General features: G+C 38.5%; 2 protein-coding genes and 1 pseudogene across 3 annotated transcripts; all 3 read right to left on the bottom strand.

The window, feature by feature from the left end:
- Positions 1 to 13,824: 13,824 nt before the first annotated feature.
- LOC104223152 (uncharacterized) lies at positions 13,825 to 14,923 on the bottom strand (annotated as a pseudogene).
- Positions 14,717 to 17,842, bottom strand: LOC104223153 (hypersensitive-induced reaction 1 protein-like). Of its 2 annotated transcripts, none has more exons than XM_009774525.2 (6): positions 17,615 to 17,842; positions 16,568 to 16,759; positions 16,271 to 16,391; positions 16,034 to 16,125; positions 15,858 to 15,954; positions 14,717 to 15,282 (listed from the first exon to the last, which is right to left on the bottom strand). In XM_009774525.2, the coding sequence occupies exons 2-6, from the start codon at positions 16,754 to 16,756 to the stop codon at positions 14,924 to 14,926; spliced, it is 858 nt and encodes a 285-aa protein (XP_009772827.1). In that variant the 5' UTR covers positions 16,757 to 16,759; positions 17,615 to 17,842; the 3' UTR covers positions 14,717 to 14,923. The 2 variants fall into 2 exon arrangements, with proteins under 2 accessions (XP_009772827.1, XP_009772828.1); XM_009774526.2 differs by having other exon boundaries at positions 17,622 to 17,748.
- Positions 17,843 to 28,578: 10,736 nt separating this feature from the next.
- Positions 28,579 to 31,396, bottom strand: LOC138870953 (uncharacterized). Its single transcript, XM_070148796.1, has 5 exons — positions 31,052 to 31,396; positions 30,575 to 30,669; positions 29,863 to 30,413; positions 29,106 to 29,449; positions 28,579 to 28,902 (listed from the first exon to the last, which is right to left on the bottom strand). Exons 1-5 carry the CDS (start codon positions 31,394 to 31,396, stop codon positions 28,579 to 28,581), a joined length of 1,659 nt encoding a protein of 552 aa, XP_070004897.1.
- Between the last annotated feature and the right edge of the window lie 40,693 nt (positions 31,397 to 72,089).

Genomic DNA, 72,089 nt, shown 5'->3' with positions numbered 1-72,089 from the left:
TATCAACCGGAAATCGCCAAAACACTAACTTCGCCAAAATGAGCTAATTTCTTCACCGGACCTCCAAAATTAATTCCGATTGCGCTCCTAGGCCTTAAATCATCCCCCGAAACTAACCGAATCATCGGAATTCAATTCTGAGCCCTCTAACTCACAAGTCAACGTCCGGTTGACTATTCCAAACTAATTCTTCCTTAAAGAGACTAATTGTCCCATTTCATACCAAACTCGATCCGAATTTACTCAAATTTACCAAGTACACATATTGAAACATGAATAAGCATTTAACGGGGAATACAGGACGAAAATACAGGAAACAACGGTTCGGGTCGTTACAACTTGTGACACCGGGTTCTAGGATGATTATTGGGTATCTTGTATTTACTTCCAAACATTCTTTTACTTACATTGTAAAGATTGTATTTTACTAGTAAAATTGAAGGAAAATCATAGTTTTCAAAATTATTAAAACGAGAACTTAATCAAGTAATCTGGTTGGCTTGTCTGACAGTAGTTTCCGGCGCCATCACGACCCTTAGTGAATTTTGGGTCGTGACATGGAACTCCCTAAGTACAATGGTACCACTGGCCCCAACGAACACGTTACTGCCTATACCTGCGCAGTAAAAGGCAACGATATAAAGAATGACGAGATCGAGTCCATATTGCTAAAAATATTCGGAGAAACGCTTTCGAAGGGGGCCATGATGTGGTATCACAACTTGACTCCCAACTCTATAGATTCATTCGCCATGTTAGCAGACTCCTTCGTAAAAGCACATACTAGAGCCATCAAGGTAGCAACGAGGAAGTCTGACGTTTTCAAAATCAAGCAAAGAGAGAACGAGATGCTACGAGAATTCATGTCCCGCTTCTAGATGGAATGGATGGAGCTGCCACTAGTCTCCGACGACTGGGAAGTGCAGGCCTTCACCCAAGGCCTGAACGAAAGAAGCTCGGTGGCCTCGAAACAGCTGAAGCAGAATCTAATCGAATATCCGGCCATGACCTAGTCGAACGTCCATAACCGGTACCAGTCAAAGATCAGGGCCGAGGACGACCAACTGGGAGCCCCTTCGTGCTCAGTGTACCCAAACAGACTCCTAGTAAAAGAATTGAAACCAAACAAAGAAAGGTACCAGCCATACCTCGAAGGTACAAGGAACGCCCAAGGCGCAACCAACCTCGCAACGATCGGAGGATAGATCGAGGACAGGACCCTCGAGGGCTAGCCAATAGAACCAGGTTCGATCGAAACATAGCGCCAACAAATGTGCCCCACTTATCGGAATATAACTTCAGCATCGATATATCAGACATCGTGTTCGCTATCAGCAAGATCAGAGACGCCAAGTGGACCAAACCGATACAGTCAGACCCTTCGCAGAGAAATTACAACTTAGTGTGTGAGTTCCATAACACGCACGGTCACAGGACTGAGGATTGCCATCAACTACGAGAAGAAGTGGCTTGACTGCTCAACAAAGGACACCTTCGGGAATTCCTCAACGATCGGGCAAAAAATCAATTCCGAGAGAGGGAGGCAACCAATAAAAATGAGGCAAACGAGCCTCAACATGTCATCCACATGATCATAGGGGCGCCGATGCCCCGCAGGAACCTGTAATGAGAAGAACAAAAATATCCATCACCAGAGAAAAAATGGACTCGGGGATATATCCCCGAAGACGCCCTCAAGTTCAGCGAAGAGGACGCTGAGGCCCTATCTCAACCCCTACAACGATGCCCTTGTAATCTCCTTTCTTGTAAATTCTTATCAGATAAAACATGTACTCGTGGATCCAGGTAGCTCGGCCAATATCATCAGGTCGAGGGTGATAGAACAGCTCAAGCTACTCGAACAAATTGTGCCCGCCACTCGGGTCCTCAATGGATTCAAAATGGCGAGCGAAACGACGAGGAGAAATTGTCCTTCCGATTACCGTGGCCGGCACAATCCAAGATACCAAATTCCATGTCATCGAGGGAGATATGAGGTATAACACCTTATTTGGACGGCCATGGATACACTGCATGAGAGCGGTACTATCCACCCTCTAGCAGGTGATAAAATTCCCGACAAAGGACAGGATCAAAACAGTCTATGGGGAACAACACGCGGCAAGGGAAATGTTCGCTATACACGACGTGGTACCAACACTCATGCCTCCTCCCCCAAATGAATCAACGGGCAAACCTGGTTTCACCCCCGGTCAAACTTGACAAAACAAAGCAGAGATCCATTCCACATCTCCGCCCCCGGGCAGTTATAATATACCAATCCCAAGGCATCGCCGGCATATCTCGTTTCAAGGTACGGCCATTCCCCTTTTTGTATTTCAAATTCGGAATTAACCTTCGTGCAGGCATCCAATCGGAGCTGCCGCGATGTTAGTGCTGTCGCAAGACCTCGAGGCCCCAAAGGCGCACCCGTTGCCCTCTTTTCCTTCGACCGAGTTTTTATCCCAGAAAGAGGGTTTTTACCGGCTAGGTTTTTAATGAGGCAATGTCTGCGAGCCGCTTAAGGGAAATATTCAAGACCTTCCCTGCGGTTGACTTTTGAATAAGCGAGGGGCATTCCCTCTGGAAAGCTGCGCACTCGTAGGAGTTTTGAAAAATGCCAAAAGAGGTTTCCTGTAGGAAAACAATGTATCGGACCAAACGGCCAATATAGTCAGGCCCCGTCGGCAAAAACATATACTATTGTATTGAGCAATCAAAAAATATATTTTTGTCAAAAAAGGGGGGGCTCCTTCTCGGAGTAGGGTAAAAAATCCTTTCACCGGAAACGTCCCAAAAACTTAGGAACGGATGCCAGCGGTTCAAACGCTTTGATGGCCTCCAGATTGAAGCTCTGAAATCACAAAAAATTTCAGGCAAGACAAACCTCCGAGCGATCGACTTCGACCCGATATAGGTCGACTCAACACAACAATAAATATTACGACAATGGATCGAAGAATGTCTTTCAGTATCCTATTCTCCAAGCGAGGAAAATCACAGTGTATTCCCGGCAGGAACCCCTTCACCGGATGCATCCCGAAACGCACGGAGACTTAATGTCAACAATTTGACACCCGCACGACCTCAGAGTCGGGACTCCGGGCTCATGAAGCCCCAACAAGGTAACACCGAACTCACAAATAACGGCCTTCGAGCCCAAGCCAAATAACTCGGAGACTATCGCCAATCTCCATGCACGGGGAAACCCGAAACTATAAGACCCCGAGCGGGCAGACTTGGTGTAACCAGATCTATTCTACAAAGAAACACAAACTGTAAGACCTCAATAGGCATGACAACCTATAAGACCTCAATAGGCATGACAAACTGTAAGACCTCAACAGGCATGATAAACTGTAAGACCTCAACAGGCATGAAATTCAAAATCCCGAAGTTTAGGCTATACGTCGCATTTGTAAGAGTCCCGAAAGGGCATACCCTCGGTGTAGACGCCTAAGTTATCACTCGGGATCAAAAATGGCTCCGGCCAAACACATATGACTACACTCAAAACGGTTGATACAGCCAAACTAACGCGACTCGGGGACGCCCGACCGTCGCTAAACAAAAATCGCAGGCCACTACTTCGAATATACTTTGGAAAGAACTGGTTAAAATAGGTTTCCCTCAACAAGCAAAAACGAGCTTCGACCATGTCAGCTCCAAAATCACAAGGCTTCGACCTACTTAGCCTACGAGATATGAACCTTCCGAGGTTCTCAAAAGATCACCGATAACAACTTGAAATCGAGGTTCTTCCAGAACCGACGACGGGTCAGGCAAAAATATTTCAAAAGACCTTAACGAGCGGAAAACAAAGCCTACAAAAAGCCCACGGGCAAAATAGCGTAAGAGCCATTGTCTCCAGCTAAACAAGCCTCCGGGCCACATACTAAAAGGTCTCTACGACAAAACAGTGTAAGAGCCATTATCGCCAGCTTGAAAATTGACAACTTGAGGATTAAAATGAGCTCGAATCGTAATCCGATTCGGAGACCGGATGAAAAATAGTTAACTATGCAAGCCTCCAGGCCACATACTAAAAGGTCTCTACGACCAAACAGCATAAGAGCCATTGTCGCCAGCTTGAAAATTGACTACTTGAGGATTAAAATGAGCTTGAATCGTAACCCGATTCGAAGACTGGATCCAAAATAGCTAACTATGCAAGCCTCCGAGCCACATATTAAAAGGTCTCAACGGCCAAAATAGCATAAGAGGCACTATCGCTGGTCTAAAAATCAAAAACACTTAAGGGTCAATCGAAGCTCGAGTCACAACGTGACTCAGAGACAGGACCCGAAATAAGCAAACTGCAATATGCCTAAAGGCACAGCATAAATACCATTTCGCCGGCCGAATGAGCCTCAGAGCCACACGCTTGTAATTTCACTTCGACCGGAAACACAAAAGGCCATCGTTGACCGCCCATGCAGGCAGGAAAGAATTTAAGGGTCAATTAAAGCTCGAATCACGACGCAACTCAGAGACTGGACCCGAAATAGTTGAAACAACAAAGTGCCCGAGGGCTAGAAATAAAGGCCACTATTGTCTGCCCATGCAGGCAGGAAAGCTCGAATCGCAATGCGACTCAGAGACTGGACCCAAAATAGTTGAAACAACAAAACGCCCGAGGGCAAGAAATGAAGGCCACTATTTTCCGCCCATGCAGGCATGGAAGAACTTAAGGGTCAATTAAAGCTCGAATCGCGTTCTAGACCCAAAATAGCTGAAACAGCGAAATACCCAAGGGCAAGAAATGAGAACAATCACTATCTGCCCGCACGGGCACAAACAATCGAAGGACAGGCAAGCTCAAATAAAGGCCTGACTCAGAGACTGAGCCTAAAACAGCTGGGCGAAACATAGAGGTCCTAACGCCTGCTCGTGTCAAGGATCGCACTTGAAAGCTCCCGGGCCTGCCTGATCAATTCCGAACCCATTAGGATCCTACCAAAACACGGAAACCAGCCCACCGGATCAAAGGCGATACGGGAAAAGATACAAATGAGGTAAAACTTCAAGATTTCTCTCATTTTATATATGCGCGAAAGGTGCGCTCTCCATCTACAAGCATGCTCCTTAAACAGCAAAATACAAAGTGGCAAAATCTACGCTCCATCCCTAAAGGGTTACGGCCTACCAGCCCCAGCCTCGCTCTTCGTGGCATCGGCAATAAGCAAACCGGGCATCACGCCCGATCACCTTCGCTCAAGCAAATCCTTCTAGAATGACGGAACCCCTAGCATAGGTCTCTTCAAGCGCCTGTCCTGAAGATGTACGACGAACGCATCCCTCGAAGCCCCGCTCTAATCTGGCTCGATCGCCATCCTCTATCCAGCTTAATACTATACCAGTCCGGACACCGGTTGGTCTCAATCCGGAGTTTTGAGGGATCAAGTTATAGCTTCACAATCACATCCACTCAGATCGAAGCTCGAAGCCTGAATTTGATACTTCAGGTATTCCTAGCTCGATCGGCTCCGCCCCTAAGGTCGAAAAGGCGAAATGCTTACCACAAGAAGACTCCTGCCTTACCAAAAGGTTTCTGTAATACGAGCTCCGATATGTCCCGAATCGCCAGTGCACCGACTCGGCCCTTATTTCCCCTCGCCAAGAAGCCTAAGGGGCCTACCCTCATCCAGGGCCCCCCGAAGTATAGCCCCTTGACGGAACAGCTCAAAGCTTGGGTCTGTTGGAGTCTTACGGAGGGAAAACCTGATAAGAAAGGGAAGACCCGAGATATGAAGGAATCATGCTAAAACTTACCACAAAGTAAAGCCGGTAAACCTACTCAACGACCAAGCACCCTCCTAGTGGCCCAACCCTTGTTGGCCCAAAGGAACCGTTGCTCCGGAACCAAGGACACTAGGAACGCTGGGCTCGGATGATGCACTCTCCTCAGAAGCACGGACCTGTCTCACCCCGATAAAAGCTCATTCATGATTATGGAGTGCGCATCTCATCTATCACCGTGCCCGGCCTCTGTCGTGCCCCGAATAAGCAGTCGCTAAGGGCATGACCTACCGGCACCATGAAATCAGCAAACTCCAAGGACCCTGGGAAGTAGAAGAAACCTCACAACTACATGCAAAAAGGGCGGGAACGATTCAACACCAACCAAAGGCACCAACCATCGGCACCGCCTCCAGTTTCGAGGTAATGCTCAACCCCGAAGACCTCCGCCATAGCAAGACAGCGCCCCAGCAGGCCAACAATGCCTTCACCAAATTGTCGTACAACTTCAAAAGGCCTCCGCCAAAGAAGGCTAGTTTACGAAGAAATGGGTGTCCCTAACAAACGCCCGTACGAAACAGGTTCCAGGTAATGACCAGGGCGGCCCGAAGCACAGCCAGGCCTCCATTCAGAGATTGCCTCCAGGAAGTCACCGGTGTCTTGGTACCGCGAGTCCTCAGGAAAGTCTCTTCTCGAAGGCCATTATGAGGCCCGAAGATATTAATCCACGCTTTCACGCAGAGAAAGGGTCCCCGGCGGCCCGATGTTATTGGCCTAATTCGGGTCCGGTTCGAGAAGTCACGAAAGATCCCACGCAAAGTCGTTTTATCAACTAAAGGCCAAGAAGAATACTCGCGCCCAAGGCCAGTATCACAGGCGACAAAACAGGATCATGCATTCGAAGCTGCCAAAAATATAAAGAGATACAGCAGGTGTTGAAGGAAGGAATCAAGAAAATATCTTTGTATTTATACAAGTGTTCGCTTACGACGACCCTCGGAGGGGTCCTTACATATGATTACAAGATCCCACAAGGGATGTTTACGTAAAAATAAAGAAGTACAAATGATATGCATACAGCAGGATCCTAAGGACCTAGCGTATTCATGCTGCATCTCCGTCATCATCCTCTCAAGCATATGACCTCAAAGACAATATCTTCCAAGTCCGATCCCCTTGGGGACCACATCCTAATCCTCCTAGAATGGCATATTCAAAAGGGAGGGTAAGGAAAAGGAAGGAGGGGGAGAAGAGCAAAACGACGAAGGAGAAGCTAGAAGAACACAAGAAGTGGCTGGGTGAAAATTTTGGCTAGTACGAACTCTGCCAGTACTGCCATTTTGAAGCCACTTCTTGAGACATTGCTTCGGCCCGGAAGGTAACAGCCGACAGAGACTGCCGATGCACCCCCCGGGAATCCAAAAGGGGTATAACACACCGAGCCGAGGGAGGAGGGTGAGCAGCGGTGTATAATCTGAGGCCCCTCTTGAGCAGCGGTGCATAATCCAAAGTATCCCCGGGGTCGGAGGAAATCGGTCCTCTACCTCGTCACCCCGAGCCAACGACAACAACAACAACAACAGCATCATAGCGGCACAACTTCTCCCAATTAAAAGAGGATCGAGGGTTGGGCCACGGTGCACATGGCATAATATCTTGAGGCTACGGGATTCAAACATGATGAGACGACAGAAATTCAAGTTAGCAGTAAAGGAAGAAAAGATGGGTATCAAAGGGAATTTGGATAAAAAGCCAACCATGAAAAGCCCCATTTATATGGAAGACAAAGAAACCGATGGCGCCATTACCGCCCTCAAAAAGCATAACAGCAGGCACAATCAATGCATTCATAGAAGCTGAACCGATAGCAACGAAGATCGAAGAATCGCGACATTTTGGGTAATCCTGGAGAAGCGAAAAGGCAAAGCGCCTCGACACCTGTAAAAAGGGGCTACGCCGTCAGCGCGACGTCGTTATGGGGGATCGAGAAGTGGGGTGTCAAGATCATTTCTTATCACTTCCCTCTAAGAAACGCGGAGACTATTTGTGCACGGTGAAATCTGGAAGGCCGATTTCTCCTCAACTGAATACCTCGAAGGGTGATCCTGGAAGCCCGGGATCTCGATCCAGTCACTTCCCTCAAGATCGGCCGGTACCCTGCCAAGTATAATGTCGACCAAAGCCCCGACGAATGCAGGAATCTCCCGAGGAATGCACCCAGGGTCGATCAGGTCTATTCAAGCGGCTCGACATCAGTCCACGCGTACATCGCAAAGCTAGCCGGTTGTCCCATCCTATCTCTTTTATCACGCAACGTATCTTGTACTAAGTTTGGACTTCCCCCTTTCTATAAAAGGGGAGTCGCTAACATCCTATAAAGGCAGAGCTCCAACCATTCTACTCAAGTGCAATAATATCTTCTCTCTTTCTCGTCTCTAACTCGCTTGCCCTCACTGGCTCGAAGCCATTTAGCTTTTACTACCTTCTTGTCTGTTCTTTGTTTATCGCTTGGTACTGGCCCGAAATCACCTTAATATACATCGCTCTCTTACTTATTATTCATTATATTGCTTAGTATTGGCCGTGAAGAGCCTTGTTTAATTATATCATCAGTTGTTATCCCATTCCCGATTTTCCCTGATAGCTCAAACTTGACCCCAACGTCGACCCCGAGGTCCCCATCGACCAGACCTATACCCGGGCAGCAGGCCCTTCGGCTCGATTACTATCTCGGTTTAGCTTGCATTTCATCATTAAACTCCATATTATTAGCATCAACTGCTCTAACAACTAGCTCGGAAATAGATCCCGCATTTTTAGTATCTCATTTACAAATTTAATTGTTGTTACCATTTTCACGGTAAACATATAGTGATTCATGAAAGATGCATCCAGTTGAATACTGGAAAGAGAGATTTTGTTATACGAAAGTCTCATATTTTATATGATTATGCTCAATTTATTTACAGCGAAAATATAATCATCAATAGTAATATCTACTCAAATGTTGAAGTAATGTTAGAAAATAAAAAAAATTGATTTTTATTTTTTTATAATTATCTAGATTAACATAGTCGTATGCCCTATATATTACATTTATTTTAAAAGAAATTCGTTTTATTCAAATCTAAATATAGTGTTGTAAAGATCTATAATTATAGGATTTTAGATATGAAAGAGTTTTATAATTTATATGGAGTATTTTTTTTTTGGCCAGCTGCGAAATTATATTTAATTAATTATAAAAATAACAAAAGTTCCTAACATGATTGCATATGATAATTAATCGAATAAAGTAAATTATAGAGACAATTATATGTTATTCGCTTAGACTTTCGAGTTGGAGGTTCTGTAAAGTTTCTCAAAAAAAAAAAAAAAATTGGAAGATTTTGTTATCTAACTAAGTATTTCTTTTGAATATTTTCAGAGATTCTTTTTTTTATTGAAGTGTTTTTGAAAAAAAAAAAAGACAATTCTAATATAGATTAAAGTTTCATAACAAAATTGAATTGAAGATTGCCAAGTCAAAATGGAACTAAAATAATTGAAAATTTAGTTACAGTAAAGGAGATTCCGTGTATAGTTCTTATCCTATTTGATAATCTCTCTTAAATTCTCCCTAAGGTTTCCAAGTAAAAATTTGATTATCGTAAATGAGATTTCACAGATTATTCATAATCTATATTTCTTATTTGACATTCTCTCCACAAAATCTCCTTAAACTTGCCAAATGGCTTGTTCATAACTTGCCACTTGGCTTAAGTAAAATGAAAAATTTATTGTTTTCTATATATATAGAAAACAATCACGATAGGATTGCTTTCCTTATTTAGCTAGCTCTACACATATGATCAATATTTATTATTTTTAAAAACATATACTATTTAAATTTTTATTTATAACTTAATTTTTTTAATAATATTTAATCTTTTTAAAACTATGTACTTATTGATATAGAATATACGTGCAAAGTGCGTGTCCAAAATATATTCATTTACAAAATAAAATTTTGGCTCACCCAATGAAATGGTTAGCTGTTTCTATAATAATAAGACGATGTTAAGTTATGATTTAAGTTAATAGTGAATCAAGACAAAATATTATGAATCAAAATATATAAAGAAGAAAATTAAATATCACGATAAAAATGTTAACAGACCGACATGAGATATATCTAGTAGATCAAAATAAAATTGTGTTGCGTTTTTTTTTTAGATAAAACACTAAAATTTTAAAGATGTTTGTGTCTTAACAAAAACGGCTGTAGAATTTTTTCCTTTATTTAGCTAGCTACATAAGGATATGATCAATATTCAATATGTTTCGAAATATATATATTTTTAAAATTTGTATTTTATAACTTAAATACATTGTTTAACAATATTTATAATTTTTTATTACAGATTATATACTCATTGATATGAAGTACACGTGCAAAGCGCGTGCCTAAAGATTATTACATATAAAAAGTAAGGATTTTGCTCAATCAACAAATGGATTAGCAATTTCTGTAACAATAAGAGAATGTGAAGTTCTGTCTTTATGTTAAGAGTGAATTAAGATTTTAAATATTGTGGATCTAAATATATAAAGGATAAAATTAGATAATAAGATATAATTATTGTCAGATTAATGTTTTTTTTATAATTATATTGTTGTTCTTTTTTTTTGCTACAGTAATCGAAGAATGTAATGAGAATTGTGATTTTTTGTTTTTCTAGCTGAAACAAAACTTCATTTACGTGCAAATATTTTAATTAACAATCTTATACATTTATCCAAAAAGTTGTACTAAATGTGCCGTGCCAAAAACTAGTGATAATAATTATTAATTTGTTTTATCCCAAATGAGTAATTTGGAAGTTCCTACTCGACTTCTTTTTTACTTTTTATTCAAAGAAGGATCTTCAAGTGTGGCTCCTAGTGTTTTACTTTATTTTTTCAAATTAAGACGAAATTTCAAGTAAAATATTAATTTCGAACTCTAGGAATGAGGAATTTCATGACTGTAAAAGGAGTCCTTTACCTCCCTAGCAAGTCTATTTGGAGCAAATCAAGAGAGGCTAATTTGCAGAAGATAATTACTCATTCATTTATCATAAACTGAAGGCTCGTGGTTTAACCAAATTATCCGCCTACTGCATTCTTAATTAAGTCAAGAATCAAATGGTCTTTTTTTTACGTGTACTACTACTAGAAAAGATGACTTGGCACTTCTCTTTGGCCAAAAATCCTATTTATCTTTTTTCTCAAATTTTTATCCTTTTCTCCTAATTTTCAAGTTATCATATTGTAAGAGTAAATGTGCAAATATTTACTACTCCACTCATTCATGTTCTTTATTATAAGAAACGTTACAGTTTATAATTTTCTATTTATCATATATCTTCATATTGTAAGAGTAGATGTGCCAATATTTACTACTCCACTCATTCATGTTCTTTATTCTAAAAACTAGTGTACTTGGCCGCGCATCACGCGGTCATGAAATAAATCTCTTACAAATTAAATACTAAAATAATAATTAAATGAAAAAAATAAAATATACAACCAAGTAATTATAAAACCAAGTGTATCCTCATCAAGTTGGTTACCAGAAGACAACAAACTAAAAGCCCATCAAATGAGAAAAGTGGCTTATTAATGTATTTCCAACTTGGATGTCTCTCTCCCTCCATTAGCTCTAACATTCTCCATATCACCAATTCCATATAATAATAAAAATATAACAACGTTTACACTGAGGAGGATAAATTTTAAGAATTTGTGAATACAATAGAAGAAATAACATCTAGTACCGGAAATTTGTCTGGGAAACTACAAGCTCGAAAGCTAGAATTCCTACATGAATAATTTTTATAAGATCATTACACGAAAAATCGGATATGTAACATTTAACTACTTCTATGAAAGTCTATGTTTGTCAATGATACCAACAACATACTACAATCGATGAAGGCTGGTCAAGTGGAAGTACCTTGGTGTCAGAATTTGACATACCAACGATAACTTTCCTTCTAATTTGAAAAGGAGACTATAAACAGCAACGCTTGTATCTTTAAATCAATTCCCAGTACTCTTCTCTCCATCCAAGTTCAAATGTTGGAAGGTCATCCTTCCACTCTCCAGTCTCCAGTGCTGGTTGCTGGTCTTGTAACAAGGATCTCATTGGCACATCTGAGAAGTTAACAATAGTCAGTTAGCAATGAAAGTTAAGGGAAAACAAAATAGAAAAGATAGATCATCAAAGAAATAGCAGATAAATGCATATGTTAGAAGTCAAACCCAATACCTGAAAGAAAACAAATGGCCAATGTCAAATTCATATTATTTCTACTCTTAAAAAAACAAATCCTCGCACAAGCAAATAATGAGAATCGAGAAGTAGAAAAATAGAAAAAGGTATAGGAGGACCAGTTAGCTTAGAAGGTATATGTTCTCTTCCATCGTTACAAAATTGAGGTTCTACGTTTTAATTGTATAACTACACATTCTTTCGGAACCGAGGGAACATATAATGGAATTCTTGAAACTGAACCAGTTTTGGAAAATGAAACGTCGTCATAACGGTTTAGTAGTAAAGTTTCCCCCTTCAATGCTTATTATTCTTTTAAGAATTCTTAGAAATGAACCGTTATAATAAACGGTTATTTATTAAAGTCTCCTCCTTTGATTGCATTAATTAGATATATATTGTTTTACATATTATATTAAAATGAGAGAAAACTTTCAAAAATCTAAGAAAATAGATAAATATATTTCCTAGATGAGGAGAGGTGTCACATCAGCTTTTTCATTTCCTACTTTATATATAGATGTTACCGTCCCAATATTTACTACTCCACTAATTCCTATTCTTTATTGTAAAATATTTAAAAGTCTAAAAATATTTACTACCCAACCTTTCATATTCCATCCGTGAAGAGTGATATGAAAATATATACTAAAACGGAGTAGTCCTTTGGATGTCATTTTAGGTAGAATTTGGGCCGGTTCAAGTCAATACATTTTCCTACAAATAAAAAATTCAGAGTAATCAGACTTTGCTTCCTGAACGACTGCATCGATTCTTCAATTTTTTATATGTAAGTTTTGCAAATCTTTAGATTGTTTATCATGTGTGTACACACCAATACAAAAACACTTACTAATACAACTAGCTTTGCACATAATTTCATGAATATTTTGTATAGTACTCCACTGTTTAGCTAATTTCAATTGGCAAATGTAGAAGTGTGCGTGAATGATTTGGCTTCTGAGTTTAAAAAGAATTATGATTTGAAATATTGTACTATTTGATTTTTGTTTTGTTTCTATTTTGTTGTTTCAAATATGGCTTTCACGAACGAAGAGTTTTAATAGCCTGGCTTATGGTTAGAGACATGACTTTTCGCGGACCTTGACTTATAGGTTACTATTTTCAGCATTCCCTTTCGGCTGCTTTTCTTCAAAAGAATACGTTTTTTCCTTTATGTTGCTACCTATCCACCAACTTGTGGCTTTTGTTTCTCAATACAAGTAATTTAAAAGTTTCTTATTCTTCTAACGAGAAGCTTTTGGGCAGAAATAGTATCATTTTTAATCATTTCTTGACAATATATAATACAACTTGAAGGGTATGTAATTTCGGTAAAGACATACACGCAATTGGTGTTTTTATCAAACAATAAACAAATTATATGTGTCTTTTCTATACAAAGTTATCACTTAACTATAGCTAAATAATGTGTATCCTCTCTTTAGTTTTTTTAACTGCTAATATTAAATTAGTTAGTTTGGTATAAATACCAGAAGAATTATGAAAGTACTAAAATTTAACTAACTAATAAAAGGAAAATAATATATATATATATATATATATAAAACAAAATGTCCAAATAAAGAGATTAATTTTTTTAAAATTGTAAAAGAACAATAGTCAAGTGATGAAAAATTAGTGCAACATATAGTTAAGTGGTAATAATAAAACACACTAAAACTAAACTATATATTTGAATTTGAAGTAACTTTTTTAATTTGTATATTAGAAAAAGATAATGTAGTTCTTTTGTTATCGCTAGTTACTTATAAGGTCAATTCCAACAACCTGCCTTAGACGTTAAACAATATGATCTAATTTATTACACCAACTTATTACATCAGGTGAAACGAATGTAGGAAATTCTAATGTGTATGTAGGATAGTGAATTTCTAAACAACCCTAGTGTAGCAATCTTAGAACTTCCTATTAGGCAGTGAACCTATAAACCATAATGTGTTTATAAGTTTCCCCTGGATTCACAATCTGAGAAGGAAAATTGGGATGATTAACAGAATCTGGGAAGCCTTGTGTCTCCAAACAAAGTGCAGCATACTTTGAGTAAACAAATCCACCTTTTCCCTTAGCATTTTCCAACATATTACTTGTGTAAAACTGCACACCAGGTTTATTAGTCCACAATTCCATCTTCCTACCTGATTTGCTTTCTTGAACAATTGCCACCCTTTGCAAATGTTTTCCCTCAGTATTATCCAACACATAGTTGATATCATATCCACCTGGTATATCACTGAACTTTCTCCCTATTGTCCTTGGCTTGAGGAAATCATAGGCTGTTCCTTCAACCGGAGTAATTTGTCTGGTGGGGATCAACTTATCATCGACAGGAGTAATCTTGGATCCGAAAAGCTGAATAGTGTGGGAGAAAATGTTGCCGCTGGTGTGTCCGCCAAGATTCCAGTAAGTGTGTGATGCTAAATTGACTGGTGTTGCTTTGTTTAGAGGCGTTGCTTGCATGTTTATGGCTAACTTGTTTGTATCAACGAACATGTATTTCACCTTGACAGAAAGGTCACCAGGAAATCCTGTTTTCACAACATTTGATATTCAAGATTGCTCCAGTAGAGCAATCTAGTGTATGTAGATTGATAATTGGGAAGCAAGATTGCTCCAGTAGAGCAAAATAGGGAAGGAGATAATATTGATGAAACATAAAGGTAAGCTGCCAAATATCAGATAGCAATTCATAATTCTTCAAAAAGGGTCTGAAGATCTTCAAAAACTTACATGCTTCTGTACATAGGATAGTAGTATATTCACAACTTCAAAGTCAATCTCACCACATATTTCCACACTTGACAAAATAAAGACAAAAGGAAAAATAGCTGCTTCAAGGGAAACACATTGACATTTCTGAGACAACATTTAATGCTCCGTAGAAGCTTGAAGGAGTCCGTCGCGAATCTGGCTTGCCACGTCTCTTACAGCACCAGGCCCATGAGGAAGGAAAACGGCAGATGATTTGCTGGAAGCGCCAATTTCTTTCATGGTGTCAAAGTACTGAGTTAAAAGGACCATGTCCATAACATCCTTCGCCGAGGTTCCAGGTACATTCACTGAGAAGCCAAGCACACTGTCTCTTAAACCATCCACAATTGCTTGACGCTGTCGTGCAATACCTAATCCTGAGAGATACTTTGACTCTGCCTCTCCTTCAGCCCTTTTAATTTGTAAAATCTTCTCAGCCTCTGCCTTCTCATTAGCCGCCAACCTCATCCGAGCAGCTGCAAAGTTGAAGACAGTTAAGAAATAAAAATAGCAAGACAAATTGGATAAGAATATCAGTCTTTGGTTAACCAAAAATCATTAAACAGGTAAAGAGAATAGATTCTAGTCCTTGAAGAGCTTGGTAGACATAGATTGCACTACAACTCCTAAAGCGGCCATGTAACTGTGTCTAGAATTTCGTTTACATAAATAATTCACATTTTTAATAGAAGGAAAACCATCCAGTGATGTATACATTCATGTTGAGATTATCTACTGAGAGCAGTTGACAGATAGAACACGCTATTAGTAGGCTTGTAGCCTGTTTGGCCAAACTTCCAAAATCAACTTTTTTTGAAAAGTGCATTTCAAAAAAATACTTTTGCTGAAAATCAGTTTGTGGCTAATTGATTTGCAAATCACTTTTGAGCAACAATTAGTATTTGGCCAAATTTTTAAAAAGTGTTTCAAAAAGTATTTTTCAAGTTGGGAAAAAAGCATTTCTGGCCACAAAAAAGAAAAAAGCACTTTAGGCAAAAATGAAGCTTGGCCAAACAGGGTATTAATTAGAGGAAAAAGATTTTAGACATACCAGCATTGATTTCATTCATAGCTCTCTTAACATGCTCATCTGGTTCTATATCAACTATAAGTGTCTGAACAATTTCATATCCATAAGCCGACATAGCCTGTACAGGATCATAATGGCACTTGTATGAGATCCAATATATGATATCGGAGAAAAGAAGCATTGAGGATTTGGCTTACCTTCTCAAGTTCATCCTCAACAGCCCTGGCAATATCATTTTTCTGCTCAAAAACATCATCAAGATTGAGTTTTGGAACACTTGCTCTTATGACTGAAGAAACATAAGAATGTAGATTTGTGTAAGTTAGCATTATCTGTTGAAATCAATATATTGTGAGAAATAAATTTGTACGAATAAAACTCAAGTCAAAGAGAGAATCATCAAATACATATAAAGTGACATCATAGATAGCTACCATCGAAAACATAGGCTTGAATTTGACCCTTAGTGTTGGTTAGTCTGTAGAAAGCATCATTTGCTTTGTCTGCAAGAGCACGGTACTGAATTGATGCCACTACATTGACAAATACATTATCCTGCACAATTATTGCAATAAATGTATAAGTCATACAGGCGTAAATACTGAAAAACCATCACCTACTTACGTTTTGTGAAAGTGCCAATTTTGATTGACTTTGATGATTTGGTTATGAAATACCAAAATGGTTTGTTTCAAGTCGATTTTATTCTTGTTTCAGGACAAAGAATAGACCTTAGTCTTTGTCTCACAGCGAACATCCAGTTGCTGCACCCTAAGGGAGAGATGGCCAGCCAGCTGAAATCCAAGGAACCAAGGCAGACAGTGGCAACCAGGCTGAAGCACATCTTGATACTTGCCAAACTGCTCCGTAATTGCAACCGTGGATTGATCAACTTGTACACAGCACAACAAATTGCCCATACTCTGTGAAGATGGCATTAAAAGGAAGATGATCCACAAAAGTGACCCATGAAATCTTTTTCTTTTTCAAAAAAGTGACCCATGAAACATGCTCAAAAGACATTACACCAAAGGAACTTGCCATTATTAACCAGCAATCTAGACTATCTCAGATTCATATGACAAATTTCATTGACTAAGTTTACAAACTACACTTGAACACTCACAATCCAACAACAACAAACCCAGTATAATTCCACAAGTGGGGTCTGAGGAGGGTAATGCGTAGCAGACCTTACACCCTACCTCGGGGTAGAGAGGTTACAACAACAACAACAACATATCCAACAAGTGGGGTAGAGAGGTTGTTTCAGATAAACCCGGCTCAAGGAAAGATGAAAAGAAAGTAGCAGTAACAACAGGAAGATAATAAAATAACAAGCGGAATGATCAACATGTAGTAATAGAGATCTAACAATAATAGAATACAAGTTTACAATCCAAAAATGGGTGATTCTATAGGGGATTAATTCAAACTTTTGTGGAAAATTTGCAGAATTTGCCATAAACTCCAGGTTGACCACGAAAAAGATTCAGTCTTACGATGTTAGCAGTCCAATTATTGTTTTCTAAAGCTACTGTATGCATCTACAAAAGGCATATCCCACCAAATTGACATGAAAATTGAATTTTTCCTGTCAATCTTCTAGAAAAAAAAAAGCTTTAAACCTAATTTACCTTATCAAACCAAAAACCGACTTTAATTTCTGTTCAAGAAGGCAAGAAGCTATATTCCATGTCATCAAATAAAGGAAACTACAGAAGATATTTTCAGTTTACAAGTATTGACAAAATTGAACTGAGAAAGAAGAAACTTACGACTTACGAAACAAGCAACAAAGCACAGGAACAGCAAAAAGGTCTGAAGAATTTTGAATTGGGCTTCGCTAGCTGGAGGGAGTGCCTTTGTATATGAGCTGTTTGGTTGTGTGTCTGTTGGGGGGTTGGTTTTGGGGGGGGGGGGGTGGGGAGTGGACTTTAGTAAGGAAGTTCGTGGAAATGGAGATTAGACGGAATATACTCTTGGAAAAATATCAAAAATGATGTAGACGGTAGCAGGGTTCTTCGTTCGGATTGGATATCCGAAATCCGAACCGATCCATTCAATTTCGGATTTCGGATAATTTCGGATCGGATTCGAATTGGTATATTTTTATTCTATCCGATCGAAAATTCGAAATTATTAGGCAATGTATAAATACTACACTTTAATTTCGGATAGTCAGTACGTCCTTTACATCTTTCGCCAAGTTATTACCTTTACAATTGCTAGATTTAGCTATATTGACACCATAGTACTCCCATATTGCATAAACATGAATTTTTCTTAATGTATTGTCTCTTTTACAAATAAATATACATATTAATTTGCAACTTTGAGGCATAATAATACGATCTGAAATCCTATCCAATCCAAACTTTAAAATTCGATCCCTTCCGATATAATTTGGATCGGATTCGGATAGCATTTTATAAAATCCGAAATATGCTAAATTCGATCTGATCCGATCCGATCCGTGCACAGCCCTAGACAGTAGCGGGTTGCAACTAGCAACGTTGCGTGTTACATAGCACGCATTAAGATTTTAGTTTCTAAGAATCTGTTTGGCAAAATATTTTTTGAAAACGGAAAAGGGCCAAAAATATCCTTGAACTATTTAAAATGGCTCAAAAATACCCTCCATTTATTTTTAGTACCAAAACTATTCCTATCGTCTATGTTTTGGACCACAAATGCCCCTTAAGCCGTTAGTCTTGCCATTAAAACTGACATGACAGTCCAACTAGGTTAGATTTGCTTATATGACCATCCACCTAAGCAATCCAGCATGGCGAAAAGTTTATTATTTGTTCTTGAATCCTAATCACAAAAAAAAAAAAAAAAAGTTACAATATACCCAAATAGTTCTTAATTGGGGTTTATGATTTGATTTAAAAACTCCATTGTGTTGAAGTTCTCTAAGTATGCTGAAGTTTGTTTGAAGTTGTACATGTGTGTCGAAGGATCGAGCTCATTGATTGGATTTTAGGGCCAACAGATCTAAGGCTCAAATTTAATTCAAATGGTTGATTGTTGTTAGAAAACTTGTGTAGCCATTCTTTATGTATCAAAATTTGAAAATAACTGTTGATTTGAAACCTTCTTGGTGAAATATTTTGTAGTTGTTGTTAGGTTATTGAAAATAATTGTTGTCAAATTTTAAGAGTTTTAATTGTATGTTACTGTAAATTGCTTCGATATTGCGATTGAAGCTAAAAATTGAACTTTAACAACTGATTTTGATTTGAACATATGAGCTAACCTCCCCCCCCCCCCAACCTAAAAAAAACTTCATGGAAGAGTTCTTAAAAGCTTGATAATCTGAAAAGTGTTTTGTAAATTTATGATTGGTTTGATCTGAATCTTACTAGGGATTGTTGGGTTGACGTTGTGAAGCTATAACAGATAAGCATCTAAAAATTTAGATCAAACTAATAATAAATTCACAAAAGAGAACGATGGAGCTTTTTTATCAAATCATAATCAAGAACTATTTTGGTTTTTTTTTTTAATTTTCTGATTTCTTTTTTTGTGATTAGGATTCAAGAACAAAGAATAAACTTTTCGCCACACTGGATTGCTTAGGTGGATGGTCATGTAAGCAAATCTGACCCAGTTGGACTGCCATGTCAGTTTCAATGGCAAGACTAACGGTTTAAGGGGCATTTGTGGTCAAAATATAAGCGACAGGGATATTTTTGGTACCAAAAGTAAACGGAGGATATTTTTGAGCTTTTTCAAATAGTTCAAAGACATTTTTGGCTCTTTTCCGTTTTGAAAAAGTACTTTCGCAAGATAACAATTTGTATTTGGCCAATTTGTTTGAGTAGTGCTTTTTGAAAGCTCACTTTTTTTGACCAATCTTATAAAAAGCAATTTTAAATATCAAATTACGAAAAAGAACAGTAAAGGTTCAATTTGCAATTAGTATTATTTGGAAAAGAAAAATAAAATTAAACATTTATTACAAAAGAATTCAATTAAAATATAAAACATGAAGTAAAAATATTAATTAAAAATTCTAATTAATAAAAATATAGTTTTACAAAGCAATAATATTGAGTATTTAGTATTACCTATTATTTACATGATAATTTAAATATGTCAAAATACATCATTCAATATAAATTTAAAATTTACTCTTAGGAACAGGAGAAAGAGAATAAAATTATGATTAAAACAAAAAAGAGAATAAATGTATATTAGAAATAAAAAAAAAGTTAATGAAGGATAATTTGAAAAATATAAATTTATTGTGAGGTTATTTTTTGTCTTGAATAACTTAATTTTTTACTTCTGCTTCTGCTTCTGCTTTTTGGAAGAAGTTAGAATTTGTAGCTTTTTTTGGTCTCCCCAAAAGCAGGAAAATTGTTTCTGCTACTACTGACAAATACTTTTTCATTTTGGCCAGACACCTTAAATTTTTTAAAAAATACATTTTTGACCCAAAAAATATTTTTGGCCTCCTAGAAGCTTGGTCAAACATGCTCTAATTCTAGAATAATGTTCTCAAATGTTAAAAATTTAACTTAAAATGTAATATTTATGTATATTGCATTAATTTTTAACACAGAGAGAAAATTTGTGTTAAAATTATTGGGTTCGGTCGAATTGCTATAGTACTTTCATTAATTTTAATTTTTTTGACCGAAAAAAAACCACTTGCTAAGCTTTGGTTACCCTATTACTTTAATTCATCTTCCTGAAATATAAAAAGGAAGAAATCAAATCAAATGAAAAATAAAAAGATGTTGATTTCGAATCTTTGAATGATATCATTTTCAATTTGTCACTATAATTGTAACCATTGACTTTGTGATAAATACTGGGATGGGAAATCAAACACCCCCCCCCCCCCAAAAAAAAATAAAAGGAATTTGTGATATCCACTAATGGATTGGTGCAAAAGCGTATTGACTTTTGATTTTCCCTTCTTAGTAGGGAGGACATTAGGTACATATTGCAAATATGTTTCCAATAAAAAAAATGAAACGTTAACAGGCACGTAAAAGGACATATTTTATTACCCATTTGCTAAAGAATAATTTTGGAAGTGGCTTCTGGCGAAGTATTCACTCACATTCATTCGTTTTCTGGTCTCCATATATAGGCATAGTGGTTTACTCGACTTTTATGCAAAAGTAAGAGTAAATTCAAAGCTATTTTTCGAACGAATAAATTGTAGGAGTATTCGTTAACTGATATTGCGCGTGATTTAACCAAATAACACACCTCTTTGTTTCCAATTAAGTCGAATGAATCAAATAATCTTGTTTTTTTAAAAAAAAAAATAAATAATTAGTCCATTTCTAGCAACCTGCCTTAAACGTTCAATAATATGACCAAAATTTGCAGATACCATCTTATCCTAATCTATATGACTACATCAGGTGGCACCTATGTAGGATATTCTTATTGTAAATGTAGGGTATAAGTTAAAAGAGTTTGCATTGGAATTTATGTTTATTTTAAGGATAAATGTCAAATGAACGGCTACGTCATGAAAAGGATTACAAGGAACACCGGTGGTGCTTGCTGTTAACTAATTAAGAAACTTATGGCAAGGGATGATTAATCTATCTCTTTATTCATAATCGTGGAATGAGTTTAATAAGATTATGTCCTGCACCTAGTCAAGATCAAGAGATCAAAATTCAAACTGTAGTGTCACGAGTACGAATTTTAGATAAGAAAGCATAGTTGGGGCCTTCTCACGGTTGTCCAACCAATATTGTCTGAACGCGAACCTATAAGTCACACATTAACAACTTTACCGTTGGTCTAAGGCTCCCTTCAATATTGTCCAATTGGGGCTTCCCGTAAGTGAACCTTTTCATTTTGCTTTTCTTGCTTTTGAGTGTTACCTACCAATAATAACCAAGTCGGAAGATTATGACCTTAATAGAAGCATATCATGGGTTTTGGAACGGCTAGTTGGACAATGTAGCTTTGTGAGAAAATAGCAAAACTCGAGGATAAGCTGTGAATTATCAATGTCTATTCGACAATATATTCAAACACCACCAAAAAAAAAAGGAAAGAGCAGTAGACTATTCTATTCCTGGAAAAAAAAAGACTAAAATAATATCTTATATTTTTTATAAAGAGGAGTATTTATATTTCAATTAGATGATGCTAATGTTTTTCTTCTTCTTTGTTTCTGCCATTTAAAGAGGGTATTGATCCCTGTATCTCTAGCATGCTAAGCGAGCGCTACCATCTGAACTACATCCCCAGTTTCTCTAATTGCTACGAGTAATTTACATTTACTGATTCTTACGTGGAATATAGCTACATGGCCAATAATGTTTCTCTACTCAAATCCCCTCCACACCCCCCCCCCGGGCATATTGTGTTTGTTGTGTGATGAACATCAACAAATATCATGATGACAGGTCCCTAGACTGATTAGTGGAAAAGGTCGCCTCAGGAAGTTACACAACAAATTATGATCAGTAATATAAGCATCACAATATCTCACTAATATGAATGGTGCATAATTTTAAATTTTAAAATGCGCCAAAATAACTCAATTAGAGGGACAAAATGGATGCGTTGGTAGATGGTGATAATTAAAATTGGGGTCAAAAGACTCTAAACTAAGTGTGGAATAAGTGCACATTCGTTTTAGATAGAACTTAATTGGAAGATATTGCGTCTTCTGAAACTTATGTTAAAATACCTGGCGTTGCTTGGCTTTGTAAAGTATGAAGAATGATAGTAGTAATGTTTTATCGTTAAGTTGAGTAATGTTGTGAAGGCCATATATTGCTCAATTAACTAGGGAGCATTTGCATCTATACCCGTTTTTTGGGTCATATTTTAACTTGTGTCCGCTTTGCAAAAAAAATTGTAAGCGTACCCACTTTTTTTGCATAACTTTAACATACGGGGCTGAAATAACAAATGCATACAAGTAATTGCTAGATACCAAATTCTAAATAGATCGACTAAAACCTATAGATGGTTTATGATTCATACTTGATCCAAAGACTACGATTGATTACTTTTAAAAGCCAAAAGTGATTCTTATTTTCATGGAATTTTTACATTCCTATGCCACATAGGAAACCTTATTACCCTCGATGTTTAAGGTTTGACTTAATTACACTTAGTATATCAAATTATCAATTTTATACCATAATTAATTAAGGGTATAATTAATTGTACGTTTTTTACTCCTTAATTAAAGGAATCTGTATATCTCAGTATCCCCACTCATCCCACGTTTCTCTCTCCTAACCCCTCAGCCTCACTTATGTTTTACCCATACCCACGTTCTTTTTACCATTTTCCATCTACTGTAACCAAATTCTCCCTCTAAATTCACAGAAAATTGAAGAAACCCTTCAACAAAGTTTGGTCCCCATTTTACTCCAGTTGAAGTTCATCAATGAAGAACAACAAAGCTTCGAAACAAAGTCCTAAAAATCAGCAGTAGCTGATATACCCTCATTTGATTTGGGTGTGTTATCCCCAAAATCACCCAAAAAGCAAGGCAAATCTCCACATGCAATTGCAGAGACTACTCATGGTTCCTCTCCCCAATAAATCAGAGCCGAGATGAGAACCAAAAAAAACATGATGTAGATGCTGGAGAAACTTCTGCACCAGGCAAACAAGTCAAACGAAAAGGAAAAGAGATTTCAGTAGACGACGACTTTGTAAATGAGGTCCCTAATCTTCGAACAGGAAAGAAAGCAAAGGTGTCTCCTGTTTCGAAAAATCCAAAAATGAAGAAACATTCAAAAAAATGCCCTAAAATTGTTCGGAACCAATCATTGGCGAAGGTAAACATTTATTAGTTTCGTTTCTAATTTTTTAGTTTGGTTTAGGATGGTAAAATATGTGTTATACGCGTGTTAAACAAGTGTAGAGTAATTGTCTTAATTTTGAAGATTATTTGTAGTTGTGATGTTCTGCCTTTATAGTTTTTTTGTAGTTATACTGTTAGGTAACTTGTACTATTTGAAGCAGAATTGTATTTATCTTTTGTTGCTGCCTTTTTGTAGAAAATGCTTTAAATTATATATATTATGTAATCATTTGTAGTTATGTTGTAGTTAAAATGTAGATGAATTTATCCTTTTTATGCATTTTATTAATGTGAATTAATTTATTATTTGTGCAGAATGGACAGTTTTTTGTCCCACATAATGTTGATTATGGGGTGCTTAGATTCCACACTTTTTGTGATCCTAGCATTCCTAGCCAGATTAAAGAGCTTCTATCCCCAAATGGGTTGAATCTTTTCAAAAAGACGTGTTATGGATACTTACTGTCTCTTCCCACCGTATGCATGCAAAACCAAGCCATCCATCTTCTGATGAAGTATGAGTTGACCAAATCCAATGCATTATATTTTTTTGTACAGTTAAAGAGTGAAATATTAAATTTTGGATTGAGTGAGTTTGCATTAATTACTGGTCTAAGATGTGTTACCCAAGTTACTGATATTGGTTATACTCCCACTTATGTTAGCAAAATAATGAACAGTTATTTTCCTAACAAATTAAGAGTGGAGAAGTCTTATTTGAAACAGATAGTAACCACTAGATCCTAGGTAAATGATAAGGATGCGGTGAAGTTGTGCATCCTTTATCTTTTAGAATTTTTCATTTGTCCTTCGGACAAAGATCATGTTTCTTTTGTAGATCACTTTAGGTTCTATTTGGTAGAATCTGGGCAGTATGAGTCATACTCATGGGGTATTAAATCTTTTACCTAGATGATGGAATTTGTTAGGCACAGACTAAATCCGTATGTACATTCTTATCTCATACGGGGATGCTCACTAGCATTGCAAGTATGGCTTTATGAGTATTGCTCTACTGTCAGCACTGATCTAGCTACGAGGTGTTCTAACTCAATACCTCGTATACTAAGATGGTCAACTAGTAAGGAGTAGATTTGGTTAGCTGCCTTTGAAGAGAAGATGATAAAGCCTGAATGGATAAAGGTAAAGTTTCTTTTTTTTATGATTATACATTTACCTTCAAAATATCTACAATTATTCTACATTTTCTGCCTTGATCAAACTAATTTATTTTTCCTCATTTAGTTTACCAACATAGGTGAATCTAGAGAAGAGATTGCAGTGCTGACTTTGCCCGACAAAATTGAGTACAAAGTTCAAGAAGGTAAACAAACATCTGAGGTTCCCAATGCTGATCATCCTACGTTGGAACCCAAACAAACAGATGGAGAAGAGGACAAGGAGTCTATTGCTAAGAAGATTAGAAAATTAGAAAAAGGAATTGAGCAGGTAATACATATAAACTACAATATATCTACAAAATATCTACAATATATCTACATTTCATAAATTGTCTACAAAATATCTACAAATTTGTAAATTCTGATATATATCTATATATAATTGCATATGTTTTTGAATGTATGTTAGGACATATTATGAAGTTAACAACTTACTATATTGTAACTTGTAGGTTGATGGAAAGCTTGAAGATTTTAGGAAAGCTATCTTTGTAGAACTCGATAGCCTTCGAGGGTTTATAAATGAATCTGTGCAGACTGTTTTGCAAATGATAAATAGTAGAAATGTGCAAGATGATGCAAAGGTAAGATCTGACTTTTATTTTTATAGCAAAAGAATTTAGACATATGAAAAAATATATACAAACTAACATAAAAATTCAGTTTGCAGGCAGTTCAACCAAAAACAATGACCAACAAAAAGACTTGAACAATCAATATTTTCAGTTCAATATTGGGGAACAAGTGCAGGCCAGCACCAGCAAAACAGGTATCTACAAAATACCTACAAAGTATCTACAATTTGTTTTAGTGTATATACAACATATCTACTCTTATCCACAAATTATCTACAATTTTGATACACATATGCTACAACTTTCGAGCCACCATTATCCAGTATTATTTACCATTTTTAATTATAAAACAGAGCATGTTGAAGGTGCAGTTGGTCAAGAAAATCTTCCAGCACATGGTGATTTATATACACATTTTCAAGTTGCAGCTGATGAAGACAAAGCAGGTATCATACTGTCATTCAGAGATATTTTCTTATTGTTTGTAAATTTTAACATTCTTGTTAAGTAAGATATGAATTGTGTTATAGTGATGGAAGATATCAATGTGCAGTCCCCAATTCACGGAGTGACAGTAGCAGCTCAGACAGAACAGGTCATTGAGGAACATGACAATGAAGGTGCAGATGCACAGTATGTGGATCTAGGTGATTCAGAAGGATCAGGAGTTGAGAAGAAGGGGGTCACACTAGATGATTTTGAGTTGCCTGACAACTTATCCCAGTTGGTTAAGTTTGGCAAGCTCATACAAGATGATTCAACACCTATGCATCCGGGAGAACAAGGCATCCGGAAAAGCATGTCTGATCACCATTTATCCCTCTATACAGTTCTGGGGGCATCAGCTCAGTTGGACCTAAAATTTTCTACCTCAAGCACCCTTTTACTACTGGTATTGGTGAAGATGTAGATCCGGGGTTTTTAGATAACTTCAACAAGTGGTTATACCACTGTAGCGACAAACGTTCAAAGAGGTATGAATGCATAATTTTGACACTTGCATTTCAACATTTATCTTTTACATATCTAATTCAATCTACAATTTTTTTTTGACATTTATTTGTTATTACAGGAGGAAGACTCCGTTTTCCATAAAGGATAACCAAATTAAGCCTTGGTTAGACCTTGGAGTGGAAAAGGTTGATAAGAAGGAATGGTTCTTTTCCCTGGCTCACCCCGGACAAGTCCTCAATGACTCGGTAAGTATCAAAGAGTCTATTCCCAAGATATGATTTGTAGATATTTTGTCTTCTGTTTTGTAGTTTAATTGTATTTATGTTATAGATATCTATAATATATGAAGATGAATTGTAGTATAAATTGTAGATATAATGTAGACATGATTGTAGATGTTGTGTTACATGTTTGCCCAGTAACTGTAGATAAATTATAGTTATTTTTAGATTATTTGAAGTTGACTTTGTAGTTTAAATTGTAGAGCTATTTTTAGACATCATTGTAGATTTTTTCTTTCTGTTTTGTAGTAAATTGTAGTTATAATGTAGTTTTATGTAGATTATTTGAAGTTGACTTGCTATTTATATGCCAACTATTTTTTGTTGCAGAACATTGATGTTTTAATATATTACTTGAGGAAAAGAGGCAAGTATGACCCCAATAACAAGACCAGGTTTACCACAACAGATTGTTTGTTCAAGACCAGGATAAAACAAATTTATGAAAAGTTTATAAATTCACCTCCACAAAAGAAGTATTCGGTTGTTAAACCCCAAAATGTTATTGCAGAATATATTTTGGGGTATAGACTACTTGCCAATGTTGCATGGGATGAAGTTGATTGTGTCATTATGCCCGTCAATATTGTAGAAAAATTTTATTGGGTGTTGGTCGTTTTCGACATTGCAGACAGACAACTTTATGCGTATGATTCCATGGTCTCTTCATGCAACCATAAAGTTGTTGAATCCTGTGTCGAAAAGTTTTCTGTTATTATCCCTTTGTATTTGTCATGCACTGGTTTCTATGGGAAGCGTAAAGATATTAACTTCAAGAATACAAAGGCATACATCAAGAAACCTGTTACCGACCCTATTAACATTCAGTGGATCGTTGGAGAGATTCCACAGAAAAAAGAAGGGTCACTGTAAAAAATCTATTCTCTCTTTCTATGCATTTAATTCTTTTTTTATTTCTAATCATTTGGTAAATATTTAAAAAAAATTGTGTTCTGCAGTGATTGTGGTGTATTTGTTGCTGCCTTTGCGGAGTATGTTACCCTTGGAGATTTGTCAATTCCCGCAGAAGACCATTCTGATATTGACCAACATCGTAGACGCTATGGAGCGCTCCTATGGGACTATGCTACAAAGAAGTAGGAAGATGGGTCAATCAGTGAAAGTGAGGTTACAGGCATACTAGCAAGGAGGAAGGGTGCACCTGCATTGAATGAGAAAACAAGAGTCCAGAGAAAGAAGAAGTAGTGTCATGTATATGTAATTTAATTGATGCTAGTTTGTAGGAGAAGTATAGTACACAACTTTCTGAACAATTCATTTGTGTTTTTATTGTAGCAGACCTTTTGTTTTGTTAATTTCTATCTAGTTTAGTAGTTCACTTGAAAATATCTTGGTGGTTTTATCTCCAGTTGTTTAATATTTACAGCACTTGTTCTTCATTATCTTATTATGTTGTTAGAATACAAAATATCTACAAAAAAACTTCAAATTATCTACAATCTGGAAACACTGAATGTTGAGATTGTATATAATTTTATAGTTGAATAAGTATATAATTTGTAGGGAATACCTTCAGTTGTATTTAATTTCTGTATATAACTGTCAGTTCAATTTAAATTAATTTTTTTTAACTTGTAGTTATATTGTAGATAATAAATATTAACTGCTATTTACATAATGTCAAAAATGAAGGTAGATGCTTGACACAATACATAAAAACATGTTAACAAACACAAAAATAAATTGAAATTAACTACATTATGATCTTTAAAAACTTAAACGATTAGACACAAAATTCTGTTAACTTGAACAAACTAACAATTATTTTGAAATACTATTCTAACTACATGATATTTATTTCTTTTTGGGTGCATTTTTGCAAGATCTTTTGTTATGCCCTTCACCTCCACAATTGCCACATGACACCTCGTACTTCTTTGACTTTAATTCATCATATGTTTTGTATCTTTCCTTTTAAGGTCTTCCTGGCTGCCTTTTCTCTCCCGTAGGTGGATTTACTACTTCATCAGTTATATGTTGTGGCACATTCCATTTGCTTTCATCAGGAAGGGGATTTACTGGTATTTCATATGTACTCAGTAGGCTCTCCCTTGTGTAATACGGAGAGCAATAGTTTTCATAAGTTTCATTCTTATGCCTTAAAACTGCCAAAGCATGCGCACATGGAAGTTCATCAAGTTGGAACTGGCCACAACTACATTTCTTGCTTTCAAGACACATAATGTACCGCTTCACACCATCTATCACAGTATGGATATGATCTGTTGAAGCCCTCACCTACAATTACATAACAAACAGAAAGAAAAATATTTACAATCATAAAAATAGATTATCTACAATTTATATACAACTTATCTACAATTTATCTACAAATTATCTACAATCTACAAATTAACTACAATTTGTCTACAATTTATCTACAATCGGGAAGCATTGTATATTAAAATATTATTTTTCTACACCAAATAAACAGATCTTACCCTAAGTTTCTGAGATAATGTATTATTTTTCTCTAATTCTTTGTTGAATTTGTACCCAAGGAATGTGAAAGTACCCTTTGCCTTCAATAACTTCTCTTTCGTCCAACGTTCAAGAAGTGTCCTCATATACTCTAATAGGTCAAATATTGGCATCTCTCTTGCATCTTTTGTTACAGCATTCAACGACTCTACAATGTTTGATGTCATAGTCCAAGTTTTATTCACTGTTGCATGTACTCTTGACCATCTATAATAGCCAATATCATAGAGGTATGATTTAACACGCGGGTCTATCTCTTCAATCTTCGACATCCTTTCATTAAATTCATCCAGAGTGTATGACCCTGCTGTAGCAAAGTACAATTCATTTAATTGTAGATGACCCTTCTTGAACTTTGCCCTTATATTTGTCCAAATATGCCAAATGCAAGAGTAGTGTGGCACGCCCAGATAGACAATTGATGTTGCCTTCATGATACTCTCATTCCTATCTAAAACAACACACATTGAAGTTCTTTCACCATATGCTTGCTAGAATTGCTCAAAAAATCACTTCCACGATGCGTCGTTTTCCGAATCCACCACAGCATATGCCAAAGACAATATTGTACCTATATTATTAGTAAAAAAAATAATTAACTGGCAGCTTTGAAAATGCATATAAAAACACAAATACATATAAACTACAATATATCTACAAAGTATCTACAATGTATCTACAATTTATAAACTGTCTACAAAATAACTACAATTTTACCTGCTGCATCCATTGTGCTTGCTGTCAGCATAATCCCCATGTAGGTTGTCTTTAAGAATGTCCCATCAACCACTACTACTGGTCTACAATATTTCCAACCACTTATTGATGTACAAAGAGCAACAAATGCATATAAGAAGCATTCATCTGTTGTCTTCTTCAATTTAACAACTGAACCAGGATACGTCTTCTCAAGAATATAAAAATATTTTGGTAATTTGTTGTAGGAGTCAGCCGGATGACCTCTCAAAAACTGTAAAGCCTTTTTCTTTGCTCTCCATGCTTGCATGTAGCTTAGGTTCACTCCGTGTTGGGACAACATGTCAGTTTGTATGTCCTTTGGTATGTAAACTGTCTTAGGATCACAATACATTGGCATGACCATGCTACTAACTACAACTGCAGTACGTTTGCGCTGTATGAATGTATCGTCCATTAAGGTGCATGTGTGTTGTCGGTTGAAACTCCTTATCTTGAACATTGCAGAATCATTAATTGATATTGCCTTGAAGTGCCAATTATAGTTTTCTCCAATGCATATAAGCCAGTAGCTACAAAAAAATACATTTATAATGCAGGTTATCAATGCACATGTAATAAAAGGACTGTTTTAACATAAAGAAACACACTATACAATATAACTACTTTTCATCTAAATATCACAAGGAAAATACTGTTTATAATGATATTTTCACCACTAATATCTTCATACCTTCTGTGGCTAGATCTTTTAACCCTGAATTGGAACTTGTGCATGATAGAATAGTGCTTCATTGCAGTTGCAATTGCTTGCTTGTCTTGATACACCTGTCCTTCTTCGATAACACTTTATGTACCTTCAGTTATTATTTCACTTTGATATTCCTCTATGACGGAAGAGGCTGGCATATCAAGTAACTATATTGTCCCAAACGAACCTGCATGAAAATAAAGATAAACAGTGTCATTACAATTTTGTAGAATCTTTGTAGATAAATGTAGATGCAGAAAAAAATTTGTAGTCAACATTTTTTCAACATAGATTGTAGTTTAATTGTAGTATAAATGTAGTAATTTTATAGATAATCATGAAAACAATATTGCTTTATACATCCTAAAACTGATGTGTAGTTTATTTGTAGATAAATGTAGGAATTTTATAGATATTACCATAAAATCAGACTTCCATAGAATTTGAAACATAACAAACCTGCACTTGTGTTCTCATTTGTAATAGTAATTCCATATTGAAATCTCGTACACTTATAAGTAACGGATACGATCCTAAGTTTTTATTCTCCTTTTTTGTCTCCATATACACACGAACCCCCATATTGTTCCTAATATCCATTGGAGGACAATTCTCATTCACAATGTATTTGATTTCTACAATTTTTTCCGAAGTATCAATCATTAATTGCTCTGCAATTGTAGAAACCAACATACTGTAACTTGCATCCTCATCGAGCACAATGCCATCAACTTGAAAATCTCTAAATCTGCCATAGCTATCCCAATTCCCATTTAATTGTAGCATGACTGAGATTTTGGACATGATTGCGTGTCGTTGCTGAGGTATTGTTCAATATTTTGTCGCTTTTTTTTATTTTTTGGATTAAGAAAAAAAGACGAAGAACAGAGAATCGGCAGAATTGATTTCTACAATTTGACTTGAATTTGTTGAATATTTTGTCGCTTCTTTGATCAGTGGATTGAGGAAAAAAATAGACGAACTGAGCTTTTGCAGAACTGATTTCTACAATTTGATTCGAAGCTTAAGGTAAAATATCGAAGAACAGAGTTTTTGCAGAAAAAAGTCTATGTAATTTGATTATAAATTGAAGATAAAAGATTTCCGTTTCAAATTCGATCTGAAGGTCGCTAAATCAATTAGAATATTCTGTTCCTGATTTGTAGTGCGCCTAATTGGGAAAACTCAGCTACTAATAATTAGTATTTAATGAATGATATAATAATAGTAGAAAAAGTGTGAACATGATGGATAAATTAAAAACTATGCACATATTTAATAATAAAGTTTCATATATGGTATAGGAAAGAAAAAATCTTAGTTGCTTTTAGAGTTAACACTTTTGTCGATGCTCTACCATCGACAATTGTACCTTAGCAAAGTCCTAACGCAAAGCAAGAAAGCCATTCTAGAAGCTTGCTTCTCCATAGGGGCCAGGTATAATTCGTTCTTTACCATAGATGAAACCTTATTATCCTAAATGTGCATAGTTTGTTAATTACCCGTCCAGTCCACATTTTAACTACAATTTATATACCATTCGACTATAGGCATTAAAAGGGCAGAATATTCCCTAAAAACGCGCTAAAATTAAGGAGAGAATCTTGGTGTTAATTGATTCTACATTAAATTCAATTTTTAAAAAGGGAAAGGAGATTTCTCATCTGCGTATTTTTCTCCAGAACTACAATTCAAATTCTCGAAAAAAAAAGAACGAACAATTCAAATTTTCGAGTTTCAACAACTCAAAGTTGAAAAAATCTGTTCTTCCATATATTTTCCACCATTGATAGCCATTAAAAAGCTTGAAAGCTTTGAATTCAAATTTGGGTTTTCAAAAATCATTATTTGTTTGGATTGAGTGTTGTTGTAAATAATTCGGAATATGTTTAGGAGTTTATATCTCAATTTTGAGGGGTTTTGGTGAAGATTAGACTTGGTTTTGACTGAATTTCAAATTAAAACTCGAAAAAGAAGAAGAAGAAGAAGAAGAAGACATATTTCCAGAAATTGTAGATAAATTGTAGAATTGTAGATCAATTGTAGATTGGGAAGACTAAAACTTCTACAAATCTTCTACAATTATGTCGAAAATGCTAATTATGCTACAATTGAAATGAGAATTGGGATATTAAAATTCAATGTATCCAGTTTGTAGATATCTTGTAGATAAATTGTAGATTATTTGTATTCTGATTGTAGATGCATTGTTTTTTCTTTACACAAATCCAAAACGACTAAAGCTTCTACAAAATCTTCTGCAAAAAACAGTCTACAATTTATCTACAATTTTTCTAATTTTTCTACAATTTATCTGCAATTTCTACAAAATTACTACATTTATACTACAATTAAACTACAAGTTTATGTGAAAAAAAATATTGACAACAAAATTTGCTCTTCATCTACAAAAATCGTTACCGTTTATTGGATTGCTACATTGAACTTTTCCGACTCCGGCAACTTTTCTGGCAATCGAACGACTACCTACAAGCCTACCACAAGCAACACACATTCTGAAATCTCCAATAGCGATGGTAAAAAGGAGCAGCGGCGGTGGTGCTGACCATGTACTCTTCGATATTTTTTTCCGGTAATTGAAGAACCACCCACAAGTGTACTGTGTACAGCTATCAAATCAACACAGCTTCCGTCAACTTATGCTGGCAAAATAGCTTCATTTAGCTACTACAATTTTAGCAATTATTACATGAATTACTAGGTAAAATGAGATTCATCACCTAGCCAACAACTTATTTAGTATACTTTTTTTATGTTTATAAAAATGGATTAAAAAGCAAAACAGAGTAGAATAAGAAAGAAATGAGAAATAGAAACGGAGAAGAGAAAGAAATGGGAGGGAAAACGGGCTGGTCAGATCTTAGTAATTAAGGGGAGAGAGAAACGTGAGATATATGGACACCTTTAATTAAGGAGTAAGAAACTGCCAATTAATTATACCTCTAAATTAATTATGGTATATAAATGGTAATTTGGTATGCTGAAATATAATAAACACAAACCTTAAACATTGAGGGTAATAAGGTTTCATATATGGTATAGGAAGGTAAAAATCCCTTTATTTATTTAGAGAAAGGAAAAACTGTGTAGCAGTAGAACTGCCTTCGTTTAATTTTTCTCAAAAAAGTCACAAGCCCAATACCGACTCTGTTCATTTTCTTTACTGTTTCATTTCCCTTTGAGATAACCAAGGATTTCGAAATAGGCAAAACTTTATTTGAAAGAATAATAGTTAAAATATTTAATCGAGTAATTATTTAAGAGATTTTTCTTTCTTTCTTTTTCTAAATTTTTTGTTTCAGTCTAAAGCCTAAGTTCGTAATTAATCCATAGCCCTAAATTAAACATGACCAACATCCTAGAAAATGAGCTTGCTCAAGAAAACTTTTTAAAAACTAACTTTAGCATAAGAAAGCTAAGCATGCATTGACAGAATATTCGAAATGCGACGGAATTTTAGTAACTTCTTTTTTGTTAATTTTTATTTACAATTAAAAAACAAATTTTGAATTTAATATATACTGTTTTTAAAAAGTTTGTTCTTATTGATACAGGTACAAGCGCAACGCGCATACCCTAAGACTAGTTATCTATAAATATTGTTCTATGCTCATTGGTACAAGTCTTTTGAAAGACTTAAGCACATAAGAGTGGTTTTGAGAGAGCTTTCATCAAGAGAGAAGAGAGAAAAAAAGTATTTTTTTTGATACATATATTTATTCCGACCAGCCAACTTTCAGTGGGACATTTGCATATATACCCGCTTTATGTGTCACGTTTTAACTTGTGTCCGCTTTGCAAAAAAGATTACAAGCGTACCCATTTTTTCGCATAACTTCAGCATACATGGCTGAAGTAGCAAAGGCAATCACGCAAAACTTCAGCATTCTAGTAGCCGGGCCTGAAGTTCAGCTCTCGAGCTGAAGTTTTTGTTTTATAACTGTCGAACTTCAACTCTAGAGCTGAAGTTTTTGTTTGTAACTGGCGACCTTCAGCTCTAGAGCTGAAGTTTTTGTTTGTAACTGGCGAACTTCAGCTCTGGAGCTGAAGTTTTTGTTTGTAAGCTTCAGCTCTAGAGCTGAAGTTTTTGTTTGTAACTGGCAAACTTCAGCTCTAGAGCTGAAGTTTTTATTTGTAACTGTCGAACTTCAGCTCTAGAGCTGAAGTTCTCTTGGTTTATACAATTTTTGATCTGGAATGAAGCTATTCTTTGTGTTAATGCATTTGTATTTGTATCAGAAGAAATATTTAGTCAACACCTGCTACAATTTTTTTTTTTTTTTGAAAAAAGGTATGAGAAATATTTTCAGTTCGACAATATTCATTTTTGAACCAAAAGCTCAGACTTGATAAAACAAGCAGGTTCAAAAGAGGATGTAGATTTAGCTATCAATAATGTTCTGATCTGTACGTTCTTTTCCAAACATCTAAAGCGTCAACAGTCATCACAAACACCAAACAAATTAAACATATTGAAGAAAACATTTGAAGACAAGATCGAACTCAGAAGAGGAGTTGTTGTATAAGAGTAAATTTGGCTTCATCATCCTCCTCCTGCTTTTATATCGTTGTGGGATGACAAATATAATGTTTAATTTTCTTCGTATGCTGATAGTTCAGTAAATATTATTATAATAACGCTACTAGAATTTATAGCAAGATGGCTTCTGAGGAATTGAGTGAAGCCACAGAAGGAGAGATATTGTTACATCAATGTTAAGTTCCGGAGAGATATAGAGATTACTGGGAGGAGGAGGAGGAGAAAGGGGGCTGAAGTTGTTTAAAAAGTAGATACAAGTTAAAAGGTTTTAAAAAAAATGGGTATAGGTTAAATGAGGGCGACCAAATAGGCGTCCCGTGCAATTTTTAAATACATTTTCTGATTTGTTAACCGTTGGATTGGGCTGAAATTTTGACTGAGTGTTCATAACATCTTGATCTTTGGTTTGAATGGTGAAGATCGGGTTTGAATGATGAAGATCGAACAGCAGCTCTAGTTCAATGATAAAGTATAATTATAAATAATTATTCATGTACTTTCCGGCGACATGAAGTGTTTCACCAACGGTTCTCACGTTCAAATTAATTAGCGCAAAAGGCAAATATGGATCAAGGCAAAGCCAATGACAAAACTGAACTATTAATACACTTTCACTTTCACAGAATAGAAAAGATATAAACGAAGAAACGCATAAAACAGGTATATTTTGGACTATCAGACCAACATCGTTCAATCAGGAAAACATTTCATAGTTGTTCCGGCAGTAGCTCAACATTGGATCACCGCTTGAGAAGAAGGATATCCAGAGATAGATTTATTTCCTGCCACATCTGAAGAATATGCTGTTGAGTTTTTCATATTGTTTTGAATTATAAATATGTCCATGTCCACACTGACACTAAATGGGCAGGGCAGGGAAAGATTGAAATGGGGCGGGGTGGGGCGGGCGGGGGAGGGCTAATTTTTTTAAAATATTTAATGGAGCAAGGCAAACTTTATTTTGGAATATCTGAAAGTTGCTCCATTAATCTATTTGGAACATTATTTTCAAAAAGTATGGCAACAACAAGCCTCAACTATCTGTTACTATCTCAACCAGTTAAAACAACAACAAATGGCCTGATTAGTCAACTTCTCTTCTTCTATTTCACCTTGCAAGTTATCTTAGTTCCAATTTACCCTCTTTTTAAAACTTTATATAAAAAAAATCGTGACCAAATGTTGCCACTAGAGAAAGTGAAAGGACAAAAAAAACATAATGTTACAGGGAAAGAGAAATACTTAAGTATGTAACAATAACAGAGAAAAGCATTAACTAGATTATGATAACAATCTCTTTACTGATTATAGCTGGATGTCTGAAACTGATTGTACAAGTATTGCTTCAGTTTTTGCCCATTAAATAGTGTTCTTCAAGTTTGTCTATGATCTCTCCACCTTATGAAGAAAAAGGATTCTTGAATTGGTAAATATATATATATATATATATATATATATATATATATATATATATGGTCGTGTAATAGTAAAATATAGTCCATTCTCAAAAGTAGTAAAAAATAGTAGAAAATTCTGATTCAGGTTATAATATATGCTTGGAGAGAATTTTTTAACCTAAAGTCGTGGCAAATCTTTGTCATAAGATAAAAACATCTTGAAAATTGCTCAGGGAGCATGAGGGGCGTACAACACCTTGGGTACAAATGAAACAAACAAACATTGAGTATTGTAGAGTTTTTTTTCTTGACTACAAAATCTAGCATACTTTTGGTTGAATTGAAATTTGTATATTAGAGATCTTTTATTTTACTGGTTTTTACAAGATACGAAAAAGTATACTGTTAAATTAATGTAGATGTTTTTATGTTTAGCTCATATCTCCACGATCTCTGGTATCTCTGTACAGTGATGTTTGACATCCAATTTCACTTCTACAAAAATAGTTGCTCCAAAATCGCATAACACTGGATTGTCATGCTGGAAAAAAAAATGTAAACAAACATTTTAATTATAGAGAAGTATAAATTACTTGCATACGAATAATCTAGAATATTCAGTACCTCATCTAAGAGAACGTTTTCTGGTTTCAGATCACACAAAACACTGTATCCGGTTCTATGCACCGCATAAATTGCATACGCCAGACCTCTTAATTGTTTTTTAATCTTATACCAATTCAAATCTGTGGCAAAGAGAGATGATGTGTAAGCTAATTGATAAAGTTTAGACAAAAAAATGTGGAGACAAATACCTTGCAGTCTTGTTTTTAAATCTCCACCAGGCATCCAATCCGTGACTAGGAAGTCCACCCATATGTTTTGGTCGAGCTTCCCATAACCCTCACCTACAAGTTTGATTACATCCACATATGAAAACGTTTGCAAAGCAAATGTCACGACCCCAACCCCGGTCATGATGGCTCCCAACACACTGCTAGGCAAGCCCGACCATTCAACAACATTATCCCAAATTCTTATTCAGATTATAGATAAATATCACAGAGAATTTACTAAGTCATTACATACAAGTGTATAATTAATAATAAAATCTGCGGAAGTTCAATTAAAATACCACACCATAGCCCAATAGAATCCGGTGTCACGAATATGAGCCTCTAATACAGAATATCCACCTATTACAAGTCTGTCTAGGAAAAATGCGGAATAAAAGATAGAGATAGAGGGGAGAGATCAAGGCTGCGAATGCCATGCAACTACCTCAATACTCCCGGATACTGCTGTTCAGCTAAACAAATCCTCACTCAGCCTGTGGTGTACCTGGATCTGCACGCAAGGTGCAAGGAGTAATGTGAGTACTCTGACCCAGTGAGTAATAAACATAAATAAAGGCTGAGAATAAGAAATCATGGAAAAAAATACCAAGTAAACTATAACTGGCAGTTTAGAACAACAAATAGTGAAGCAACGAGTCAATTAAATCAGAGTACCAAATACTGAGACAGGTATAACCGATAAAAACAAATGCATGAGTGCAATGCAATGCATATGATGGTACACTCTAGTATCCACTGCGGCGTGCAGCCCGAGCCATCCATTTATTTATCGTCGACGGCGCTCACTGGGGGTGTGTACAGACTCCGGAGGGGCTCCTACAGCCCAAGCACACTATCAAGCCATCTCGTGGCATCAAATCTAGGCCATCGGCCTCATATCAATCTCAGTATAATCAACCAGGCTCTCGGCCTCAATATCAATGTAATACTGTTGCGGCGCGCAACCCGATCCATGCTCAGTTCAGAAACCATCATAAGCCCCTTGGGCATTTGTAAAACAGTAGTTCTCAACCCGAAATATCATTTAAGTTTTTAAATCTTATGAAAGATGACTGAGTTTGCAAAACAGTATTTAAAACCTTGGACTGAGGTCAAATGATATGCAAAATATGCGAAAGCAGTGATATCAATCCCTGAAGGATTCAAATAATTGGCAAGAAGCCCAAATGTAACAATTAAATCTAAGTAAGGATGATTCTCAATTTAGTTCAAGTAGAAAACACGGTACAAACATCTCTCGGGACGGACCAAGTCACAATCCCCAATGGTGCTCTACCCCACGCCCGTTATCCGGCGTGCAAGTCACCTCAATATAGCGTTACGATGTGAAATTTCGGGGTTTCAAACCCTCAGGACATCATTTACATCAATTACTCACCTCGAACCGGCTAATTCTCTAGCTCGCGATGCCTTTGCCCCTTATTGACCTCTGAATGCCTCGAATCTAGCCATAACGATTCGATTCAGTTAATTATTATAGAAATTGATTTCATATGGAATTCTACATTTTCCATCAAAAATCCGAAATTACACTCAAAATTCGCCTGTGGGGTCCACGTCTCGGAATTCGGCGAAACTCATAAAATCCGACAACCCATTCCGATACGAGTTCAACCATACCAAAATTATCAAATTCCGACAACAACTCGACCTCCAAATCTTAATTTTTCATTTTTGAAAAAGTTTTGCAAAAATTCCAATTTCTTCCATTTAAATCCGAATTAAACGATGAATATAACCATGTATTTATGAAATATAATCACTTTCGGATATAGAACACTTGCCCCAAATGTTTCCCTTAAAAAATCTGTTGAAAATCGCTTTTCCCAAGCTCTACAATCGTCACAAATGAATAAAAATGGCTAATTCCCGAATATAAGCTGTTTTCCATGCAAGTCGCATCTATGAAATGCGACTTGCACTTATTTCCAGCCAAAACAAAAGGCAGTCCCAGCCTTCACTAAATCTGTCATAACTTTTTGTACAAATATCGGAATAATGAATGGTTTAACTTTCTGGAAACTAGAATGCAAGGGCTACAACTTTCATGTTTTCCAAATTTTCAGATTCCTTATGTATTTCGAGGTATAAGCTTCCAAAGTAGCCCCCTCGCATCAAATATTTCTAGAAAATTTCAAAACAGCTTTACTAACCCTTATTCAATCGATCATAACTTTCTGTATAAATGTCAGAATAATTAATGGTTTAGCTTTCTGAAAACTAGGATACAAGGGCTACAAATTTCATGTTTTGTAAATTTACAGATTCCTTATGTATTTTGAGATGTAAGCTTCCGAAATAGGCTCCACGATTGTACAGTTGCTGTCCAAGACAGCTTCTGCAGCAGAAAAATCCAGCAATCTTTTTATCCGATTTCCATTCCGTTAACCTTCCGAAATCCACCCGAGGCCCTCGGGACCTTAACCAATTATACCAACATGTCCCAAAATACAATACGAACTTAACCGTGCGATCAAATCGCCAAAATAACGTCATATACCACGAATTAAGCTTTAAAATCCAAGAATTCCTTCAAATTTCATAAAACATCAAATTTTCCACTTTGAGTCCGAAACACGTCAAACGACGTCCATTTTCAACCAAACTTTACAGAAAGTGCTTAAACCATATATAAGACTTGTACTGGGCGCCAGAACCAAAATACGGGCCCGATACCATCACTTTCTAATCAAATTTCATTTCCATTTTCCTTAAATATTTTCAAAAAGCAATTTTACTCAAAAATTTATTTCTCGGGCCTGGGACCTCGGAATCGATGATTCTTATTCCTATGAGTCACAAGTAATAATACGAATATAGACCTTCAGTCGAAACTCAATTCGGAGCTCATTTGCTTAGTTCAATACCCATTTCGCTCGTTAAACAATTAACTCATGTTTCGCGTCAAAAACCCAATCAAACCACGTCCGAATGACCTGAAATTTTGCACACATATCCCAAATCACCTAACGAAGCTACAGAAACTCTCGGAATTCCATTCCGACTCTCAGATCAAAATCTCTCCTATCAACCGGAATTCGCCAAAATACTAATTTCGCCAATTCAAGCCTAATTCTACACCGGACCTCCAAAATTACTTCCGATCCTATTCCTAAGTCACAAATCATCCCGAAGCTAACCGAATCATTGGGATTCAAATCCGAGCCCTCTAACACATAAGTCAACGTCCGGTTGACTTTTCCAAAACAAACCTTCCTTAAAGAGACTAAGTGTCTTATTTCCTACTAAAACCAATCCAAATCAACTCGTTCACACCCAACACTGATAATGAAGCATAAAGAAATAGGAAATGAGGAAAACGAGATGGTAACTCACGAGACGACGGGTCGGGTCGTCACAACAGTCGTTTCAAAATTCACAAGCACATTTTCGGTTAGAATGATAAGTCCAGTGTATTGAAGATATACAACAAATTACTGAATTATGCCAAACAATAATTGTATTACCTTAATATGCCTATTCTAGATTCGTTTTTAGCCACTTTGAAGGCATATTCACCGGGCAACAGTTCCCATTTATTTCCTGATTCCAAAGTGACCTTGTAAACATTGCCAAATGCTCCAGAACCTTGAGGTGCTCCTGAATTAACTTGAGCTAATAGAGTTGGATTTGCCTAGATTGCTGTGCTAAAATTTGCAACTGAGAAAGTATGTGGAGCAGTTAGTACGACAACTAACAAGATCACATGGACTAGCTTGAAAAAGTTTAGATTGCCGTTCTATCGTTTTATGTGGCTTATATGTAGACAAACAGATAAATCAAAGAAAGGGAGAGTAAAATTTGCTTTGCTTGAAACAATAATAGCTTAGGAGAAGAATAACTTAACACGTCTAAAACAAAGATTAATTTATTTCACACTTTTCACTACTTCATCCTTGAGAATAATTGCCAAGTTTAGGCTATTGTTCCATAGTACTGGTGCACCTACTGTTACTCCTTTCTCTTGGAAACCGAGTGACATTGAAGTCACCACAAATTACCCTAGGCTCGACAGAGAGCCTCTTGACAGCAGATAACTCAAGCCACACAGTATCTCATTTTGCCTGTTTGTTGGACCCCAAATAGAACACTAAAAGCCATTCCTTGTCCCAAATAATCACAATACCCCCTCTAGTGCCTTCTGTCTCTAGTGCTGCAAAAGCTACTATTCTACCAGATCCAAGGTGACTAATAAACTGTTGGGGGAAGTGTTGTAATTTAGTTTGTTGTAAAAATAAAAAGTCTGCTTTCCATGTCCTGAAATGGAGCTCTAGTAAACATCTCTCCTCAGGGCTATTTATGCCTCTTATATTCCCTGATAGAATTTTTAGTTTCATCGTAACATCAAAGAGGGGACATTTTTACCTTTTCCCTTGCTTGTGCCATTCTCACAGTTGATATTAAACACCAGATTTCTGGAGCTCCCAATTCCTTTTTGGCCTTAGTCGGGAGTTGGGAGAAGATGTCATATTGGAAAGATCCTTTTAGGATTGTGTACACCCTTCAATTTTCTGAATGAAGTCAATGATAATATTTTATATCCTTCTGTCTTGACTCAAAGACACCTAAAATTTCTCTAGTTCCCACAAAACCATAGAGACTGCTTTATTCTGTTAGTATGGAGTTGTTTCATGGTGTTTGAGTTCATCTTCTTCAGAATACCATGTAAGTGAATATCAGCATTTGAATGGATATCAATAGGTTCGACCTGTGAGTGATGTGGATTGAGTTCTGGGATGGGGTCAAGGGAGCTGAATTCAAGTACGTTCAAGGTCGGAGCGAGGTTGGTCTATCAGAGTAGTTAAAGATTGGTCTTTGAGATTGGCCTTGAGTGGTGGGCTGAGTAGGTTGGGGTTCTTTTTTACTATGGAGGGAGTTGGAATGCAGTTGACCACCCCCAAACATCTTTTTATTCTTATTTTTTATGAAAGGGTAAAGATTTTATTAATGAGTACCAAGAAGGTACAAAAGGAGTACACCACAAATGGGAAATCCTTCTACATGGAGTTCAGTAGATCTAACAGTGAGTTAATGCTTAAAGTAAACAAGTGGCAATTCCCTAGTTTTAGAGTCAGATCAAACAAATATGTTTTGTGAAGTGTTGATTTCCAAAAAACTTCGTTTCTCTCTTGTAAAGCCCAGCACATTGTAGAAACGGGAAGGGGGGGGGGGGGGGGCGTCTTCCCCTAAAAATAAGCACTATGTTGGCATTGTTGTATTAAGTGCTTGAATACAAATAGTGTACTTATCACCTTTTCACAGCAATAAGTGATATTCAAAATGCTATAGTTGCTAATGAATGATATGAAAACCTAATACATTACTTACTGGTTTGCTCCGTGATGAACCATGCATGCATAATGTTTGCATGATTCCATGTTTGCTTGAATACAAATAGTGTACTTATCACCTTTTCACAGCAATAACTGATACTCAAAATGCTATAGTTGCTAATGAATTATATGAAAACCTAATACATTACTTGCTGGTTTGCTCCACATGCATAATGTTTGCATGAATCCATAGTTGGATACGTCTTTTCAATATGGTACAGATATCAACGGTATAGGGAGGCAGTAGACCATGTTGGCACACAAAAAAAGCTTGTGTTAACAATTTGATGTAAGACAGAAACATATATTAAAATTATATCTCATACATGTATTCTGTCGAACATCATGACTAGTAGTGTTGTAGCAGCAAATTTGGCATCCAACAGTGTTGAATTCACCATGCCTTTGCACCTGCCAAAAAGGATAAAAAGAAAATCAATAATAAAAAGAAAAGTCAGATATAAGAACATCACATTATATTCATTTTAACTTTAAAGATCTTAAAATTGACTCACGTGGTATATTCATCCATCTTTCTCCTCCTACAAAAGATAAAAAAATAGATGAATGAACATTGTCCACAGAGAACTAGTAAAAGAAAAATATATCAGAAAATAAATTAACAAAATTGCTCAAATTTAAGTTAATTTTGTATTGTTGTGGGTTCACTCATGTTGAATTTAAGGCCTTAAAGGTTGCACTAGCTTTTACTATAAACTTTTGGCGTTTGAATATTTGACTTTGTATTCAATATGAACTTTTAAGGTTTTGTCATTTGGTATGATATATGATTTTTAAAAAGATACTGTAATATCGAATATCATTCCCAAATGCACGGTTACATACAAAATATACATATACTTTATAAATCCAACTGTAAAAGGATGCTAACATTCATACTAATGCCTTGATAAAATTATTAGCTTAAAACCAAACTTTAATAAGTGCTTTGCATTTATACTATACGTTTTTATCTAAACTTGTTTATAATGCTAGTGTTCAAACCATCTTGCGTGTATCTCTACCGTTTACAAAAACTTATGTAATGTTTAGAAAAATATTTAAGGTTAACATAATATTATTTAAAATTTTCATCACCAAATAATTTCAAGTTTAACATGCCACTCAATAAAGTGTAAAAAACAATTCCAAATATTAAACATTTGAATAGTACAGATATATTTTAATAATTTGGTCCCACTGGGGGAATTTAATTTTTTAGGTGCAACAATTGCTTTAATGGCCTTAGGCTTGAGCCGACATATTTATTTAAATTTAGTAGATTGCGATATTTGACTTCTAAAACTATACTATGTCTGATTTTTTATTTGCTATTCTTTTCAAGTAAAGAACAAAACTCTGGTTGTGAACGAAACATCACTAATATTTCGGTTTAATTTGTTCTGTATTAATATTTTAGATCTTTAAACAAGATGTAGTGTTCCTAAGTGTTCAAATAACTAATACAAGACCTATGTGGTCCAAATAGGTAATTAATATACTTTACCCTTTCAAAAACGTCATACTAGGACAAATAGAACAAGCGACAAAACGAAAGTACTAGCTTCGTCCCTGAGTGCGATTTCACAAATGGGGTCTAGAGAGGATGAGGTATACTCGGCCGTACCCGTATCTTGTGTAACGTAGATTAATTGTTTCCGAAAGACACTCAGCTCACAACAAGCGTTTTCAAAAGAACCTTAAAAAATATAAGAGTAAAAAGAGTTAAGATAAAAATATTAAATAAAAGAAAAGTATTGACAACAAAACTGGTAAAGATAACCAAAGTAAAATAAACAATAATAGTAATAAAATAAAAAATAAGATAATAATAAAAAATAACAATAATACTTACGAGGAGAAAAGGGAGCTGATTAGGTGCTCTAAAACTAGAACCATACTCTTCCACAGAAGAAAAAAAATCATTCGAATCCATTACTTAAATGATCACTCAACTATCCTAAACTATCTATTAAAGTCATCTTTCTTTCGTCTATAGCATCAACGTCATTTAACTATGCCTATAGCTGTCACGACCCGAATTTTTCATCATCAAGACCGTGATGGCGCCTAACATTGTACCCGCTAGGCAAGCCAACATTTCAGAATATCCTACATTTTTCCTTTATCTTTCAAATATTTAAGACTTAATAAAATAAACCAGCGGAAATAAATGTGGAAGAAAAACAATTTAAAAGTTTAACTTTATGCAATAACGAAAATCGAAATAACATCCACCCAGAAGTGGTGTCACAACTCATGAACCGTCTAAAATTACTATAAATAAACGTTTGAACAAAAAGTTTACATCTATTTTGAAAGTAGATAAAACAGAAAATGAAATGGGATAGAAGGGGACGCCAGAACCTGCAAACGCCCGCATGACTACCTTGGGTCTCCAACACGCAGTGGTAGCAACCAACCTCACGATCAGCTATTAGCTCCAAAATCTGCACAGAAAATACAGAGTGCAGTATCAGTACAACCGACCCCATGTACTGGTAAGTGCCGAGCCTAACCTCGACGAAGTAGTGACGAGGTTACGGCGGGGCATACAATATATACAACCTGCAACAGTTTATACTAAATAAAAAGGAAATACAAAATATAATAAAGCAATAACTGGCATTAAGTAAATCCGGAACCCAACTGTTGTACTAGTATTCAGCTATAATCAATCCTTAAGGGTGTTTTAACATCACAACAATGGACCTCAACGGATATGGACACATTGTAAATGGGTGAAATTGGGAGGCCCGATTTCACGATCACTGTGTCTTCCCTTGGCTTCAAAAAGGCCTCGAAGACCCGAGGGCGAGATTCGAAGTTTCGGCCTCGAGGGTTCTTCATACCCGACCTCGATGCAGCATGAGTCGATGGTTATCAAGGGTAAGAGGAAAGTTCCCTAGGCATGTGGTCCGGACTGACATCACCTACAAGAATAATACCAGTATGCACTAGACTGCTAGGTAGTTGTGCCAGCTACTTTACTTTGTAATAAATACAATGTACTATGATGGGATTCCCCCTCCTATATAAAGTGGACCTTTACTATTTTTTGGGCACACACAAGATATCATTCTTACAACATTGAATATACAAGAACATTCTCTCTGCTTCCTAACTTAACATACTCTCTTGATCTCATTCCTTGCATTTGTTGCTTATACTTATTGTGTTCTATTTATTGTTCTTCATTTATTGCTCATTATTGGTCATAAAGAGCTGCCATCGAATTTATCATAACCATTAATCCTCCATCGACGATCCTTAGCCGGACACCCGACTCGACCTCGAGGTCTAGAATAATCAAGCTTGAGGCCCCGATTTCCAGCCGTTTGGTTTGATTATTGCACTATCTACAAGCTCTTGCCCTATCTTCTACTGCTTCACTTAGCATCTATTGCCTAAATAACTAGCATAAAAATAGATCACGTATTTTTAGAACCACAAAATTAAATCTAATTGTTATTACCATTTTCACGGTAAACAATTTGGCGCTCATCGTGGGGACAAAAATAATAGTGATTGTTTTCTTGCTGGTTTGCTGCATAACGCAAGTTATCTTTCACAATTTTTCTTGCCCAAGATCTTTGATTTTAGGTCAAAATGCCTAACCCAGTAAACACACCTAAAGATAACGACCTTAAGGATTATGGAGTAAACAGTATGGTTATTCCAGGTATGGGTGTGCCACCGCAAAACCCCGAGAGTGAACCAGGACCGATTCCCTAGGATACGGCTTCATACAATGCCCAATACATTAACGCCAGTCCCCACATTAACGGGAGCACATACCATAAAATTCAGGGAGAAACTCGAAAAAATACCACCTGAAAAAAAAAGAGAGATTCCTCAACATGTTGTTCATATGATCATCGGGGACCGACATCCCCAAGGACCCGTGATCAAATGGATAAAAATGTCTACTGCAGCAGAAGGGCCGATCTGGGGCCGCATGACCAAAAATGGATAAAAATGTCTACTGCAGCAGAAGGGCCGATCTGGGGCCGCATGACCAAAGGCACCCTTGCATTTAGCGAGGATGATTTCGAGACCTTGACGCAACCACATAACGATGCGCTGGTAATTTCATTTCTTTTAAGTAACATTCAAATTAAACGTGTACTCGTTGATCCAGGTAGCTCAGCCAACGTAATCAAGTCAAAGGTAGTAGAATAGCTCGGGTTGCTTGACCAGATCGTACTCACTTCCCGGTTCCTCAACGGCTTCAACATGGCTGGCGAAGTAACGAAAGGGGAGATCACCCTCCCGGTTGACATATCTGGTACAATTTAGAATACCAAATTCTAGGTACAACACATTTCTTGGCAGGCCATAGATAAGGCAGTAGCGTCAACTCTACATCAGATGATGAAATTTCCAATAAAGGACGGTATAAAAATAGTGTATGGAGAACAACATGCAACAAAAGAAATATTCACAGTCCACTGGGAGGCGTCAAATCCTATACACTCTACCTTGGAAGAGTCGGGAAGCGTACATACCCCCGAGGGTGATGAAGAAGATTTTCTTGCTCCCCGAACCTTCATTGCCCCTGAAGAGTCGGATGCAACGAAGTCTACAATTGAAGAGTTGGAGCAAGCTGTTTTGATCGAACATCTCCCATATCGGAAGGTATACCTGGGAACGGGATTAACCCCCGAGCTCAGGAAAAAACTCATTCAATTTCTTATTGATAACATCGATTGTTTTGCTTGGTGCCACTTAGATATGGCAGAGATCCCACCGAAAATAACCACCTATCGACTAAGTGTTGACCCCAGATTCAAACCGGTGAAGCAAAAAAGAAGACCCTAGTCCGAAGTAAAACACGCATGCATCAAGGACGAGGTAACAAAACTCCTTAAAATAGGGTCTATTAGAGAGGTAAAGTATCCCGAGTGGCTGACCAATGTGGTGGTAGTTCCCAAAAAAGGAAATAAGTTAAGAATGTGCGTAGATTATAAAGACTTAAATAAGGCATGCCCCAAGGATTCATTCCCATTGCCTAACATCGATCGTTTGATCGATGCCACGGCCGGCCACGAGACCCTCACTTTTCTCGATGCCTACTCGGGGTATAATCAAATTCTGATGAACCCTGGGGATAGGGAAAAGACTTCGTTTATCAAAAAGTACGATACATACTGTTAAAATGTAATGCCCTTCGGACTGAAAAATGCAGGAACTACGTACCAACACCCAGTTAATAAAATGTTCAAGCATCAAATAGGCAAATCCATGGAAGTTTATATTGATGACATGCTAGTTAAATCCATGCACGTAGAGGACCATTTGACTCATTTGCAGGAGACATTCGACATCCTTAGAAGCTATAACATGAAGCTCAATCCCGAGAAATGTGCCTCGAAGTGGGTTCGGGCAAATTCTTAGGCTTCATGGTGTCAAACAGGGGAATCGAGATCAACCCCAACAAAATCAAGGCCATCAAAGAAATCATGGTGATAAATAATGTAAAGGCCGTGCAACGGCTGACAGGGCGGATAGAAACTTTAGGCTGATTCATATCAAGGTCATTTGACAGGAGTCATCGTTTCTTCTCTTTACTCAAAAAGAAAAACAACTTCGAATGGACTCCAGAATGCCAACGCGCCTTGGAGGAGGTGAAGCGATATTTGACTAGCCCACCTTTACTCCACACACTAAAGGAGGATGAAATGTTGTATTTATACCTGGCCGTATCCGAGATAGCAGTAAACGGTGTGCTAGTTCGAGAGGAGCAAGGTACGTAATTCCTCGTTTATTATGTAAGTCGGACCCTGGGAGATGCCGAAACCAGGTATCCGTACCTAGAAAAAATAGCTCTTGCATTAATAAGCGCATCACGAAAATTCAAACCTTATTTTCAATGCCATCGTATTTGTGTTTTAACAACATATCCTCACTGAAGCATATTGCATAAGCCCAAACTATCGGGCCGATTGTCCAAATGGGCCATCGAACTCATGGGCGTATGATATCGAGTACCAACCCCGAACGGCTATCAAGTCCAAAATTTTGGCGGACTTCGTAGCGAACTTCTCGCCCTCCCTCATGGCCGAGGTAGAAAAAGAACTTTTACTAAAAACGGGTACATCTTCTGGGGTGTGGACCCTGTTCACTAACGGCGCCTCGAACGTAAGAGGATCCGGGCTTGGTATAGTTCTGAAGCCTCCCACGGGTGGCATAGTAAGGCACTCTATAAAAACTGCAAGATTGACTAACAACGAAGCCGAATATGAGGCTATGATTGCAGGTCTGAAATTGGCCAAAGGCCTAGGAGCTGAAATCGTTGAAGCAAGATGCTATTCACTCTTGGTAATATATCAAGTAAATGGGAGCTTCGAGGTTTGAGAAGACAGGATGCAAAGATACTTGGACAAAATTCAAGTCACATTACACAGTTTCAAAGAATGGACTCTGGTTCACATACCTCGAGAGCAGAATAGCGAGGCCGATGCCCTCGCAAACCTGGGATCGTCTGTTGAAGAAGATGACCTACTCCACGGGGCTGTTGTTCATCTGTCCAAATCAGTGATCGATGAAGGTCATGCCGAGATCAACTCCACTAGCCTGACAGATTGGAGAAATAAATATATTGACTATTTGAAAGAGGGGAAACTACCCACGTATCCAAAAGAATCAAGGGCCCTGCGAATCAAAGCAGCCCGATTCTCGCTCGACAAAAACGAGACTCTGTACAAGAGAACCTTCAATGGCCCCCTAGAAGTATGTCTGGGTACGGGAGACACATATTATATACTCCAAGAAATCCACGAGGGCACCTACAGAAACCATTCCGGTGCCGATTCCTTAGTCCGAAAGATGATCAGGGCAGGCTACTATTGGGACAACATGGAAAAATACACCAAGGAATTCGTCCAAAAGTGCGGCAAATGCTAGATATTTGCCCCTATGATTCACCAACCCAGTGAATAACTACATTCGGTCTTATCGCCGTGGCCGTTAATGAAATGGGGGATGGACATCGTCGGACCTCTACCAATGGCACCATGTAAAGCTAGATTTATTTTATTTGTGACTGACTATTTGTCAAAATGGGTGGAAGCGCAGGCCTTCGAAAAGATAAGAGAAAAAGAAGTCATTAACTTCATCTGGGACCACATTATGTGCCGATTCAGGATTCCTTCCGAGATAACATGCGATAATGGGAAGCAGTTAATCGGAAGCAAAATAACACAGTTCCATGAGGATCACAAAATCAAGAGAATCCTGTCGACACCCTACCACCCATGTGCAAATGGTCAGGCTATGTCTACAAACAAAACCATCATTCAAAACTTAAAAAAGAAGTTGCAAAGCGCTAAGGTAAAGTGGAGAGAAATATTGCCCCAAGTGTTATGAGCATACCGAACAACTCCAAGATCAAGCACATGAGAAACACCTTTCTCTCTATTATATGGTGCCGAGGCTTTGATACCAGTAGAGGTTGGAGAGCCGAGTGCCAGATTCTAACACACCATCGACAACTCGAACAACGAGGACATGACTATGGCCCTCGAACTATTGGATGAAAAGCAAGAAGCTTCACTACTCTGAATAGCCACCCAAAAACAAAGGATTGAAAGGTATTATAATAGGAGGACAAATCTACGACATTTTGGGGTCGGGGACTTAGTCTTAAGGAAAGTCACCCTCAACACCCGAAACCCTAAAGAAGGAAAGCTAGGCCAAAACTGGGAAGGACCATACCACGTCCTCGGAGTGATCGGCAAAGGGTCCTACAAGCTCGGTACCATGGAAGGCGAACATCTTCCAAGCAATTGGAACATATCAATGCTCAGATGTTACTACTACTAAGGTGTCCGAAGGAAGACGCCAAAATGCCCCCGGGCCTTCAAAGACCTCGGGTTTTTAGAGCATGCATTGAACTCTTTTCCTTCAGCCGGATTTTATCCCAAGAAGGGTTTTACCGGCAAGGTTTTTAATGAGGCAACACCTATATGCTACCTAAGGAAAATTTCACAAGTATTCAAGGCTTCTCTTCAATCAACCTTGAACACTGGGGGGCATCTCCCCGGGAAGATCACCTCCTCATAGAAGCCAAGATGAGCCAAAAGGGTCTCAGTAGGAAAATAATGTACTCGGCCAAACGGTCGAACGAACCGTGTCCGCATAGAACAAATGAGCCCTGAAGGCAAAAACATGTATACTTGTGCCAAGTAATCAAAGAGCATCTTCTCCTCCATCAAAATGCTTTATGTTTTAAAGAAGTACGCATTTTAAAACGGCTTCAGAGCTAGAAATTTCTCGAACACATGGGGATTGACGCCAAAAACTCGAGGCCACATGACCTCCAAGTCAGAAACTTTGAGCTTGTAAGCCCTCAATGAGGCAGCACTAAGTTAACAAAAAGAACGGCTCCAAAGCCAAAGAACTATTGACGTCCCGGGGACTGTCGTCGACTGTCTTCCCTTCGAGCAATTAGTAACTCAAGACCATAAGACCCCAAGGAAGCAATCTCGAGCCTGAAAGCCCACCATGCGACAATACTAGGAAATGTAAGACCTCCACGAGGCATTGTCGACAGTGTAAGATCTTTATAAGGCAACACAGAATCTATAAGACCTTAAGCAAGGCATGAACCATACTTATACCAAGTAACTTCTCTATAAGACCTCAAGTAAGGCATGTTAAAATTTGTAAGACCTCACAAAAGGCATAGTCCCAATTTCAAAGTTAAGGCTAGATATCCAAACTTATAAGTCCCCTAAAAAGGCATACCCTCGATATAGACGCCAAAACTACTTCACTCAGGGACTGAAAGGCTCCAGCCAAATAAAATGACTACGGTCACAAGGCTGTACCAGCCAAACTAACGTGACTCGGGGACACCCGACCATCGCTATAAAATCACAGGCCTTCAATTACTTCGAAAAGAACTGGTTAATCAGGCTACCCTCGCCATAAGCAAAGGAGCTTCGATTATATCAGCTGCGAACAAAAGGTATCAATACAATTCATCCATCGAGCGAAACCTCCCAAAGTGCTCATTCATCACTACACACCGACTCACAATCGAGGTTCTTATCAAGACATCGAAGAGTCGGGCAAACGCAATTCCAAAAAGTCCTTAACAAGGGAAAAATAAAGCCTATAAAAGGTCGTACCGACCTAATGCATAAGAGCCACTGCCGCTAGCCCATATGAAAGTTCGTACCGACCTAACACGTAAAAGCCTAAGGGCCAGCTTTAAATTTAAAAACTTAAAGGCCAATGAGCTCGAGTCGAAACCCGACTCGGAGGCCAAGCCCCAAATAGTTAACTAAAAAAGCCTAAGGGCAAATGCGTAAGAGCCACTGTCGCTAGCCTAAAATCAAAGGTCTCACTGACCAAATGCATAAGAGCTACTATCGCCAGCCTAAAATCAAAGGTCGCACCGACCCAACGCGTAAGAGCCATTGTCGCCAGCCTAAAATCGAAGGGTGCGCCGACCTAACGCGTAAAGAGCCAGGACCGGTTGCTAGACCTAAGGGTCGGTAAACCCATGACGAGGTCCTGACACGGGGACTGGGCCCTGAACGTTTGACCTTCGATCGTTACGAATCGCTCAACAATAGCAAAAACCCAAGGTCTAAGATCTCATACCGATTATCAAAAAACATCACACATTATTCCTGAATGGTAAAGGAAAAAAATGTGATAAAAAACAAAAAGACTTCTATATATATTGCTCACAAAGGTACATTTACAAGGGCTTTAAAAGCCCTTACAAGGAAGAAGTCAAACAGAACCCTAATATATCATTGGGTCTGCACCTTCGACGGCTTCATTGGAGGTTGTCTCCCAACCGTTTCGGCCATGGCCCCAAGACCTTCAACAGCCTCTTTCCCTCTGGGGATTCCGCCTTCATTCTCATCATCTCCTAAGCCACTACTCGACACACCTCCAGAAGCAAACATGGCAGCAACCTCCTTCTCTAGGGTCTTTACCCTCACAAGCTTGGCAGACAGATCAATGTCCCCCCCATGTCTATCCTCGAGAGTCTGCATCCGAGATTCTAACCGAGCATGCTCCACGGCTCGAGTCAATTTTCAGTTCAGCCCCCTCGGGCACTCTCCCGGCTTGAGCATTTATTACAACGACATTCTCTTTGTGCAAGGATATAAATGCCTCAGCTTTAGTTTTGATCTCGGATAGCGCGACAACTAACTCAGTATGGAGACATCTATACTTGTCACTATCCGCCCTCGCATCATGAAGTTGGTGCCTGACTAAGGCCATCTTTCCTTGGAGGGTATCCCTCTCGGAAGTTATATCTCTCACGTGCCATTTGAGTTCGAGAATTTTGGAGTCTCTGGCTCGGAGCGCCTCCCTCAGTAGGGCATCTTTCTTCTCAAACTGCACAAATCAGATCAAAGGTGTAAAAACACTGGGATCTGGCAAACATTCAGATAAAAGCAAATGGAAACTAAGTAACCTGTTCAACAAGATGAGTCTTCTCGCACTCGTGACGAGTCACCTCAGCTTGAAACCGATCGAAGGTCTGATTATAAAGCGCCCTGGCCTAGTGCCATGAAAGAGAAAAGTTAGAAAGACAAAGATGAGGACGACATACAGAATTTACAAAAACTACCTGCTCACAAAGCGTGTTCATCTCACTAAAAATGAGTGAGGCATCGAGCTCGAGAATTTTCTCAGATACGGCTAAAGGCCTTTTAAATGCATCTCTACCTCCGATGGGCACCCCTACATCAGAAGGTTCTTTATTCTGGGCATCTTGCATTTCTTAAGGAGATAAGGTCGTTCCCAGAGGATAATCACTCACATCAATAACGCCAATGGGATCAATCGGGGCCGTCTCTTGTCCTTAAAGGGCTTTAGAACTGGGTTCCTCCGAACCACCTACCAAATGCGTCTCAGCTCGAGGGATATTTTGGCCATCAGCCGGCTTAGAGACATTACTCAATACCTCCTCGGTGGCCTCTTCGGCCCGAGGTCGGACAAAGACGGCACCAAGCTCCGACTTGGGAGCCACCGCCTCTTCGGTATGAAGATTAATCGGGTTTTCCCCTTTCTCGAATGCTATTAAGAAATCATTTTTCCCCTCACCTTTAGCTCGGGAACTCTCCGCTACTTCTGGAGTTAAGGCTGGTCAGCCTTAGGTTCTTCCACTTTGGTCTTCTTGGATTCCAAAGGCTCATTCGATGATTCCCTTTGTCTTTTCTTCCCTTCGTTGGGTTTTGAGGTATCCACTTTACCAAGCGGTGTTTCCCTCATCAAAGGGACCTCCCCCAGACCTGCACAAATGCAAAACGTAAACACAGTGAGTGAGGATGCTATCGTCAGTAGCTCTGTTAAAAGATACGACTATAGCAGGAGTAAAGGCTCAACCTTGGCATCCCATCGAGCTTGGGACAGATCACGCCACACACGCTCAGCGTATGGGCAAATCGAATCCAGCCGGTCAACCTAGCCCGAGAGGTCATTAACTGCGTTGGGGTAAACTACAATGCTTGCATCAACAGAGGAAGTTAGCGCATAGGGAGATGTATCTAAAAAGAAGCAAGGGAACGTTAAATAACGTATCTACTTATGTTCCATGTTCCACCGACATCTTCTCTGCCGGAATCAAGTCCGAAGTTCTAACTCGGACAAAACGGCTCATCCATCCTCCATTCCCAACTTCATCGATACAAGCAAAAAGGGCCCTCGATACTCGACAGTGGAGCTTAATCAGGCCCCCACGGAAGAGTCGGGGACTATACATCCTGACCATGTGATCGATGGTGAAGGGTATCCCCTAAATCATGTTCTCATAATACCTGATCATGTAAATAATGCACCAGAATGAAGGGTGAATTTGGCCAAGGATACCGTTTGCAGAAGTCGAGAATCACGGGGTCTATCGGAGGCAAGGATGGCCCCACTGGCCCAAGGGTAAATGGGTAAGTATACACACTGAGAAAATCGGCCTTGTATGTCGTTATATCCTCCTCCCGAGAAGAGATCTCCACAAACACCCCTTCCCCCTACAGTAGTCAGTCTTCACCCTTTCGACATCTGTTATTGAGCTAATATATTGAGGAGCAGGCTCACGTCATTCCGGATTTGAAGAAGTTTTTTCGATCTTGAAATCAGAAGTCATTGTAAAGGACCCCGGAATGCATTCCCCAATGTGAGAGGGTACCACTTCTTTGCCTTTAGACGAAAGTGAGGAAGAGGGGGATACACTTTCCTGAGGGACAGAGGTGTAAGTTTTCGCCATTCTCAAAATATTTCAGAGGGAAAAAAAATTGCGTTTCAAAAAGAGAACAAAAAGGAAAGGTGGAAAGAACTCTTTTGAGGGCTTGGTGGTGTAGTGAACAATAGAGAGCGATAGAAGAAGTATTTATAGAGGCCTAACATGTACGTTGCAGCAGGCCAAAGGACAACCAACCACTATAAACAATTCAAAGGCTTTTAAGGGCTGTGTGTATGTGACCTTTTGGCACCTCATTTTGTCGTACCAATTGTTTGGCAGATGGAAGTATCGAAGGGGCAGGAATTCAGAGATCGTTTCTAATCATTTTACTCTAAGAAACGCAGGGAATATCTGTATACGGGTGAAATCGGGAGGCCCGATTTTACGATCACTTTGTCTTTCCCTTGGCTTCAAAAAGGCCTCGAAGACCCGGGTGCGCGATTCGAAGTTTCGACCTCGAGGGTTCTTCACACCCAACCTTGATGCATCACGAGTCGATAGTTATCAAGGGTAAGCGGAACGTTCCCTAGGCATGTGGTCCGAACTGACATCACCTATAAGAATAGTACCAGTCTGCACCAAACTGCTAGGTAGCTGTGCCAACTACTTTACTTTGTAATAAATACATAGGTACTATGATGGGATTCCCCCTCCTGCATAAATGGGACTTTTACTATTTTTTGGGCACACACAAGATATCATTCTTACAACTTTGAATATACAAGAACATTCTCTCTGCTTCCTAACTTAACATACTCTCTTGATGTCATTACTTGTATTTGTTGCTTATACTTATTGTGTTCTATTTATTGTTCTTTATTTATTGCTCATTATTGGCCAAAAAGAGCTGCCATCAAATTTATCATAACCGTTAATCCTCCATTGATGACCTCGACCTTGAGGCCTAGAATAATCAAGCCCGAGGCCCCAATTTCTAGCCGTTTGGTTTGATTATTGCACTATCTACAAGCTCTTGCCCTATATTCTACTGCTTCATTTAGCATCTATTGCCTAAATAACTAGCATAAAAATAGATCATGTATTTTTAGAACCACAAAAACAAATCTAATTATTATTACCATTTTCACGGTAAACAAACATAACAACAACTAATGCGGCGTGCATCCCGATCTCATCATATAATCCACAAAAAATCAATATTCACCCTTATTCCTCCTTGTTGCGCAGTGTAACCTGATCCCACCTGTCCACCCTTATTACTCCTCAACACATATCGCCCTTATTATTCCTATTGCGGCGCGCAACCCGATCCCACTTGTCCACTTTTATTACTCCTTGTTGCGGCGTGCAACCTGATCCCACTAGACAATACTGTTGCGGCATGCAACCCGATCGCAATATATAAATCACCACCAATCACAAAAATAAAGACCAATATTTCACAGATTAATTAAAATTCTCCAATGTACTTATACCTCAATTCGCACAACGGAATATCACTACGATTATGCAACTTTACCAGTATAAACTACTCAGTGAGACCAACCAAGGTATACCATAAGGCACCAACAAACCAATATAAGCCAACAGTATAATAAAGAGAAACCATGAAACAATTAGATACTTCAATAAAGAGAGCAACGACTAATATGAAGCAATTAGGCCTGGAAGCATTTATGGGCAAGTAGCAATTAAGGCATGGAAACAACTATAAACAGGTAGCAATTAAGACAAGAAATAGTATAATAGGAATTGGGGAAGGGAAACAGCTAGACATGGTAATTTGGTGGTGCATAGGTACTCGTCACCACACCTATATGCCACACACATAGAATTTCACATAGCAAATAAGTCGGGGATTCCTATTCCCTCAAGTCAAGGTTAGACCAAATACTTACCTCAAGCCAACGGGTAATTCAACACTCAATCACCGCTTTACCTATTGATTCCACCACCAATTCGCTCGTATCTATTCATATTTAACTCTATAACATCAATAAGTGCTAAATAATTCAACTGCAATGCATAATTAAAGGTTTTCTACCATTTTCCCCAAAAAGTCAAAAATCGTGCCCGAGCCCGCTTGGTCAAAACTCGTAGTTCGAACCAAAAACCAATTACCCATTCACCCACGAACTCAAATATCCAATTGGTTTTGAAATTCGACCTCAATTTGAGGTCCAAATCCCCAAAATTCAAAAGTCCTAATTTCTACCTACAAATACCCAATTCCCATGAAAATCCCTAGATTTTGTGATGAAATCTTGCAAAAAGATGAGATAGATTGAAAGTGTTGAGTTAGAAATTACTTACGTATGATTTGGGGAAGTTTGGGTCTTTGAAAAATCGCCTAGGGAGGTTTAGGGTTTGAGAGAATTGAAAAATGGGTGAAAATCCTGTCTAAGTTATGATTTACAAAGTTGCAGCTATCGCATTTGAGATAACAGGTTCGCAAATGCGAACTCGCAAATGCGATCAAAGCATCGTAAATGCGAAGCTTGGCCTGAGCTGGTGCCTTCGCAAATGCGAACTATTGTTCGCAAATGCAGTGACTGTTGGAGTCGCTATTGCGAAACGAACTTCGCAAATGCGAAGGTCCCCCTCCCTGCCCTCTGATCGCAATTGCGATGAAACTTCGTAAATGCGATGTTCACATTTGCGAGTCAGACTTCGCAATTGCGAAGTCAGCAGATCTGCAAACCAATAGCTAATTCTTTAAGTCTCAAAACACTCTGTGGCCTATCAAAAACTCACCCGATCCCCCGGGGCTCTAAACCAAACATGCACACAAGTCTAAAAATATCATACGAACTTGCTCGTGCGATCAAATCGGAAAAATAACATCTCAAACAATGAGTTTAGCACCAAAACTCATGAAATATTTAATATAGTTTTAAAGTTCTTATTTTTCAACCAGTGGTCCGAATCACGTCAAATTATGTCCATTTTCCACCAAATTTCACAGATAGGGTCTAAATACCATAACAGACCTACACCAGGCTCAGGAATAAAAATACGGGCCCGATACCAACAAGATCAAATATATTTAGATTTCCAAAAACCATTACATTTTCAGTTAAATAATTTTCTTCAAAAATTCATTTCTCAGGCTAGGGACCTCGGAATTCGATTCCGGGCATACGCCCAAGTCCCATATTTTAATGCGGACCCTACGGGATCATCAAATCACGGGTCCGGGTCCATTTACCAAAAATATTGATCCAAGTCAACTTTAATCAATTTTAAAGGCCAAATTCCATATTTTTCTTAAATTTCACACAAAAGCTTCTCGAAAACGCATCTGGACTATGCACGCAAATCGAGGAGAAGGACAATGAGGTTTTCAAGGTCTTGAAACCCGGATTCGGATTCTAAAATACAAAATGACCCTTTGGGTCATCACATTCTCCACCTCTAAAACAACCGGTCGTCCTCGAACGGACATAGAAAAGTACTTAAGTCGTTGAAAAGATGGGGATATCGGCTCCACATATCAGACTCGGACTCCCAGGTCGCTGCCTCTAAAAGCTGATCTTTCCACTGCACACGAACTGAAGGGAAATTCTTTGATCTTAACTGACAAACATGCCGGTCTAGAATAGCTACCGGCTCCTCCTCGTAGGTCAAGTCCTTGTCCAAGTGTATAGTGCTGAAGTCTAACACGTGGGATGGATCGCCGTGATCCTCTGAAGCATGGATACATGAAACACTGGATGCGCAACTGATAAACTCGGCGACAACGCAAGTCTGTAAGCCACCTCTCCCACTCGATCAAGAATCTCAAAAGGCCCGCTGAACCTAGGGCTTAGCTTGCCCTTCTTCCCAAAACTCATCACGCCCTTCATGGGCAATACCCGAAGCAATATTCGCTCTCCGACCATGAATGCCACATTACGAACCTTACGGTCGGCATAACTCTTTTTCCTGGATGAGCTATATGAAGCCTATCATGAATGATCTTAACCTTATCCAAGGCATCCTATACCAAATCTGTACCCAACAACCGAGCCTCTTCCGGCTCAAACCACCCACCCAAAAATCGACACCGTCTACCATATAATGCCTCATAGGGAGCCTTCTCGATGCTAGACCGATAGCTGTTGTTGTAGGTAAACTCCGCTAATGGCAAGAACTGATCCCACGAGCCTCCAAAGTCAATAACACATGCTCGAAGCATATCCTCCAAAATCTGAATAGTACACTCGGACTATCCATCCGTCTGAGGATGAAATGCTGTGCTCAACTCGACCCGTGTACCCAACTCATGCTGAACTGCCCTCCAGAAATGCGAGGTAAACTGCGTACCTTGGTCTAAAATAATAAACACGGGCACGCCATGAAGACGAACAATATCCTGGATATAGATCTTAACTAACCTCTCTAAAGAATAGGAGACTGCCACAGGGATGAAATGCGCTGACTTAGTCAACCTATCAACAATAACCCATACCGCATCGAACTTTGTCTGAGTCCGTGGGATTCCTACAACAAAGTTCATAGTGATACGCTGCCACTTCCACTCAGGAATCTCAATAATCTGAAGCAAACCACCAGGTCTCTGATGCTCGCACTTTGCATGCTGACAATTTAAACACCGAGCTACATAAGCAACAATATCCTTCTTCATCCTCCTCCATCAATAATGCTACCGCAAATCCTGATATATCTTAGTGGCTCCCGGATGAATAAAATACCGGGAACTATGAGCCTCCTCTAGAATCAACTCACAAAGTCCATCCACATTAGGAATACAAACTCGACCCTGCATCCTCAAAACTCCATCATCTCCAACTGTAACCTGCATGGCACCATCGTGCCGCACTATGTCCCTAAGGACTAATAAGTGAGGATCATCATACTACCGATCCTGATACGCTCAAATAATGATGACCGAGCGACTGTACAAGCTAAACACGGCTAGGCTCAGAAACATCCAACATCACAAACTGATTGGCTAAAGCCTGAACATCTAAAGCAAGCGGTCTCTTACCGATAGGAATATACGGAAGGCTACCCATACTAGCCGACTTCCTACTCAAAGCATCGGGTACCACATTGGCCTTCCCCGGATGATACAAGATGGTGATATCATAGTCTTTCAATAGATCCAACCACATTCTCTGCCTCAAATTTAGCTCCTTCTGCTTGAAAAAATACTGTAGACTCTTGTGATATGTGAACACTTCACATGACATGCCATATAAATAATGCCTCCAAATCTTCAGCGCATAAACAACGGCTGCTAGTTCCAAATCATGAACTGGATAATTCTTCTTGTGAACATTCAACTGCCGCAAAGCATATACAATAACCTTGCCATTCTACATCAACACCACACAAAGTCCAATACGAGATGCGTCACAATAAACTTTATATGGCCCTGAACCTATGGGCAACACCAATACCGACGCCGCAGTCAAAATGTCTTGAGCTTCTAAAAGCTCGCCTCACACTCATCCGACCACTTGAACTAGGCACCCTTCTGGGTCAACCTGGTCATCGGAGCTGCAATAGATGAAAACACCTCCACAAATCGACGATAATAACATACCAAACCCAAGAAGCTCCAGATCTCTGTAGCTGATGTGGGTCTAAGCCAATCTTTGACTTCCTCTATCTTCTTTGGATCCACCTGAATACCCTCTACTGATAGAACGTGACCCAAGAAGGCAACTGAACTCAACCAAAACTCACACTTTGAAAATCTAGCATACAACTAATTGTCTCTCAAAGTCTGAAGAACAACTCGAAGATGCTGCTCATGCTTCTCTCGGTTGCGGGAGTAGATCAAAATATCATCAATGAAGACAATCACAAAGGAATCCAAGTAAGGGTTGAAAACCTGGTTGATCAAATCCATAAAAGCTGATGGGGCATTTGTCAACCCAAATGACATCACTAAGAATTCACAATGCTCGTACCAAGTGTGAAAAGCTGTCTTAGGGACATCGGATGCCCTAATCCTCAACTGATGGTAGCTAGATCTCAAATCAATCTTCGAAAACACTTTGGCACCTTGAAGCTGATTAAACAAATCATCAATCCTCGGCAATGGATACTTATTATTGATGGTGACCTTGTTCAACTGCCGATAATCTATACACATCCTCATCGACCCATCCTTCTTCTTAACAAACAACACCGGCGCACCCCAGGGCGAGACACTAGGTTTGATAAAGCCTTTATCAAGCAAGCCTTGCAGCTGCTCCTTCAATTCTTTCAACTCTGACAGGTCCATAAGATATGGCGAAATAGAAATGGGCTGAGTGCCCGGAGCCAAATCAATGCAAAAGTCGATATCCTTGTCGGGTGGCATCCCGACAGGTCTACAGGAAATACCTCTAGAAACTCACGAACAACTGGTACGGAATCCATGGAAGGAACCTTTGCACTGGAATCACAAACATAAGCCAGATAAGCCAAACATCCCTTATCGACCATACGCCAAGACTTCATATAAGAGATAACCCAGATGGTAGAATGACCAAGAGTCCTTCTCTACTCCAATCGAGGCAACCCTAGTAAAGCTAAGGTCACAGTCTTGGCGTGACAACCCAATATTGCATGATAAGGTGACAGACAATCCATCCCCAATATGACATCAAAATCAACCATATCCAGAAGTAAGAGATCTACACAGGCCTCAAGACCCCCAATAATAACCACACACGAGCGATAGACACGATCTATAACAATAGAATCACCCACCGACATGGACACATATACGGGAGTACTCAAAAAATCATGAGGCACAACCAAATATGAAGAAAAATAAGAAGACATATAGGAGTATGTAGACCCTGGATCAAACAGAACTGAAGCATCTCTACTACCAACCGAAATAGTACCTGTGATAACAACATTGGAGGACTCAGCCTTAGGCCTGGCTGGGAAAGCATAACATTGGGGCTAGGACCCACCACCTTGAACTATATCTCTCGGACGACCTCTTGCTGGCTGGCCTTCATCTTTAGCTGTCACGCCCCAAAACCGAGGGGCGCGACCGGCGCTCGACCAGGCAGCCCCAGCCAAGCAGACCTGGGTGCCTTTCCTATTCCACGTGTTACCCCACGTTTCCATTTCCCATAACCAAGTGAAATAGCCATTTATAAATTTAAACACATTCTTACGAGATTTACATAGCATACATAGTTACTTAGCGTGGTTTACAATTTATACTGCCCAAAATATATAAGTACATAACCCACATTTCCTGTCTACGGAGCCTCTAAGGATACAAAAGAGTGATACAATACTAGCCGGTAACAAGGCTCCGGCTAGACCTTACACCAAAAACCAAAACAAGACTCCGAAATAAAAAGCGATATTAGCCACGCAAGGCCCCGGGAGGAAAAGGGCTCACCAATGCTTCTAGCAGAAAGTGAAGGAGAGCTATGGTCGGTGGACTGGAGTACCTGCTATGGATCCACCTACAATCATAACACGAATGTAGCGCCCCCGGCAAAAGGGACGTCAACACATTTGAATTGTACTGGTATGTATGAACAAACTTGCCCTAAGTAAACTCAAACCATACACAAGTAACAAGTAGTCATGGAACCAACAATCAAATACACATGAAAGAAAACCATCAAGCCAAACAAGTTACAATCTCTCCATTTCCCCTTCAACATTTTCACATCAATGATTTCACAACTTTCTCATATTTTCATTTCAATAGTGATTTCGATCACTTTTCCACCCTTATTACCTCGGCCACCCTTATCACCACAACCCACACCTTATTACTTCGTGTTGCGGCGCACAACCCGATCCCACCGAACAATCACAATTCACAAACAACACAACAACAACAATAACAATTCACAATGAACAACAACAACAACAACAATTCTCAAAGAATTTCTATAGCCATCAATACTATTTCCATCATACTCAACAACTCATATGCATTTTATGTCACCGCGATAATTGCCAATACAAGCCATATATATTCTTACCACAGTTGTTCCAACTGCATCATGTACGATTTCCTTCCATCATTTGTTTCTCAACTCTTACCACATAACACATTCACAATCACACATTTGGTTTATTTCCAATTACGTACACTATTATATCGGGAGACTTAACCACGATCAATCAAATCATACCAATCACAAGAATTCCACAAATAATCCACGTAGATATCACATACCAAATATTCGTACACCAAACAAAGTGACTTTACAAAGGTCAAAGTTAGCCATACATACCTTTCTTGATCTTTCCTTTAATTACTACGATATTCCGGAAATTCTAGCAACTTCAATCTATTTTGAGACATAACAAAATTTGAACACAAATTAGGAAGATATTCATAATTCTAGCTCATTTGAGAATTTTATCAATTACTAGTTGTGCATCTTGATTTCAAATCTCTTTTACAAGATTCCCTTCATTTCCCAACCCAATCTTTACTTGTTTATATTCAACAATCTTCCCACAAACCTAATTTGTACATGCATGAATAATGAATACTCTCACATCCAAGAATCATCTTACTAATTACCCATTTCTAGTTAGATTTCAAAGTTGAAGAATTGGGGAAAAGAAATTCTTACCTCTTTGAAGCCTTAGCAACCCTTTGATGCGATTTCAAGGTGTGATTCAAGGAAGAGTAGTGAAATATTTAGCTTTCCCCTTTCCTCTCTCTAGAATCGCTCTCCCTTCACTCTAGAATACCAGAAATTTCCCCAAAAATAAACCTCAATCGAGTTAAATGAAATGGGGTTCGGGTCTTAAAAACTCATTTTTGTACTGCCGCGGGGCACGGGACGTCTGTGCAAAATATGTTTGGAAATGAAATTTCGGACCATACTGGAATTCACGGATGTAATTTCCTTATTTCTCAGTTTTCAAACTTGCCTATCAAGAATGGCAACTGGGACTTCTTCATATGATAGCTCTTCATTCACCTCAATAGTCTCGACTGGCACGATGGTGGACGGATCCCCTACTACCTTCCTTAACATAGACTCATGAAAGACCGGGTGTACCAATGACATCTCGGGTGGCAGCTCGAGTTTGTATGCCACCTGACCAATTGTCTGAAAGATTTTGTATGGTCCGACATACCTCGGACTTAATATTCCCTTCCTTCCAAATCACATGATACCCTTCATTGGGGAAACTTTCAAGAATACCCAATCGTCTTCTTTGAACTCCAAATCTCTGCGACGCACATCCAAATAGGAGTTTTGGCGACTTTGAGGAGTTTTCAACCTTTCTTTAATAAGCTTGACTTTCTCCATGGCCTGATACACGAGGTCCGGCCCTATCAATTCCGCTTCTCCAACCTCGAACCATCCAATGGGAGACCTACATCTCCTACCATACAATGCTTCGAATGGTGCCATTTGGATACTAGCATGGAAGTTGTTGTTGTAAGCAAATTCTATGAGCGGCAAATGGTCATCCCAACTACCCTTGAAATCAATAGTACAAGCACGTAACATGTCTTCAAGTGTCTGAATAGTCCGCTCTGCTTGCCCATCGGTTTGTGGATGAAAAGCTGTGCTAAGGTTTACCTGCGTACCCAAACCTTGCTGAAACTTCTTCCAAAAGTGGGCTGTAAACTGAGCCCCGCGATCTGAAATGATTGAGACTGGAGTGCCATGCAACCTGACTATTTCTTTGATATACAGCTGAGCATACTGTTCTGCTGTGTCGGTAGATTTAACTGGCAAGAAATGCGCTGATTTCATGAGTCGATCCACGATCACCCAAATTGAGTCGAATTTGCGCGGAGTGCGCGGAAACCCTACCACAAAATCCATGTTAATCATCTCCCATTTCCACGTTGGAATTTCTATGCATTGAGCCAATCCACCGGGCCTTTGATGTTCGGCCTTCACTTGTTGACGATTCAGACATTTCACCACAAAATCCGCCACATCCCTCTTCATGTTGTTCCACCAATAAATTTCTTTGATATCATGATACATTTTTGTAGAACCTGGGTGCACGAAATACCTGGAAGTGTGAGCCTGTGCCATGATCCTTTCTCGAAGATCGTCGATATCAGGAACACATAGGCGGTCTTGGTACCGTAGGGTACCATCATTCATGCCAACGAAAAAAGCTGTGGTCTTGTGTTTATGAATTCCCTCCTTCAGTTGTGCTAACAACAGATCGTTAAATTGCTTCTCTTTTACCTCTGCCATGAGCGATGATTCAGCCCCATTCTGTACAATTTCTCCTCCTTCATTAGAGTCCGCCAGGCGAACTCCCAAACTAGCCAACAGGTGAACCTCCCTGGCCAACGACCTCTGATATGCCTCCAAATGAGCCAAGATCCCCATAGATTTTCAACTAAGAGCATCCGCTACAACATTAGCCTTTTCTGGGTGATAGAGAATCTCAATATCATAGTCCTTGAGTAACCCGAGCCATCATCTCTGTCTCAGATTCAACTCCTTTTGTTTAAAAAAAATATATTGAAGGATCTTGTGGTTCATAAATACATCAACGTGGACCCCATACACATAATGTCGCCAAATCTTTATACAAAACTACCACCGCAAGTTCTAAGTCATGTGTCGAATAGCTCCTTTCATGATTCTTGGGTTGCCTAGAGGCATAAACTATCACCTTAACATGTTGCATCATTTGTGGAACATCTATGTCACATTTCTCTTACATATGACCTCCTTGTGTGCCTTATAGGATTTAAGAAACCACTCCACTTCCTTTGTGAACATTCCCATGATCCCTCCATACTGTTAAAAACTTCCCAAAACACGTATCAACAACCTTAGTACACATTCAACTCAGAAAGAGCACTGGCCCAAACAATAACTTGAAATCTTCCTAAATTCTTCAACAAAAACTTCTTGTTTTCCATCTAAGTGTAAAAATTACTTCATCCTCAATAAGTAATTCACCTTATTCCGAATATTGTAGATACCAATAGTGTTTGTTGGTATTGGGGCTTAAGAGCTATCATGTTAAACATGTTTGATTCGTAACAAGTGTTCATCCTCTCTCACTACATTTCAAACATTTTCCTTTGTTCTTTGGGTAGATTGTGTTGTTTTGCTTTTTTTTTATTCTCCCTTTCGGTCTAGCCAATACATTAGTACTATCTTTTCTTTGTGATTGGGACATTCATTCCCATTCCATTTTGCTATAATACATAGTAGATAGCCTTATTGTGCCACGCACTTGTCTGCACCCCATGGACTCATGGTATCATTGTGTCTGGTTTGTTGAGTTTATCACGCCACTATTTCACCACCAGTAGTCTCACTTTCCATTGTAATATGTAGACATGAACTCCCTCTAAATATTTTAGTTGATATTCGGTGTTATCCAAGTCGGTAACATTACGGTTAGTCCTTTATACCTTCTATTAACACTTGTGCTCCAGGCAAGTCCACCATTCTGATACGAACTATTTTGCGATAACCATGGACATCTCAATTTATAGATTTTCTTCTTATTTCTTCTCGCCTCATTATTCCTAGCTAGTGAGTAGCTACGCACTCTTCCACATGTTACATGGTCTTTTTCCTTAATTATTTTTTTTAACCCGCTCACCTCTTAACTCTTGTTAGGATATTCGTGGGAAAGTGTGTTCATCGTCATATCACTTAACACTTCTTTGCTTGTAAGATTCTTTAGAGGCTCTCCATTAAGCCCTAATACCCTCTTGGGTTATTATAGCATCACATTTATTTCTCCCACTCGTTTCGCCTTTCTTAATGCCTTGGTACTTTGGTTAAATCACAGATCTATGATTAACCCATTCTAAAAACTCGCAACCTTCCATATTTTGCCTATATTACTTCCTTAGGTTCCATTGTTCCTAACCTATAACAAGTATAAAATTCCTTTACAAACATACTCTTAGTTTCTAGGATCGTTTACCCTATCATTTACATTGCCATGTATGTAGAATTTACCTTCCTTAACCTTCCAATTTATTTTGGGTACTAGTGGTCTATCATTAGCATATCCTTTCAGATAATCACGTTATCCATTATCACCTTTATAGATTACGCATGTCTTCAACAAAATATTCAAACATCATAGCTACATGGTCTTACTCTTGTTTCATTGTATTTAAGTGGCCTTACTATGGCCCTTCCTCCCCCACTTAGGGCGAATGCCCCGGATTTTGACACAAGTCTTGAATTTAGCAACTTCATGGACATATGTTTCATATCTCTATCCCTCACATATATGTTCGACTATTGGGGAGATTGAAGTCATCGTTGTATTAACCTCATAAGTTCTCTACTCTTATTCAGCCACACGGACTTGAGATTCCAATTCCTCATGTCAATATCCTTTAGGAGTGTAACACAACTTCATACACTTATGGGATTCTTATAACATTCATAGCATAAGGGTCTTCTCATTATGGGTTCAATTGACTCTCATTTCATAATTTCTTGTCTCCCGTGAGAGACCTACATGTTTGTCATTACTCTCCTGGTCATGCCTTACATATATCACATGCTTATATAACAAATTTTTCTTTTACACCTTAGGATCATATATATGCTTCCCACACTATCAACATGTGCCATATAAGCTCGCGTCTCATTTATCAAGTCAATGTCTCTTTGGAGGTGGGTGATCAATCTAAACACTTTTCTCATATAAAGTATGCTTCTGGTACTATGTACGTATCTCATATATCCGTACAATTTGTTCAACATGATACACCTGCCATCTTATTAATATTCAGGCCTTTTCCATTGGTCATTCCATATGACAACATTACTTGATATAGACGAAAGAGTGTTTAAACTTATCTCGAATCTCCACGCACGAGTTAGAAGAAAATCTCATAGTCAAGCTTTATCACACGATCTGGAGTGTTGAAGAAGGGTAACATTCCTAAATGTCCATGTAGCCTCCAAATTATAGATGTGGTCGACAACACACCGATAAAAAGGACTCTACTAGACACGGCTCCGAGACATCCTAGGACCCTTTTAAAACCTTAGGCTCTGATACCAAGTTTGTCACGCCCCAAAACCGAGGGGCGCGACCGGTGCTCGACCGGGCAGCCCCAGCCAAGCGGACTTGGGTGCCTTTCCTATTCCACGTGTTACCCCGCGTTTCCATTTCCTATTAACCAAGTGAAATAGCCATTTATAAATTTAAACACATTCTTACGAGATTTACATAGCATACATAGTTACTTAGCGTGGCTTACAAGTTATACTGCCCAAAATACATAAGTACATAACCCATATTTCCTATCTACGGAGCCTCTAGGGATACAAAAGAGTGATACAATACTTACCGGTAACAAGGCTCCGGCTATACCTTACACCAAAAACCAAAACAAGACTCCGAAATAAAAAGCGGCATGAGCCACGCAAGGCCCCGGGAGGAAAAGGGCTCACCAATGCTTCTGGCGGAAAGTGAAGGGGAGCTACGGTCGGTAGACTGGAGTACCTGCTATGGATCCACCTACAATCATAACACGAATGTAGCGCCCCCGGCAAAAGGGACGTCAGCACATTTGAATTGTACTGGTATGTATGAACAAACTTGCCCTAAGTAAACTCAAACCATACACAAGTAACAAGTAGTCATGGAACCAACAATCAAATACACATGAAAGAAAACCATCAAGCCAAACAAGTTACAATCTCTCCATTTCCCCTTCAACATTTTCACATCAATGATTTCACAACTTTCTCATATTTTCATTTCAATAGTGATTTCGATCACTTTTCCACCCTTATTACCTCGGCCACCTTTATTACCTCGGCCACCCTTATCACCACAACCCACACCTTATTACTTCGTGTTGCGGCGCGCAACCCGATCCCACCGAACAATCACAATTCACAAACAACACAACAACAACAACAACAACAACAATTCACAAAGAACAACAACAATAATTCTCAAAGAATTTCTATAGCCATCAATACTATTTCCATCATATTCAACAACTCATATGCGTTTTATGTCACCGCGATAATTGCCAATACAAGCCATATATGTTCTTACCATAATTGTTCCAACTGCATCATTTCCTTTTTCCTTCCATCATTTGTTTCTCAACTCTAACCACATAACACATTCACAATCACACATTTGGTTTATTGCCAATTACGTTCACCATTATATCGGGAGACTTAACCACGATCAATCAAATCATACCAATCACAAGAATTCCACAAATAATCCACGTAGATATCACATACCAAATATTCGTACACCAAACAAAGTGACTTTACAAAGGTCAAAGTTAGCCATACATACCTTTCTTGATCTTTCCTTTAATTACTACGATATTCCGGAAATTCTAGCAACTTCAATCTATTTTGAGACATAACAAAATTTGAACACAAATTAGGAAGATATTCATAATTCTAGCTCATTTGAGAATTTTATCAATTACTAGTTGTGCATCTTGATTTCAAATCTCTTTTACAAGATTCCCTTCATTTCCCAACCCAATCTTTACTTGTTTATATTCAACAATCTTCCCACAAACCTAATTTGTACATGCATGAATAATGAATACTCTCACATCCAAGAATCATCTTACTAATTACCCATTTCTAGTTAGATTTCAAAGTTGAAGAATTGGGGAAAAGAAATTCTTACCTCTTTGAAGCCTTAGCAACCCTTTGATGCGATTTCAAGGTGTGATTCAAGGAAGAATAGTGAAATCTTTAGTTTTCCCATTTCCTCTCTCTAGAATCACTCTCCCTTCACTCTAGAATACCAGAAATTTCCCCAAAAATAAACCTCAATCGAGTTAAATGAAATGGGGTTCGGGTCTTAAAAACCCATTTTTTGTACTGCCGCGCCGCGGGGCACGGGGCGTCTGTGCAAAATGTGTTTGGAAATGAAATTTCGGACCATACTGGAATTACTACTGGCGCGGCGCGCCGGGCGACGCATGGGGCGCCGCGGTAGTTCAAATTTCTGCGCTGCTTTGGTAATTTGGTCATAACTTTGTGTAGGAATGTCCGAATGATGAACGGTTTGAAGCGTTGGAAACTAGACTCAAAGGCCTTTTAGTTGATAGGCTGTGAATCACACAAATCCTTATATAACTGGAGATATAATTGTCCAAAATTAGGTCTTGTGCGCACTCATTTGCAACTTTCGTCTATTATGAAATTTTATAACTTGGCTTAGACTTAGGCCTCTCCTTAGACCCCAATTCACTTCTAATATGACTTATACACTTATTAATATATCCAATTGATATTGATATCCATAATATCCTTAATCCTCATTTGTACGCAAGATAAAATATTTAGCCTACCTTGGCACCACGAAGTCTTAAATTACTAAGCAAAATTTTCTGGGGCTTTACACTAGCAGCCTTGCCTCCACCTCTAACGGCCTGACTTCCACCTCTAGCGGGCTGGCCCCTATCTCTGACACCCTGACCCCTACCTCTAGTTGGCAGGTTGGGTGGTGCCGAAATCATGGCACGCGAACTCTGCTGCTGCGACTGTACACCCACTAATCTCGGACAAGCCCTCCGGATATGACGATGCTCACCGCACTCAAAACATCCATCTGAGTACTACGGCTGAGAAAATTTAGACTGACCCTGGCAGGCCGACTGACCACGATAATAGCTCTGAAGAGGAGGTGCTCTGATAGGAGCTGGCGGTACACTATGAGCTGGCTGTCCTAAAGGAGGTACATAAGGACCATGAGCCCCTGAAGCTCTATGAGATGCCTATAGTGCTGAGTGAAACAACCTGGGATGATGGTCCCTACCAAAAGTATATCTGCCTCCAGATGAGGTACCACTGAACCTGTCCGAATGACGAGGCCTCTTGTCAGACCCCTTACCACTCCCCTTAGATAGAACTGCCTCAACTCGCGGGCCACATTGGCCGCATCCTGGAAAGAAATCTCACTCCCTATCTCCTTAGCCATCTGCAATCTGATAGGCTGAGCAAGTCCCTCAATAAACCTCCTCACCCTCTCTCTCTTGGTGGGAAATATAAGAAGAGCATGACGGGCCAAGTCAATAAATCTAGTCTCTTACTGAGTGACATACATAGAACCCTGTTGAAGGCGCTCAAACTGCCTTCGATAGTCCTCTCTCTAAGTGATAGGGAGAAAATTCTCCAGAAATAGCTGAGAAAACTGATCCCAAGTCAAAGCAGGCGACCCAGCTGGTCTAACCAAACAGAAATCCCTCCACCATATCTTGGCGGAACCTGACAGACGAAAAGCAGCAAAGTCGATCCAATTGGTCTCCACTATCCCCATGTTCCGAAGAACCTAATGACAGCGGTCCAAATAATCCTGGGGATCCTCTGAAGATGTACCATCATAAGTAGTAGTGAAGAGCTTGGTGAACCTGTTCAATCTCCATAAAGCATCTGAAGACATAGCTGATCCATCACCGATCTGAGCTACAACACCAAGTGGGACTACCCCAACTGGCTGAGCTGCTAGAGTCTAAAAATAGGGAGCCATCTGCTCTAGAGTGCGAGTAGCGGAAGTCTGTGCTCCTCCCCCAGCCTGAGAGACGGCTGGTGCTATAGGAAGCCTGTCTGAATGACACTCTCCATAAGGCCCACTAGACGGTCCAGAGCATTGTGGAGTACCGGGGTAGCTATAAACCCCTCTGGGACCTGAGCTGGCCTCGTTGGAACGGTCTGGGCCGAAACCTCAACATCAAACTCAACCTGAGGCTCCACCGCTAGTGCTGCTACTCTGGGTAGTGCCCTTCCCCTACCTCGACCTCTAGCATGACCTCGACCTCGTCCTCTGCCCCTTGTAGGATCTGCCACTGGGGGCTCGGGCTGTTGATCAACTGATGAAGCGGTACGTGAATTGTGAGACCTAAGCAACCTAGTGCTCTGAAACCAACTTGTCACGATTCGAATTTTCCACCATCGAGCCTGTGATGGCACCTAACATTGTACCCGCTAGGCAAGCCAACATTTCAGAATATCCTATCTTTTTCCTTTATCTTTCAAATATTTAAGACTTAACAAAATAAACTAGCGAAAATAAATGCGGAAAAAATCAGTTTAAAAGTTTAACTTTATGCAATAATGACAATCGAAATAACATCCACCTAGAACTGGTGTCACAACTCACGAACCATCTAAGATTACTACAAATAAAGGTCTGAACGAAAAGTTTACATCTGTCTTGAAAGTAGATAGAATAGAAAATGAAATGTGATAGAAGGGGATGCTAGAGCCTGCGGACGTTTG

This window comes from Nicotiana sylvestris, chromosome 6 (assembly GCF_000393655.2).
Source record: "Nicotiana sylvestris chromosome 6, ASM39365v2, whole genome shotgun sequence".
NCBI lineage: Eukaryota > Viridiplantae > Streptophyta > Magnoliopsida > Solanales > Solanaceae > Nicotiana > Nicotiana sylvestris.
The sequence above is the reverse complement of the archived record's forward strand: the minus strand, read 5'-3'. Positions and strand labels throughout refer to the sequence as shown.

Bases quoted from the DNA above. Each gene is read 5' to 3' on its own strand.
- LOC104223153 (XM_009774525.2), bottom strand. From the start codon at position 16,756: ATGGGCAATTTGTTGTGCTGTGTACAAGTTGATCAATCCACGGTTGCA. The intron at 16,126-16,270 runs GTAGCTATCTAT...ATGTTTCTTCAG, and splicing joins TCAAGCCTATGTTTTCGATG to TCATAAGAGCAAGTGTTCCA. The intron at 15,283-15,857 runs GTATGTCTAAAA...TCAACTTTGCAG, and splicing joins TATGAATGAAATCAATGCTG to CTGCTCGGATGAGGTTGGCG.
- LOC138870953 (XM_070148796.1), bottom strand. From the start codon at position 31,396: ATGTCCAAAATCTCAGTCATGCTACAATTAAATGGGAATTGGGATAGC. The intron at 30,670-31,051 runs GTTTGTTATGTT...GAAGAAGGACAG, and splicing joins AAATGAGAACACAAGTGCAG to GTGTATCAAGACAAGCAAGC. The intron at 29,450-29,862 runs GTAAAATTGTAG...TTGCTACAGCAG, and splicing joins AAGCACAATGGATGCAGCAG to GGTCATACACTCTGGATGAA.